General features: G+C 34.8%; 1 protein-coding gene across 1 annotated transcript; it reads left to right on the forward strand.

Annotated features, from left to right (window-relative positions):
- Positions 1–8,708: 8,708 nt before the first annotated feature.
- On the forward strand, positions 8,709–20,319 carry LOC127717988 (carnosine synthase 1-like). The gene is made up of 6 exons (XM_052223863.1): positions 8,709–8,807; positions 10,554–11,363; positions 12,270–12,450; positions 14,806–15,102; positions 16,495–16,757; positions 17,328–20,319. The coding sequence occupies exons 1-6, from the start codon at positions 8,748–8,750 to the stop codon at positions 18,573–18,575; spliced, it is 2,859 nt and encodes a 952-aa protein (XP_052079823.1). The 5' UTR covers positions 8,709–8,747; the 3' UTR covers positions 18,576–20,319.
- Positions 20,320–72,089: the final 51,770 nt, after the last annotated feature.

The following is a 72,089-nucleotide window of genomic DNA, read 5'->3' on the forward strand; positions in this document are numbered from 1 at the left end:
CATTTCATGGATCAGTGATCAAGGTTAAAGTAACGTGATTAGGTCGGTTTCTAAGATACTAGATTTGGTTTATGGAATGATTGTAAGGTATACAGTTCTGACAGTATCGACTGTCCTTGACCTTGTTTTCATGGTTTATTGATAAATGTTAAGTTTCCATAGTTTGATCCTATTCTCAGATACTATAAGCCATAGGTCAACTATATTTGGTGTATGGAATGATTGTAAGAAGAACACGCCTGTCTGGCAGGGTTCATCTGACATCGATTTCATTTTCACGGTTCAATGGCAAATGTTAAGTCTGATACTTAGATACTATAAACAAAAGGAACTATATTTGGTGCTAGGAATGGTTTGTAAGGTTTAGATGTTTGTCTCGCATGTAAGATATGACCTTGGCCTCATCTTCATGGTTTATTGGTCAATTTTAAGTTATAATGGTTTATAGATATAAGAAGATGTGGTATGAGTGCCAATGAGACAACTCTCCATCCAAGTCAAAATTTATAAAAGTAAACCATTATAGGTCACAGTAGACTGTTTCTTGGACACCACAAGCAATAATTAAACTGTATTTGGTGTATGGAATGATTGTATGGTTTACATGTCAGTCTGGTAGGGTTTATCTGACCTTGAACTCACTGTCATGGATCATTGATAATGTTAAGTTTATGCGATACTCTAAAATATGTATCTTTAAAATTTTCATCATAAAATCAATCGTGTTCAGAAAAGCTGGCGAGACATTTCAGTTTGTGCACTCTTGTTTTTTTTATTTGGTTACTGCATTTTAGACGTTTGATCAGCATCTCCGTTTAATATTCAGACCCTAGATGTTGGCGGAGTGAACATTAAAAGACAAAGAAAGAATTATTTCTTTCATTTTCTGTCTGTACTGATTGACGTGACATCTCCATATCAAATGTTAACGCTAGAAAGAAAAAAAAAACCGGGGGAGTAGTCACATGTTTTCAAAAGGAGGTTCGGTAGGTACATTTTTTTTTTACTTTCAAGCAATCTGGTTCTACATTTTGACTGTTTGATAATGATTCATTGATTGATTGTTGGTGTTAAACGCCCCTGTCACAACTATTAGCTGTATTGCTGCGATCAGTTTTTATTGGCAAAGAAAACCGGAGTGCCCGGACCGAACCATCGACCTTAGGCAGGACCACTGGCAATCCCAGTCAATAAAGATTGAAGTCGAACGCACCTGCCACTTGGGGGTTTCTAACACTCAGTGTTGAAAACTTGACAGGCTAATGACACAGAAGATGAACTACTTGCACCACTCGGGCCACTGAGGTCCCGTTCTGCATTTTGAAACTGCACTCTAAAAACATTTTGAGAGGAAATAGTTCTAGTTACCGATGTGTTATATATAGTGTTCCACTTACCTTTGGTTCCCAAACATCGATTTCCAATGAAGGCTGTAATGGTCATTTATTAGGTCCTTAGATTTTCTCTAGATTTATGTTTTTTTAACGGTGGAATTTTACGTTTAAACAACTTAAAGATTTGCACGATTAAACGATTTTTAAAAGATTAAAATCTACCACCTTGCTACGTTAGATATGTTTGTTACACCGAGTGACAAAACATCTGAAGGAGCAAATGAAAAATCTGATTTTAATCAGATTGTAGATAACTTGAAAAATAATTAGAGTAGATATAACTTTTCAAACAATAACACAATTTTAGACTTTTTGTGGTGACATCTTCCTGTATGAGAATGGTCAAGGTTGATATACAAATTGAATAATATGTTTACAATTAGATTAGAAATTATATATTAAGCGAAAATAGCAGGATAGCAACATCCAACAGCCAGCGCATCATTAGCTATATCATATGAATTGGGAAATGTATAGGGTTATATAATTGATAAATTAAATACGGGTTCAGCAAGAGTTTAACCCGTTTTGAACTTTGACGCTTGTAATTATACAATTTAGATGTAGGCTTCTCATATCTGTGGGACGTCAGCCCCAAAGATATGAGACGACTACATCTGATTAACATAAAAGTAATAAATAAATATTTTATCTTTTCTCATGTTCTAAAAAGAGCAATTAGTTTTGATAAAACAGGAAAAGTGTCATTAACTTAAATTTTCCAGATGCAGTGACTCTTTCATCAGATGTTTTGTAGATGGATTTGAAATGAAATCTTAATTGCGTCTGTTTTTTTCTGTCATCAAATTGATACCTTATCACTGCTTTTTGTATGGCAAAATGAATCGCTGTACTATCTTGTCTTTTTCTGGATGAATTGCCAAAATCTGAACTTTTTGCTGATAAAGGATAACACTTCTATGTAAAATGAACATACACAACGTCATGCACATGTTTTCGAACTACTGAGACGCAGTGGTTTCCATTATCAATCATGTAGTTAGTTCACTGAAGGTTCATCGATCTTATTCTAAAGACAATTCACCACTATACTTTGAGCCGGTTTTAAACTTTGTGCAACTCGGCAAACAACGATAAAATAAGGAATACAATCCACTGGGGTGGGGGGGGGGGGGGGGGGGGGGGGAGGGGGAACAAAATGACGAATGAAAGTAAGGAGATTTTGTATAATGATTGTTATTGAGACTTCTATCCAAAAGACAGGGATGTAAGCCACTATAGGCCCCTCTATGGTAGTGGACACTATGTCGACAGATATATTTTTCGTTCGATCAAAATATAGGTTTATATGTTTATATATTTAAGTTTTTTTTTAAATTCTAAACATCCTAATAAAATTGAGAATGGAAACGGGCAATGCGTCCAAGAGACAACAATCCGACCAAAGAGCAGAAAACAGAACAACTCCACCGATGGGTCTTTAACACAGCGAGAAAATTCAGCACCCGGAGGCGGGCTTCAGCTGGCCACTAAACAATAATGTATACTAGTTCAGCTAATGCACTAGTTAAGCACGTCACATCCTATCCTAAATCTATATTTTATTGTTTTTGAATGGTATGCTGGGTAAGCCATTTGGGTAGAATGGTATGTAGGGTAAGCCAGTTGGCTTTAATGATATGCTGGTTAAACCAGTTGGCTTGAATGGTATGCTGGATAATCCAGTTTGTTTGAATGGTATGCTGGGTAAGCCAGTTGGCTTGAAAGGTATGCTGGGTGATCCAGTTGGCTTGAATGGTATGCTGGGTAAGGCAGTTGGCATAAATGGTATGCTGGGTGAGCCAGTTGGCTTGAATGGAATGCCGGGTAAGCCAGTTAGCTTGAAAGGTTTTGCCGGGTGAGCCAGTTGGCTTGAATGGTATGCTGGGTAAGCCAGTTGGATTGAATGGGATGCTGGGTAAGTCAGTTGGCTTGAAAAGTATGGTGGGTGAGCAATTTGGCTTGAATAGTATGCTGGGTAAGCTAGTTGGCTTGAATGGTATGCTGGGTAAGCTAGTTGGCTTGAATGGTATGCTGGGTAAGCCAGTTGGCTTGAATGGTATGTAGGGTAAGCCAGTTGGCTTGAAAGGTATGCTTGAATGGTATGCTGGGTAAGCCATTTGGCTTGAATGGTATGTAGTGTAAGCCAGTTGGCTTGAAAGTTATGCTGGGAAAGCCAGTTGGATTGAATTGTATGCTGGGTAAGCCAGTTGGCTTGAAAGGTATGCTGTGTAAGCCAGTTGGCTTGAATGGTATGCTGGGTAAGCCAATTGGCTTGAATGGTATGCTGGGTAAACCAGTTGGCTTGAAAGGTATGCTGGGTAAGCCAGTTGGCTTGAAAGTTATGCTGGGTAAGCCAGTTGGCTTGAATGGTATGCTGGGTAAGCCAGTTGGCTTGAAAGGTATGCTGGGTAAGCCAGTTGGTTTAAAAGGTATGCTGGGTAAGCTTTGTTGCTTCGATCTTCAACCTAAATATACTGATAAGAAGGTAAAAATAGAGGCGGGACTCAAATAAATTTGAATTAAAATAAAACATAAGGAGACTTAGACTCCTTGCTCAATGATATATCGTTTATTCAGATCTTCTGGGTCCAAATTAACCAGCGGTTGTAGTAAGCAACCAACAAGCAATCCATTCACAAATGAAGAGTTCGATTGGTATAATAAAACACGACATGTTGCTCAATGTCAGAAAAAAAATCTAACATTGCATAACTGTCAAGTTCTATTTTTTTTGTCTTGCTGTTTTTTCAAGTTTGTCCTTACATTTATGTACACTTGACTTTTCACAAGTACAGTTTGTATTCATCAAGATAGGAAAATTAAACTGACGCCATAAATGACAATCCATCCGGGTTTTTTTTCAACGTCACCGTATGCAGTCATCCATAAAAAAGAGGCAGAATCACAGGCATTTGTTTCTATCCATGGGAAGAGCCACTATCAAAGTATATTTAGGAGTATATATACGTTGATAGTGGTTCTTCCTATAGATAGAAACAAGTGCTTGTGGGCAGAAGAATAATAAAGTGGGAATAAAAAAACCAGAAGTCGAATAAAAAAGATAAACAAAAGAGACAAACACCTGTACACAAAACAAAACACAGAAAACCATGGTGAGAACATGTGCTCCGGAAGGGTATTCAGTTCCTGTTCCTCAAATAATACTTTGAAGAGTTAATCAGGTTATAACGCATCAAACAATAGCAAATTAGACATTTTTTCTTATCTATCATAAGACATTACCACATTCATAAATCATCGTTCAGGTTTTTTTTTTAAATTATCTTACCTTTGACCGAATGTGAAAGTTGAAATGAAAACAATGTTTTCATTGACATCCTGGATCCGTGCCGGTTATGTAGTAATGTGTAATAAAATAGTACTAGTAGTTAATTTCGCCGCTGTGACATTGACCATATACATTTATGCCCCTTTTAAAGCAGAGGCAGTATTGTATATAGTTGCAGTCCTCTCGTTTTTTTTTTTTTATCTAGTATTGCTTTTCATATCTTTGAGTGTCTCTTTTTTTACCTGCTTCTAAATGTCGCGGCTAAGGTGGAGTATCTTATAGGATAATGTGAAATTATATAAAAATTACGTTTTGAGTAAACGTCAGTGTAAACTACTAGACTATGTATTCTCAATTTGAAAAACAATGCACCTAATGTTTTGCGGAAATGAATATTGAAGTTCCTTAACATATATACTCGAAACACGACTGGGATGAAATGATGGCAGTAAATGATACCTGTCAAATATTTTGGAATCTATTTGCAACTAATATGAGACAGAAACAAAAGAGAAAAAAATGTAATTAATAGGTAAAATTAGAGCCAATTTTTTGTCAAAATATATTGTCCTCTAATTTTTAATTTTCAGGAGCGCCCCCACCCTAACATCAATTCCTGGATCCACGTCTGATATGTATTAACGTGTATCAAAATTAGTTAATTTCGCCGCTCTGACATTGACCACATAAAAATTATGCCCCTTTTAAAGCAGAGGTGGTATTGTATATAGTTGCAGTCCTTTGGGGTTTTTTTTTTATCAAGTATTGCTTTTCATATCTTTGAGTGTCTCTTTTTTAACCTGCTTCTAATGTGTCACGGCCGATGTCGAGTATCTTATAAGATAATGTGAAATGCTGTGAATAGGGTAGATTACGAATTGTAGGTTTTGTTTATAATATTAGTTTTATGAGGGTCTGGATGGGGTTAACAGATTAAAGAACAATGGCCCATAAAATGATGAATAGAGAAAAATAAGAAAAAAAAATAAAGAATAGAGAATAATGGGATGCAAAAGTACAAATGTATAAAGAATATTTGTGGAAAGTAAAGAATTAAGTAACAAAATACTGATTACAGAAATAAATGATATACATAATAAAGAAATCAATTAATTACAGAAACCAATAATAGTAACACCAAGTTCATGAGAGTTTTACAGAAAAGTGTTATCTATAAAAATAAAGAAAATGCTTTAAAAATTTAAAGAATGCAGAAATTTAGGACCCCAATCAAGACCCTCCAGTTTTATAGTTTCTTTGTTTTTGTTGTTGACGTTTACGCCATCTTAATACTCATATGTATTGTTGATTTTCATTGTTATATCCATCACATAAAAGTTGTACTTTAGATGAAATTAATGGATGGTTGGATTGATGCTTCAGCGTCCAGTGGCAAATATTACGTGCATATATATCAGGACGAGAACGTGTTGATGTGTTGTTCATAAGAATACAAACCCTGCGAGGTACTATAGTGATCGAAACGATCAGTTGTGTTATAGTGTTCTTTTTATTTGTATTTGAATATTTTAACCTTTACTGTTTTAATTAGTCAATTTTTGGTAATATACTTTTGGCGTGGCTCGGTATTTATACATCCATTGTGTTATTGTGCTATGGTCATTTTAGTATTCTTGTCTTTCATTTTTGCTTATGTACTTTGTCCATAGAGTGTCTATATGCCATTTTGTTTTTCTTTGATGAAATAGTTATTTGTTTTTATAGTGATTAAGATTATAACACAAGAAGACCTTAATCATTTGAAGACGGTATGCTGGCTGTACTGTAATTCCTGTTGGGATTCTGTGTTCGGAGCGATTTTCTGCGGCCAAATCAACTTCATATTTTTCTGTCCTTTAGTTTAGCACTCGGAGAATATGCCAGGTCACCGACACCGTTAAAACGGATAAAATAGTCAACACAACAAAATAATAATGTCAATTATGAATGCGGTCTCCGTCTCAATTATAAACACAATGCGGTCTCCGTCACAATTATGAACACAATGCGGTCTCCGTCTCAATTATGAACACAATGCGGTCTCCGTCTCAATTATGAACACAATGCGGTCTCCGTCTCAATTATGAACACAATGCGGTCTCCGTCTCAATTATGAACACATTTTGAAGCGATCTCCGTCTAAGTTGCGTTCCGGCTATGGTTTTTCTTTATGATTCTTCATTAAAGTGGATCTTCAGTATATAATATTTCCTAAGATAGAATTTCTTACACTTTGCCAAAATGTAGATTTTACCATGCTTTTATCAAAAATATAATACAAAATATTGGTCAACGTGTTATTTTTCAAGCTGCAAATCGTGCAAAAATGCCTAATTTTGCAAAGATTATTCACGAAAAACACTTTTTTGTCAATAAAAGGAAATCTGTGAGATAGAATATTTAAAAATAAAATATGAGAAGATAGGTTTTATAATATGCTTAAAGAAAATAAAAATTTTACTATTAGACTTGTCTCCTTTTAAAAGGTTAAGTTGAAAAATAGATTCGAACAAAAACAAATATTTGGTATTACTTAAAACATGTACAGTCATAATTATGCAATAAATCACTTTTTCTTTCTTTATATAAATAAATAGTTTTACACTTTTATTGCCAATCTGTTTTAAAATTTGCAGATGTAAGCAAAAGAACTAGACCGATTGTATACTGCTATTTAACAATCCAAGATGGCGATATACAGTTGATATACCTTAAGTTTGAAATATGCATGTTTATCATCTAATCAGTCAACCAGTGTACTTACATATATATATATATAGGTATACAAATATTTGAATAGAGTAAAATCACCTGGTCATCCCGCTTCCTTGTTCAGCGAACGGTCATGTTTAAAATTAATATCTACGCCACAGTTCATTTTTGGGCCCTCTTCGCGGGCCGCGTTTAAACCCTATCGATTTCTATAAAAATCAGACAAAGTTTTGAGGGAAAGCGTCAAGGTTAAAGTGTATATGTGTAATAATATAAACGGTACCAATTTTATTGCACAAGATGCGCATTTCGACAAATAATGTAATTATCTAAATTGATGCTCGAGGCCAAAATATTTGAAGATCACCAAAACCTAGTAAAACAAACTTTGAAGAGCTGATAAAAATATAGCCAAATCTTGACGTGAAATCAGATCTTTGATATAGTTTGCATATATAAAATTGATACAAACAAATATTTGGGTAAAAAACGCGTGTTTATGCCCCACCTAGGGGCATTATGTTTTTCGGTCTGTGCGTCCGTCCGTCCGTCCGTCCGTCCGTCCGTCCGTCCGTCTGTCCCGCTTCAGGTTAAAGTTTTTGGTCAAGGTAGTTTTTGATGAAGTTGAAGTCAAATCAACTTGAAACTTAGTACACATGTTCCCTATGATATGATCTTTCTAATTTTAATGCCAAATTAGAGTTTTGACCCCAATTACACGGTCCACAGAACATAGAAAATGATAGTGCGAGTGGGGCATCCGTGTACTATCATGGACACATTCTTGTTTTTTAAGTAATAAGATTCGTTGTTATATTTCAAGCATATATATACTCATAAAAGTGAAATTTCTCCCTAAACAGTATATTTTATAAATCTCTACAAGTGTAAAATATGTGAACTATTTCCCTAGACTGTGTACAAACACTTTTTCACGAGGCTATTCTAATTTTTAAGTTAAGCATTAAACAATACAGAGCACAATAAAAATATACAGGACATAGAGTTCAATATCATTTTTGCATGATATTTACAGTATAAGATAACCCAAAATAAAATCGATATAATTTTTTTAAAAATCATGATGTAAAATAATTTAATTGGATAATTTTATCAATTTAAATACAATCATGATAAATTAAAATGATAAAACTTAATTTTTAATCCAAATTAAACTAATAAGTGACCATCACTGCTTCAATATGTTTCGTCTGCTGAAATTTAACCGTCTGCTGCCAGGTGTAGGATTTCCCCTCCTACAACACGCTATCATTCGTCCATCAATGTTTACTTCAACGCATTGCGCGTATTTAAGCAGAAATCTATATCAGACTTATCAAAAGTCTCAGATGATGTCGGTTTTAACAGAAAAATATAATTCTGCTGAGGATAATTATTTACAATTACAGGTAAGCGAATGCGGAAGTGTTATAATGCATAATAATTATTATCATTTATTAAATATCATAGATAATAAGCTTAACTATTCAGATATACTAGTTTAAATTACTTTTTTTCATTTCCAATTGTTAGTGAGCAATTATAATTATAATTGTTTATTGGGGCACCCACTTTTCATGTTTGACGGGGGTGTTTTTTTTTCTCTCTCAGGACAATCATTTTTTGTCGACTTTAATCAAGAAAAAACTATGAATTTTGTTTCAATACTATACAGGAACACGAGTGTCGAATGTATCACCCCTTTATTTTCAATGGAAACTGGCATTTTTTTTTCGCTTTCCTTTTTATAAACAAAACAATGTTCTTCTTTAAATGTAATTTAATTTATTTAAAACTATAAGCATGTCCCCCGCCCCCTCACACGATAAAATTTAGAATCACATAATGTATTTAAAACTATAAGCATGTCCCCCCTCCCCACACACCACACGATTAATGATCGGTGCTTTAAAGTTCGACTTTATCATTCCCTCTACTTTCTGAATTATAATAATAATGATGATATAATACTGATAACGATTATATTACATGTACGACAATGAAATGTTATATCCATTTTACCAGAAAATTGTGTTAGAAATGTCACGTATATTCTAAAAAGTAATAACATTTTTTTTACTGGCAAAAAGTTATATTAGAAAATGTATATCAATGATATTTTATCCATTGGACTTTAAATAATGTCAATAAACATTAAGTATGCTCTTAAAAGACTAAAATGATAAAAGTTTGTGTTAAGAATCGTCATATATACTTTTGTTTAACTAAATAAACGGGAAAAGTCTGTTGACTTCTTAAATAAACATTGTTAAGATAAGGTGCGTTCTAAAATGTGTATTTGTTATACTTTGAAAACTAATTGAAGTTTCTGGGGTAGATACTGTCAATAACATAACTACACAGATCACTATCATGTATACAGTGTTTATTGCTTTGTAATATGATAAATTATGGTATTGAATTACTTGAACATTCTTTATCATTATCTAAAAGATTTAATTTGCTTGCAATTTATCTTTTGAGATGGTATTCTTCTTCCGTTTGGTCTGTAATCGCTTTCTCTTTACCTTGAATCGTATTACGATTATAGTGTAAACACGCATCAATGTAACCAGGCTTATAATTTTGTACGCCAGACGCGCGTTTTGTCTACAAAAGACTCACCAGTGACGCACGATTAATAGCCGTTCAAAAAATATATTATCAACAATCGGAAATTATCGATTTGTAATCGATTGTTTTTATTAAATGATGTTGTGTTTAGCAATGACTATGAGAAATATATAGTAGACTCGGTTTATATACTCACTACCAGACAGATTTTTGTTATGTTGGGGCCTTTTATAGCTTGCTATGCGGTATGGGTTTTGCTCATTGTTAAAGGCCTTACGGGGACATACACTGAACACATGTATAAAATTAAGTAAAACGCTTAGTTGCTAACTTTTACGTAACTTGGTCTCTGGTGGAAAGTTGTCCAATTTACAATTATACCACATCTTATTTTTAAATAGAATGATTGTACGACTTGCATAATTTATATTCTTTCTCAATAATATTTTTTTTACTATAGCATGCGATTTTACTTTAGTCAAGTGAACATTACTTGACAAATTATGGTTTTATTTCCTGAATTTAGTCTGAAATCTTTACTTTTATATTTTGATACTTCACCATATGACTTTGTATTTCAGGACGAAATAACTAGGAAACAGAAGGAACTAGCTAAGAAAGCGGAAGAATATACGACGACAGTTGGTAGTTATACTGCCTGGAACACAAACGTAGATCTAGGACCTCCCGACTCCTCTGTCTCACTGACAAAAGATGACGTACATATCCAGGATTACTACAATGCTTTACAGTATAGCTTGTTTGAGAACAATCTACCCGAGACTATTGACAGAACGCAGATACCGAGAACACGCCACCCTGATACGGAAGTCGCAATTGTTGTTTTGGCATCACCGGTGGAATGTCTAGCGATACTGCTAGAAGGTGGGCGACAATGTCCGGGCCAAATGTTACTCGTGATGTCACCTACGTGGCTCATAAAGGATAAATCTAATAAAGGTGAAGGTCAACATTCACTTTTTGTCAAGAAAGCAATTGTTTTTGATCGTACGGGAACCTCCTTTATCGATGTTTTCGAGAAACCTAGACGGTGTACCTACTTTGTGAACTTCTTCACACGTGCATGTACTGATGGCCAACGAAATGATGGTGGGGATATTGAGTTGGATTTGGACTGCCCGATGTCCAGTTCTGTTGAGTTGTGCAAATACGTGGACGATAAAGTTTTGACTCGTATATGGATGGCGGAAGCGGGTGTGCATTACCCAGAAACACTAGCGGTTGTTTTTAAACCTGCGTATGAATACAATGTTCCAAATGATGCGAATATTGAAGTTATAGCTGTTGAAAATAAACAGGACGCAAAAAATACCATTGAAGACAAAGTTAAACATTTCCTGAAGTTAGAAAATATTCAGTCAATTGGAAAGGTAATCTATCTTGATTTGAGTTTAAAAAAAAATTGCTTTTATGTTTTTGTAAAAAAAACTTTCTCCTTCATCAGAATCATGTGCTATCTCTTTTATTATGTAATTATCCAGATATAAATCATAGACTGATGTAGATAAACTGATTTTATACTTAAAACTTCAAGATAATTCTGATCTTCAAGGGTCACCTGCTGCTTAAAGTCTTATCATCCATTTCCAGGGATAAGTTTTTGCAATTTTTTTTTTTAATTTGGCAACTGTTTGAATATCTAGAATTTTTAAGAGATCGGTTTTGTCTTGTCTTGAATTACCGCAAAATTGCAACATTTTCTACTGATAACTAAAACAGAGGAAAATAAACTATTAAACTAAAAAACACAAACAAAATCTCTATGTGGAGTGTTTCTGTTATTAAAAAAGAAAATTAAAAAAAAACATTCGTGAATTACATGTTTAACCTCAACCATGAATATAAAATTTCAAACATAAAGGTTAATTACTATGTGTGCAAATATGACCTTTCAAAAACCTTGATTATTCTGGATTTTACCAATGATCTGAAAAGTGGAAGAGTTGCTGAAAGGGTTCTTTAACGCGGAGGGAGCTTAGCGGTCTCTCTTCACGAGACCTCGTTCCCATTCTGACTGGACGTGAACTAAAAAAGAAAAGTCATGAGTAGAAACAATACATATGGGTGTTGGTAGCTGGTTATTTATATATTTTATAACATTTCACATGATTTAAGAGTTTTAAATCAGATTTAAATGAATGTATCAATTATGCCGTGGCTAATTTTTCTACATTCATCGTCCTGAACATGCATGAAATATTTGCCAATGGACACTAATCAAACAATCAAGCAACAAATCAAAATATTCAGACGTAATGTTATTTTTATTTTATTAGATCGTGGTAAAACCCTCTGGTATTATGTGGCATGGTAGCAGATGTGTTTCGTTCCACGAAGTGACAAAAGTGGAAGAAATTTGTAAAGCTGTGACGGACTTATTAACCATATTGGAAGTAGAAAATGCAGTTCTGATCGAGGCATTTTATCACCCTGTAGAATCAACAAACCCAAAATTAGGTAATAAAATCAAGGTCATATCTTAAAACATGTTATATGATATACGCAGAAAAGTGTCAGTCCCTCAAACGTGTCCAATCCTCAAAACGTACTGTATGCCGGAACATGTCTCAATTATGTTCGACGCATAAACGTGTCCTTACACTAGCACCCAATCGTGTCAATGTTTGTAAAAGTTTATGAAATCAAATAAATGACTTCAAAACATGTCCATGAAGTATTTATTGAGACATATGCAAGATACAGTATTAAATGCGGAACATGGCAATTATCTTACTTGATAGGATTTGTGCAATAAATAATTAATAATTAGAAATGTAGGTGTCAACTTTCAGGGATGTTCACCAAATAGTTCCACTTGATGCATTAAAGCAAATGCGAAGTACTCCGTATAATTCTGTATAGACGGTATTGTGATGTTTTTTGCAGTATAAAGCAAGCTTACGTGTATCATCAGAGGACATACAACATTACCGACGTCCGAGTGGTCAATTTATTGCTTAAAGTTGTGATTTGTTGTTGCTAGGTAATAATTTGGACACGGTTGATCGAACACGTTTTGATGATATGTGATTTAAAGGACACGCTTGAGCAAAAAGGACAAATGTCGGCGAGTTGGACACGTTTGAGCGAAATGGACAAATTTTGGGGAGTTGGACACGTTTGTGGGGATTGACACGTTTGAGCAAAATGGACAAATTTCAGCGAGTTGGACACATTTGTTGGGATTGACACGTTTGAGCAAAATGGACAACTTTCGGCGAGTTGGACACGTTTGAGCAAAATGAACAAATTTCGGCGAGTTGGACACATTTGTGGGGATTGACATCTTTGATGGTGTAACACATATATGAATATGCAGCGCACCGCCTGTACATGCATTTCCTGTAATAAAATCAAAGACTAGATTAGGTATACGTCAGTGAGACAGCAACCCTAGAACAAAAATTTATGAAGACATCGCGAGTTCATCAAAGTTATTACGGTCTTCAACAAAATACAAAGTGCCTATATAATACATACATGTATGTATGTCAAGTTAATTCCCATCGATAAAAATAATTTTAACTGTAACAGTACCTGAATTTGAAAATGTTTACATATAAATACAACTTTAAAAATGTTGTGTTTCTAAAGCATTATAGGATTTACCTTCATCAGGATTGCTCAAATCAAAGTTTTTTAAAGCTATGGATGAGGGTACGGATGGGAGGGGGGGGGAGGTTGGTCCGTCATTTCTGTATTCTATAATTGTTCGCTCATTATTCTTTATCTTTAAAAATAATGGCTATTCTGTAATTACTTGATAACTGTATCCTGGATATAGTTGTTCAATGTAATCAGTATATTTTTACCCAATTCTTTAACTTTTGCATTTATTCTTTATATTTTAGCACCCAATTATTCTCTATTCTTTATTTTTTTTTTGCCCATTTTTCTCTTTTCTTCATTTTTTTTTGCTCATTATTCTCTATTCTGTAATTCCCATCCACACCCTCATGGATGTATAAATTCTGGAGTATTTGAGGAGCTATACGACCAAAAAGGGACATACAAAGAATAGCCAAACTGATGAAGTTTTTATTGTATTTTCGGGTATGTTATCCTCATTGACGACTCAATATTGCCGCTGTCAATACCAATATTATATTCCCCTACTCTATGAATGGTGAATATTATGCTGCATTCAACATCGGCCCGTTTTCCAACAAATATTTTTAACACTTTTCTCAGGTACAACAATCAATTATATGTTGAATAAACTTACAATTTTCGTAATACATTTCTTCAGTACTACTACTTAACGAAATGTCTCAGTCATAAATATTTGGTCAACAGCTTGACAGTTGATTAGTTGTACCATGGTAACATGTTAGGGCTTTTTTGATTGGTCGCACCCCTTAATCCTGTTTTTGCGGAGATTTTAATTACGAGTCTATGCTAAGCACGAGATCCGTACAACTTCTTGTTTCATATTAGACTTGATATAACTGCCTACCATGAATAACGTTGAACTTGACTATACATGCATGGTTAGGGAGCTGCCATTTGATTTTTATGGGGCTAGGATGAAAAATTTTGTCCTGCATTTTTTTTTAGCTGTATTCTCTGTCCTGCCTTTTTATTTTTCACTCTATTCGGTCCTGCCTTTATTTTTTTTAGTTTTATTCTGACTTTTTTAAATTGTCATCCTGCCTTTTTTTTTGCAAAGTGGCTCATCCTGCCTTTTTTTTTACTCAAAACTCCTGTCCTGCCTTTTTTTCAAATTTCATCCTAGCCCCCCCCCCCCCCCCCCCCCCCCCCCCATAAAAATCAAATGGTAGCTCCCTTAACATAAACAATCAATCTTTATAGATGATTACTCGTTCAGACTGAGGACAAATGTGTGTAGAAGAATAGACGATACGCCAATTACAACACAGATGGTTTGTGGGATAGGTTTGAAAAATCAGCCGATCAATGGCGACAATACTATTCCCCATTCATTTGAAACAACAATGAAAATGTGGAATATGGATCAAGCTGAAATAAAGCGACTACTGAATACTGTATCCAAAGGTTCGAAAAAGATCATGAATAGTATTATTGAATTTGAACGTACGCTTTCAGCAGATTTAAGAGGAGGTGTCGGAGCTCAAACGGATCTTATCGGTATGTCTTTTTCTCTTCTTTTAGTATTTGTAGTGTATCATTGATGCATACATATTCTATAGGACTAATACAACTGAAATTATGTCTTACAAATCAGACAAAATCAGTTTTCTTAGAAATGTTGTTTGTCTTTTTCTTTTTTGCCATGGCGTTGTCAGTTTAATTTCACCTTATGAGTTTGAATTTCCTTTTGGTTTCTTTCGCCTCTCTTTTCTATTCACAATGCATCTTATTACTGACCCATATATTTCAACTATTTTGTAGACTAATGAATGTGTTTACTTTTGTTTATAATATTTGAGTTCGTTTCCTCAATACCGAAGCTACACCCAGCAGGGATTTAGGCGAGGTTCCGAATAGAGAATTAATTCATGACCAAGAAGAGATGTAAACTGTTTTTAATGAGACCAAAGCAACAGCAATTATAATGGAGTATGATAAATTGTCAAATATATATTGTTTCAATTATTCATATTCTCGTATGATCATCCTTTAAAAGAGGGACGAAAGATACCAGAGGGACAGTCAAACTCATAGATCGAAAACAAACTGACAACGCCATGGTCAAAAACAAAACGACAAATAGACAAATATTAGTACAGATGACACAACATAGAAAACTAAAGACTAAGCAACACGAACCCCACCAAAAACTGGTGTTTTTGAAGTTTTGGTACGTAATATTTAGTTCAATAAAATGCATAAATGACAGCATCGTGAGCAATATCATGTAAATGTTTGTTTGTATGATGGTCTTTGTTAAATTTATTAACTTGTATAGACTCCGAATGTATAGAGCTTGTCATATCAAATAGACACTTATCTGTTGCCGATGACCTATGTTGACCTTCAGATCTCCTTTAGGTTTTTATGTTATTGCTTTGGTGTTTAAATTAAGGTATACCATACATCTCTTATTTCTCAATTACAACATTTTCGGCTTTTTAGTGTGACAAATTACGTGTAACTAAGAAAATATTAATACTTGCATATGCAATAGTTAATGCATTGCCTTATTTGGCTAAACCGATCTGAAAAAAATTAAAAAAGAGTAGTTAATATATCAAGGAGACATTCATTGACATTCAAAACCCATAAGTCATTTGTAAGTCGAGGAAAAACAACCGACAATGCCATGGCTGAAATAGTAAAACGACGTAAAAAGAACAAACAAGGTCACAAGACACTCACTGTTTAGAAAACTAAAGACTGATCAACACATCCAGAAGAAGAACCGGGCCGTAATCACAGGTGCTCCTGCTCACATGTGACACTCGTCATAATACTCCAAATAAATGCAAATGACATCAAAGAAACTAGAACATTTCTCTGAAGTTTCCAGTCAATTCTTGTACTATATTATATTTGATAGTTTGTAATTATTTCTGATAGGTATAGACTATGTTCTTGGAATGGTAAACGGACAGATGGAAGCAGTTGGAATAGAAGTGAACAGTCATGATTGTACAATCAATTGTCAGTTATTCGAATTCTTGAACCCCCATAGACAGGGAGAAGCAGTGAAACCACTAGTAGAGACCATGATCAGACGTTCTCAGATGTTTGCGATGCAAGACAAAACTGTTCTTGTTATCGGGGCTGGAGGTTTCAGCAAAAGGTTTATTTGGGACAGCTATAAATCTTTTGGTCTCAATGTAAGTCATTTGTCGACATTACTTTTAATTTTTAAAGTGTGTTTTTTACTTCTTCGAACTTACGGATTTGAGTCCGGAAGTATTTTTAATATCAATGCCATTTGCTTTTCAAACCTTTTGGTTCCGATCGAGCGTACCCTATGAATATGCAATAAAACTTGACAATCGCAAAGCGTTCTTGTATTCTATATATACATCATTGTGTAATCTGTTTAATCTGCCGAAGTGTTCCGAAGTGTGCCGATTGGTTGTTTGTGTTATTATGCTAATTTGTAACGCCTATAGTTGAATAACGCCTATAGTTGAAATACATGTATACTATAGATTTTCAATGCGCTTCATTTAAAAGATTAACTACTTTTTTAAATTATTTTGCTTGAATGCAAGTATTTTGAAGGCTGAACGCAAATATGTAATTCATGATAACGGACTGTTAATGTCATGCGTACACCAGGACTTAGGTGTTTTTGATACCTAGAGCAAAAATTGTAGCCTCATTTCCAAAACTGACATGAATTTACTTTGAAAACATCAAAAAAAATCTGTATTTTCTTTGAATTTATATTCTAGGTTGTATTAGTTGATCCTGACGATTCGACTTATGCTGCATCTAAAGCTTCACATTTTATTCAGTACAATTTCCTCGACCACAAACATGACCAGGACCATGCTACAGACATTATAAACATTCTAAACAAGAGAGGGTTGACGGTTAATGGCTGTGTTACCTTTTGGGAAGACTGTGGTCCTTTAGCAGCAACAGTTTGCGAAACACTGAAATTAAATGGACCAGGAAAGCAAGCAGCCCAAATTGCCAAAATGAAAAGCTGGACACATAACGTATTACGAACAAAAACAGGAGATATTCCACATTTTCCCAGAACTCATCTTTATACCAGCAAGTGTCATCAAGTTAAACGTGAGTCGGACATAGATAAGGCCATAGACCACGTAGGGATACCAGCAGTATTAAAATTAGAGTATGGGTCTAGCGCTGTCGGAGTTAAACCAGTCCGCGACCGTATACAGTGTACCAATACATACCAAAAAATAAAACATCATCTTCGATCGGAGGCGGATCACCCTGGTATTGGACTCGGATATGGAAACGACATCATGCTGATGGAGAATATCGACGGCACAGAACATGACGTTGATGTCGTTATCTTCCAGAGGCAACTCATTACTGCATTTGTCTCAGATAATGGACCAACTAGAAATGAGTCGTACACAGAAACAACGGCCTTAATGCCAACATGCTTACCATTGGATAGAAAAGGACAGCTTATAACCGCAGCATATCAGTGTTGTACTGAAATTGGACTCGTTGATGGTGTTTTTAACGTTGAAATGAAAATGACAAATACAGGGCCAAGATTGATTGAAATAAATGCAAGAATGGGTGGTTTTTATCTGCGTGACTGGATAAAGGCTTGCTATGGACATGATATCTTACTTTATGCATTCATGATTTCATTAGGAATTAGACCAGTGATTTCAAATAATGAACCAAGTTGCACTATACTGGGAACAATGTGTGTTCCATCCGCACACAAACAGCAATTGAAAAATCCAAACAATTTGAATTTGTTGAATACACTGATTCAAAAGAACGCTGTACGGTATAACCAGATCGAGGCTTCCTTGGAAGATTGCGGAAGTTCAGACGAGGAAGAACCGTTTTGCAGCATTGCAGTTGAGGACTTAAATTTGAACACGAAAAGAGCAAAAAGAAAATTAATCAATATCTGCACTACACTTGGCCTAAATACAAAGACATATGACTTAAATTACTTACTGAGTGATTTCAAGGAATGATTTACCCAACGTAGTCTGTTTAGACTGATTACCACGTGTACATTTATAAATTTGTTTCTTTGGTAAAAGGGACACTAGGAAAAGGGGACCAGTTTAGTCAATAATTATTTATCGATTTAATCATTGTCATTATAGGACTGTACAAAATTAGGATATTTTTCTTTACATAATAATTTTGACAATAGCAATCTTCTTCATCAATCAACTATGCCTTTACGTCTCATTTGTATTTAAATTAATGTGCTCTTTTCATAATTTTATAACATATAGTTCAAAAAGCTACTTTGTAAAATCTTATAAAACCATTGTTATTTTTTCATAGTTTTTTAAAAAAAAAGGTGGCAATGTTAAATGTATGAAAATTCTAGAGAGAATCATTTCCCGCATAATTTTCAATTGACAAGGATACATTCTTTTCATTTTTTCTGCTTTGAAGTTCCGTTATTTATAAACTATCAATGTATAACAGTCTTTTAAAAAGCTTGTCATTTTGAAACAGAGGAGTGAACATCCTTAATGTAGATCACTAACATACTTGATTAAGTCGAATCCAAAAAGAAGTTAACAATATGCATTTTATGTTTGAACAAGAATGACAAAGGCCTTCATGTTTGCTTTTTTATGTCCATAGACGTTTCACGATATTTGGATCTAGGAACATTAGTTCCATCTTGACATTGGCGATTTTTTTTTTTAATTTCAAAACATGAATATGTTATTACAATTCTCCAATTTTGCGCGTTTGATCTTTTTACCTTTACAACATTTTTACAACTGTTCGGTTCTTAATGGCATTGTGCATTTTGATTTTAGAGATTTTTTAATTTTTAACTAATAGTTACAATGTATGGTTCTAACATCGTTACAAATTACACTATTCAGATTCTTTCGTTCAATCTCGTCATGAGAGCTAGCTGCCAGGACTACAATGTAATTTTGTTGAATTTAATACGATTACAAATAGTGACTTACAATGGTATTTTCAACCTCGGTGTTACAAACATTTTCCTCTACTTGATCTTTACAATTTTAATACAATGTACATGTATGATTAGAAACACGGTGCATTTTAGGTTTGATCATTTTTGAAGTTGTACTTTCCAAGTATTTGAAGTTTTTTTTGTCAAAATTTGTACAGTATCATTAAAATATCATTTATGTCAATCGAATAGAGAATCCACACTAAGTCAAACTTCCGGAGTTAATACGAGCATGTTAGAAGATGCCTGCTTATATGATTGCAACATAGCTTTATGTACAAGTATATCATAATAATAAGTTATAACGAATTATGATATAATGATCTTTCATTTTGAAAGTGTAATGTACTTTTCTGATTTTTGATAGTTACAGTTTACTTTTCTTGAGGAAATTGACATGTGTGGTTTAAAAATGACAAGTGACATATCATACGGCCATTACGCACATGTATCTGTTTTGACTATCATATATTTTATGTTACTAATCAGAAAAAACTGAATCTGATTTTTCTTAAAATCACTGTTATAACCAGACAACACATCATTAAATGTTGCTTCCGGTGTAGGTTTTGTTATGGGTTGAGCAAGAACATTTCTTTGCCATTTGGAATATCTTATTTCACCAATGAATTAATTCATGAAACAATAATGAACGTACATGTACATGAATGGAGGTGGAAAAAATTAAAATTAGTTTAAAAAAATGTTTTTGTTGTTGTTATTACTGTTTATTTGAAGTTTAAAACAAGACATCTAAAATATGACCGCTTTGTCCAATTGTTGTTGTATTAATTTGACGTTATCTGAATTGATCGAGAAATATAAAAAAAACGGGGAAAAGTTTATCGGAAATAAACGATTAATACAGGCAAAAAAAAAAAAAAAACACCAATAATAAAAATATTAAATAAAATAAAACAGAAAATGTTTTATGAACCAAACAAACACCAGACAAAATATGTTCCGTCATATGACTGAATTAAAAATATGCAACCATAGAAGACACAGAGAATGTATGCCCTGGCGGTCGAGTATCATAAAACTTTCAGGTCAGGCCGGGTACATTGAAAAAACGGACAATTTGACGACAGGTAATCCAGTGATGTTTAGTCTTGTTGTTAAAGAAAATATACAAGTAAATCGACTAATCTATTGTTTATTATAATTCCATTCCAGGCGAATATTTATATAATATACAGTTTACAAAATGTATGATTCAATGATTCATCGGTACATTACTTTCACAAGTTATCACAAACGGATTTCATTACATTCCGTATAAAAAAGAATTAGCAGCAGTGTCCAATACTGTGCACACAAAAAATATCAAAACAAAATACAAGTGAATAGTAATAAAGGACAACTTTCTATGAATCTATAATGGTCCTCCCAAGATCTGCCAAAATCTGCATAGAATAACAAAATCCCTTTTAACGTTTCATATTGTATTGTTCCTTTCTCGCCTTCAATTCTTATCAACACTAAAACAGGGGCCCTTATATACCCATCATCTCCACATATTCTCCAACTGACCTAAATAATCTCCAAATATTCTCCAACTGACCTAAATAATCTCCAACTCTTTGTTTTCAAAAACAAAACATATAAATGATATAAAAATATTTACTATGTGACCTAGAGAACATGCTATGCTAATCTCTTTTTGCAGGATAGCCATTTGACTTAATGACTTTAACAGACCATAACCAAAACTTTAATATGACAAAATTAATTACAGTGGAAGATAAAATAACACTCTAACATGAACATGGATGCTTCTGGAATTTCAGACGCACTTCCGGAAAATACGTAACCGTCGAATTACACATCAGGACGAAAAAACAAGAATAGTGCTATTTCGTATCAATATTTCATCGAATGCATCAACACATCTAATTATATTTATCATCAAATGTGTACTTACATGAGCAACACGACGGGTGCCACACGTGGAACAGAATATCTTCTTTCCATTCCGGAGCACATGAAATCACACCTGGTCTTTTGGTTGCCGAGTTAGTGTTGCTCAGTTTTAAGTTATCCATGTTGAGTTTTATTTACCGTTTGTCCTTTTGTATTTCTGTTTTTGTTTTGTTTTTTGCCATGGTGTTGTCAGTTTGTCTTCGACTGATGAGTTCGAATATCCCTTTGGTATCTTCTGCCTCTCTTTTAATATATTTATATACATGTAGAAAGAACGTATAAATGGTCATTTGTGTTGAAGCTAATGTATCGTATAATGTACGGGTCAACCCACTTTGGATTGTTTCTTAAAAGATGGATATGATGATTTCAAATAAGCGGTCAAGGGAAAATAACGAACATCAACCTGGATATTTTGATACCATTTTAAATACCAATTATTGTTGTTCGGTCTGTAGTTGTTTTTTTGTTTTTGTGTTTTGAGAACTTGTTTGTCGTTTCGTAGTCTTTCGGTGTTTGCCGTGGTGTTGGTTGTCAATTTCTCTCGATTTATTAGTTTTAAATGTCCTCTTGATATCTTCCGACGTTTAGAATGTGTTTTGCTATCAAAATTAGAGTGCTTTGTGCTATAATGCTAAAATGTATGATGTTTTGTACTTTAATATTAAAAATTTGGATGTTTGGTTCTATCTTAGATTATATAATTGAGGTAATATTTTAAAAAGAAATATAATCTTATATTTTAGTTTTACATATCCTTGAACGATCAAATTAAATATAACAACAGGTTTGTTTATGTCTAGATCCTCAGATCTACAGGGTTTCTAAAGCAGCGTCTGGAAGTTTGATATTGTATTACTAAAATATAAGATTATATAACAGATATAGAATTTTTTTTAAATATTTTTCAAAGTACACTTTAAGTTCAATGTACACACATCTCTATTATCACCTCCAGGTTTAAATATATATATATACTATTTTTATAAGAATGTTTTCGAATCACGACTTCAGTTGGTAAACAACACAGATAAAAAAAAATAAGTGCACGAATGAATCAATTTCTACAATAAAAGAAACAGGATTTTCGTTTTACCATAATATAATGGCACTTTTTAAATGTTCTTGCGTTCGAAGCGCTTTTCTGTGTATAGCGTCACCAGGAACGATCAAACCCAAGCATTTGATTGACAGGTAGCATAAAGACGTAGAAACGCTAGGAGCTATAATGACTAAACGGGATTTAAAATGCTATTTATCAAAACAAAAGCATTTTTAAAAAAGTTCATTACGTTTAATTCTAGAACAATAACACACACAAGAACGTGCATACTTCTTGTACAGTCAAATTTCTTACATTTTTTCTGTTGAAAACATATGGATAGGTAACGACCATTTAACTTTGAATCCAGATTTTCCCCATACCTTTTAGTGTTGAATATTGAAAAAAATAATTTGATTGATAGCATTGAAAAACTAAATAAAATTGATCGCAAAAAAAAATTTCTGACTCAGACAAATAACCATACCCCCCCCCCCCCCCCTTTTGAAGTTAAACGGTTGCTCCCTTATGCCTGTATAAAGTTTTTTTTCAATTCAAGTCATGCGAAGCAACACCTGGGCCCTGGGTCATAAAACTTTACCCAGTACTAGGGGTGCCGGAGTACAAAATTTGTTCTCGAAACACCAAATCCAATAATTTGATTGGTAGATTTCTGAGTCTGAGTACCATAATCATGCTTGGAAATTTTATGACCGCAAGGCCTTATCTCTCCAACCCAAAAAATTTCTAACAAAAAGCTTCCACTCGTTTGAAATCGTATACCACTTGTGTTTGGTGCATTCAGATTTGAAATCTAAATGTTTATACACGATCTAAACAGGTAAATTGTACCAGTTTTCTTAGGCATATACTTCCATATGATTAGGACAGTTTATAACTCTGTTAAACAATTTAATTACGGTATAACACATCTGTAATTTCGCTATAGTTATAACTTCGACGAGTAGGCGATTTACGATGGATCTGAATGTTTATCAGATTGTCTATAGAAGTACGAGATGCAACTTTAAAAGCAAATTAGAAACCTTCACATTGTACTATGTAAATAGCAAAATTATTATTCTTTTACGTTTTCTCCTCATATCAGACTAATATCATATCTAGCTCCTCATAGCACACTTTATTTGTTGGTCATATAGCGCTTTACGTTTTCAGGTATTTATACATCCTTGGCTTTCAAATGTTGAGTTTAAGCGATCCTGAGGAAGGTTAAAATTCAGAAAAGCGCTTTGGACGCATGGAATTTAGTATGTGATATTTTCATTGACAAGTGTTTGCTTTGGTATATTTTTAAACAAACAGAAAGTGATTTAGTACACAAAGTATTTAAAATGCAGAAAGGCAAGAAGAGAAAATTAAAGATAAATAGCCTACATCTGCTACATGTAACAAGATTTCTTTAATACTCATATTTAAAACTCGTGACGCAGAATGAACAATGTCTTAACATTTTACTTTTGCTGAATCTCAAACAAGTCATGTTAAGTGAAATACATTTCAACTCGGTAAAAGGCGTTTATAATAAAAACAAAACTCGCCACATTCTTTGTACAAGTAACACGTAGTTCATGGATCGTATTTGCTTTCCCCTTAGTGAGGTTCTAGATAGGGGAGGGGGAGGGGGGGGGGGGGTTACTCCGTTTCCTTATTCTTTAATTTGTTAGACCATTTTGTCTATTCTTTATCTTGTTTGTCTATTATTCTCCATTCTTTACATTTTAGAACCCCATTTTTCTCTGTTCTTTATATTTTTTGGCCTTTGTTTCGCTATTATTATTTTTTTCGCCCTTTATTCTGCACTCTTTGTCCATTACTCTCGATTTTTAAAACCCCACCAAGACCGTCCTTAGTGTGACTGTGTCATTAGCAAAAACCAGGTCTTAATTTATCTCTGTTTCGCATTTAGTCACCCGGGGCCTATAGGTTGCACTTTGTAAATACAGCTGTTTCTCAAACCACGCCTCTTTTGGGGAGATATATAATATTCATAGATATGTTAATTTGTTAATGTACTGGTTCCCATTTACGATCTCTGTGTTTCATCTCATAGAGACATCACTTGGGAATGTAACCAGTATAGAAAAACATGGTAGCGCCTAAATTTTAATTCTTAGGAGGTCCAAATATGAAGGTAAGGGTAGTATATAATTTTAGCATTAGTTTAAACTCTTAGAAGTTCAGGGCATATAAATGTTGAAAATATGCCGCACAGCCCTATATTTTGACCTTTGAATAAAATAGTAGTGCATATAAACTTTCCGTTCTGGGATATTATTTTTCACGAAACTTCATAGTAAAAGTGTCACAGTTTTAGCCGCAAAGGGAGTTCCTATGGGAAATTGCATTGTCTATAGTTACAGAATTGCAACCTTTATTGATTACTACAATTTGCTCATTGTTAAAGTTCTAAAGTTGTTACTGTTGACATTTTCGTTCTTGTGTGTTGTGGTTCATAGTTATATCATTGGCTATCATACCACAACTACTTATTTTGAAATCTAAAGGGATAATAAAACCGACATGAAAAACAGGCAACATAGTCGTCTCGTTGGCTATCATACCACAACTGCTTTTTATAAATCTAATTTGTTTTTTAAACCGACATGAAACGGGCAAAAAGCATCCCATTTGACTACCATGCTACAACTCCTTATTTATATAACCAATGGCCTTTTACAACAGATATACATGTATAATAACAAAAGAACGGAAAATATGAGCAGATAAATCACAGCATAGTTTTACATACGTGCTAATAGAGGTAACCGGTGAGATCACGAATCACGTACGAATCACGAACGTATCACCTACTTTGCCGTATGACACGAAGCGGGATCATTAATTTCAAGTAGTTAATTCAATTGTGTTAATAATGCTTATACATGTATAAATACATTTTGTTGTAAACTTCGAAGGTCTGATAGACCGTCCAATCAAGATTGGATATTTAGTCAGTCTATGTTTTATGTAAATTTAAAATGAAGATCACGTTTGCTTTAGTATTTTTATTTATTTGTCACCATGGAGCTGTCATCTGTATTACTATATTTACTTCTTGGTTTGAATAATGCATGAGCATGCTGGGAGAGGAAAAAGAACAACAGTTCATGTATGCAAATAACAACTCCTTTGATAGAAAAGTGATATCTGACAAGATACAACTACCTGCAAACTTGAAGCTTTTAAAAACAAGTAACAACTTTAATTGGATGTAGTACCAAACTCTCCCAAACGGTACACACATTTCGCGTTGAAATTGTGACCAAAACATGAGTTAAGGGACCGACAATTTAACTTGCATGGAAAAGAGGGGGGTATTTTCGGTAATAAATAATTTGATTCCAAATTTTTAGAGACTGAATGAAAAAAAAATGGCTAGAAATGGAAGAGACAAAAATAATTTCTGACGAGAAAATTGAACATGCCCTTCCTTGAACATGCCCTTCCCCCAGCCCGATTTTCAATTTAAATGGCTGGTCCCTTAGTTCAAAATTTCTGCCCAAATCATAGATTTGCCTGATAATTTTCGCCTAGTCATATATTAGGCCTGAAATTACCGGCCTAGTCATATAATAAGGTTTAAATTTCATACCCAGTCATGTATTTGACAAGTTCAAAAATGACTGACCAATTCTAGCGGAACGTCTGTATATGCTTTTATATAGGAAGTGACCCCTCCTTGGGTGCATACATGCAAAGCTTAAGAAAGAATTAACTGAAAATTTGTATTAATCCGGATCATTGTTTAGAATGAGCTAAATAACAAAAAAAGGGGGGAGATTCCTTGTACTCTTTGTACTTAGGGAAAAAAGAAAAAAACGAATACCGAATACTTAACAGAAAACTTCATATATACTATGTGTTCTTTCGCAGAATAAACGATGAATAACCAAATAAGATATAATGATATAATTTTATAATTCCAGCGTATTAAGTTCCAATTTTTTTTTCCGGCGTACTATTCTTTTTTCCCGGACCAAATATATGAAATAATACCAGCAATACCACATACTAAATGGGGTTAGGGGACGACCCTTTGATTCTAGGATCGGAGCTGGTGTCAAATGATTTTTTTTTATTATTTGTTGCAAATTTCTTGTAAGGGACAGTCTCTTGCAAGAAATTTGCAACAAATAATAAAAAAAAAATCATTTGTCCCGGACCGACCATTTAACATGAAGAGGGGGCGGGGGCATGTTTCTTTCGGAAATAATATATTTGATTCTGAATTTTGAGAAAACAATTAATCTGGCCAGGTAAGGAAGAAAAAAATCTTATCTTGGATAATAACCACAAAAAATAATCATGTTAAATTTGAAAAAAATAATTTGTCGCGCCGCATAAAAAAATGTTAAATGGTCGGTCCCTAATAGTTTAAATGTTTATTTTTGAACAAATATATATTCAATATCTTCTATATATGTTTTTCTATCAAACACATGCACCGTGGTATTTAAAAGATTGTCCTCATGATTAAATCATGCTATCATTCCACGTGACTATTAAAAGTGTAGAAGGTGATCACCACAGGTATACATTTATACGCACTGTTTCGTTTCAATCCGTACATAGGCACTTCCGGTATATACGTTAAAAATACATTGTCTTATATATCCATCCTTATACTTGAAAGCTCGTATTTTATCATTGTTTTCTAATAAAGGAAACTTTGTGAGGTGTCAAGGGGTATTTTAGTCGATTATTCCATTTTAATGAGCTTTACCCAATATGAAAACACTGCTCCCAATACGTTCGTTCGTCATTATTCGTCGGTTCGTGACCTCACCGGTTACCTCTAATAAGCAATAACGTGAAATATGTCCTAATAATCATTTACGTGACGCATGTGCTAATAAGCATTTACATGAAACATGTGCTAAAAAGCATTTACGAGAAACATGTGCTAATAAGCATTTACGAGAAACATATGCTAATAATCATTTACGTGAAGCATGTGCTAATACTCATTTACATGAAACATGTGCTAATAAGCATATACGAGAAACATGTGCTAATAAGCATTTACGAGAGACATGTGCTAATAAGCATTTACGTGAAACATGTGCTAATAAGCATTACGTGAAGCATGTGCTAATAAGCATTTACGTGAAACATGTGCTTATAAGCATTTACGAGAAACATGTGCTAATAAGCATTTACGAGAAACATGTGATAATAAGCATTTACGTGAAACATGTGCTAATAAACATTTACGTGAAACATGTGGTAATAAGCATTTACGTGAAACATGTGATAATAAGCATTTACGTGAAACATGTGTTAATAAGCATTTACGTGAAACATGTGATAATAAGCATTGACGTGAAACATGTGATAATAAGCATTTATGTGAAACATGTGCTAATAAGCATTTACGAGAAACATGTGATAATAAGTATTTACGAGAAACATGTGTTAACAAGCATTAACTTGAAACATGTGCTAATAAGCATTTACGTGAAACATGTGTTAATAAGCATTTACGTGAAACGTGTGCTAATAAGCATTTACGTGAAATATGTATGACGAAGTAGTTATGTAAATCAACTTAAAATCGAAGCAACAAAACCAATGCACTAGCTGTAATGAGATATAAATCTTTATTAGAGTACTTGTTAAAAAAATGATTTACTGTACTATAATACTTAAGAACAATATAAATCGTCCTGAATATGCATGAAATATTTGCCACTGGACGTTAAGCAACCAACAATCAATCTTAAGAACAATTTAGCAACACAATTTCTGACTGAATATAAAGTACAATGAAATCTCGATTTATCTTTCAAGCTAATATTTGATCATTTGTGCATTCATTTAGGTTAGTCAAATTTCAGACAGCTACACTGTTCGCAAACTTTGAGCGAAGTGGTCAAAATTGAAAGTCTCAATTTTAACATGTGTTTGCACATGGTCCACTTAAAAAATGCACACATTGCACAAATTGGACGAAGTTGTGAATCTGATAGAATAATTTATTAAATACTAACAGAAACTATCATTTCCGCGCCAAAAAAAGATTTAAGAAAAAATTGGAGGATGCACATTTTTACCCCCTAAATATTTTTTAGTTTTCTTCTCTAAGCAATTCGACATCCTTAATTTAAAACAAGAATGCTGTTAATTTCACACATAGTTTTGTAGCACATCCTACAAAAATATAGGCTCTTAAAGTTTGACACCCATTAACCTCAATGGAATGTCGAAAACGTTCTTTGAGTAGTATACATAAAAACTGATAAAAATAAAGTGATTTGATTTTCACTACGTTCAACGTATAGCTTAGTATGCACATATGTATGTACATTCACCAACAATTTTATTTCACCATGTTGCCGAAAAGAAAGTCTTATAAAAAGAAAAGACGATACACTGGAGAAATAAAAAAAAATCTTTTGTTGAAGACGAAAAAACAACAACATGAATTCGCACGTACAAACGCATGCACTTACGCAATAGATATACGGTCTTCAAAAATACAGAGGTGTCTATAATATATATGTCAATATCTAGATCGAGTATTGAATTGGAAAGTTAAGTTCTGAATGATGTTAAGATTTTAAAGCATAGATATAGTGGAGAAGGATCTGCGTACCTTTCCGGAGCACATGAGATTATCAAGTTTTTGGCGGGGTTCATGTTGCTCAGTCTTAAGTCTTTAAATGACTATTTTTTTCTACGTCTTTTTTTTCCATGGCGTTGTCAGTTTCTCTTCTTCTTATCAGTTTTGAATCTTCCGCACCTTTTTATAGTTATATATGAATATTTCCTAAGCCTAATTAATTAGAATAGAACAAAAAAGACGGAACATTTAAATTGTCTCAGTTTATAGGTGGATATAACATGTAATGGCATAGCTCACAAAAACATTTTGTAAATTAATAAAAAAAAGTGCAAGTCATATATATTTTCGTGAAGTCAAGTGTTAACAAGCGTATGATTAGTGTTCGTGTGTGTGTGAGTGTTGTTTTGAGTGGGGGAGAAGGGGGAGCTTCTAAAAGCGAAAGGCACAAACAAAACTCTTTTTATAGTCTAATAGTTTAGAAGTTTGTCATTTCCCCCAATTTTAAAATTGTGTGTGACAATCCCTTCCTTTAATTGCCGCTGGATCTAACGCCACTGAATTTTAGCAGACACTTTATTCAAATTTCTGAATTCAAGCACCACATACAGTGTTTCCAATAGACTTTGAATTTTCAATATCACAAAAGCCAATAGATGCCTATGCGTGTTAACCTTTTGTGTAAGGATGCTCACCCGTTGACTTTTACTGAATATCTCCTTATTCATATCTTACAAATAAGTTTAATGTAAGGTTTGACTACCTTTAATTATATGTAACCACTCTCCCTTTTAAATAGTTCCTTGATCCACTACAATAATTTTATCAGCCAATGAATTTTCAGCCTTCAAAATAATGTTTGAAATGTTTTAATCCGACGAAACCAGAGGAACCCGAAAAGTTTTAAAAATAGAGAGTAGAACGGAGCGTTTTCAGATCCTTATTTGCAAAGCTTGGACACAGGATCTGTATTTTAAACAGATTTGATCCACTACTGATTAAGCTTAGCGAACCTAAATAGGCTTCTGTGAATTACAACTCCCGTTTGAACAATACACCAATTGCTTTTAAAAACATTGTATAAAATACATGAATTTAATAAGTTATGCATCGGTGAGATCGTCGCATAATTAAGAAAATAGATGAGGTCTTGCTTTTAACATTATAACTATCTAATACTAATAAAAAAAGAAAAGAAAAAAAGACAACAATGTAAATATGAACGGTCAACAATGTGCTATTTTAGGAAAATGGACAACCAACCCATACTGTTTACACAAGCAAGGGTCAACTGACTCAGAGTATAGCATTATATTCACTTAAATTTCTCAAGTCTGGTATTGTGAAATGATGCCTGTTTGACTGTTATATACACAATCACTAAGTTTTGTTTTAATTAGATCTTGCTATCTTTCCCCTTTTAATATCGACCAATGAACCAACAAATGGTCTAGATAAAATGGCATACAATTAAAAAACAGGACAGGAAGAGCACCGAACTCTTTGTATATATACGCATTGTTTTTGCAGATAATTCAAATGATTTCCCACGTATCATTCAGAAGACATACTTCTTTCACATTCAACAAAAAAAGTACATTGCAGTGCATCTGTATGTTAGATTTTATAAGTATAATTGTTTTGAAAATAGGTTTGCTCGGAAAATTGAAGTTTTTTCCCCATGACATATAACCCAGTTAATTGCGTGTATAACTTTTTCGACATATAGACGTTAGTTTCAAATTATTTGAAATTTGAACAAAATTTGGCTATGAAAATTATCTCTCTTTGGTTAAGAACTTTGATTTTAGAAGAGCTATTTGTAATTTAAGTATATATCTGCTCATAAGCTTCAAATAGAATTTGGCCGTTTTTCAAATATTCCACGAAATAAAAGAATTTGCAAAAAACGCTCCTCTGGCCTGTATTGAAGATAAAATCCATTTTTTAACTTCATGTGAAAAATTTAATTCTGATAGAGATGCTCTCTTTGACTTTGTTTGCCATTAAATGCCAAAACTTTTACATTACTGGACAATCAGCAAAAATTCATATATTTATTGAGCTGTGAAGACAATCAGGGTATTTAATGCTGTAGGAAAATTTATTCAGGTCAATATGAGTTAGATGTATTTATTTCTCATATAGATAAATTATATACTTTAAAGGGGCACTAGCTGTCATATTCATGTTCACCGATTTCACTCAAATTCTCATATTAGATTTATAACAATGCAAAACATTTATCCAAACTATTAAAAGACTAAAATAAACAGTTAACAGGACATGGGCATGCTAACACGTAGCTTCGTTTCGTGTGTATTTTAGTCTAGACGCCATCTAATTAATTATCGAGTTGACCTCTAAAGTCATCCGATGACCATAAGCGATGTAAACATAAATAAAGATATAAATAGATTAAGCGAACTCGTGCTATTGGATTTTTCTAGCTCTGATTAATTTCATATTATAGATTAAAAATATATGTTTATCATCGTTTTTACCTGTATAAGAATGATTTGTTGTGGATCGGATCAGTCAATCAAATGATTTACCTTTGTTTCACTTTCAATGTTGACATTCTTTTCCTTTAAATAACTTTACACATACAATTCACGTGTTATCCATCTCTAGCTAAGGGGTTAAATTGAAGTTCACATGAATACGGATTCAATGAGGTCGAATTATTCACTTGCAAGTGAATATTTCATCATCAATGTTTCTTAGCTTATTTTGACAAAATTGAACCATACTGGCGGCTAAAAGCGAATAATTATTTCACTATTTCACTTTCATTAATGATTGAACCAAAAAAAATCATATATTAGATTTTTTATATATCTCGTAGCTAGTGCCCCTTTAAACCAAGGGCTTTTTTACAGTCTAATTGTATTGTAATTGTGTAATTTACTGTATTTAATTTCTATGTACATGTATCTATGCTAATCAATGTTCTTTTTCCTTATACATGTATTCTCTATATGCCCCTTGTGGGCCCTTAACTGGTAATAAAATATAACTTATCTTATAGTTTACAGAGGAAAAGTGGGAGGTTAGAACGTTAAAGTTAAACCTGTACGAATTAGATTCAAGCTTCTCGTATATATGAGAAGATATGAGACGATTACATCTGATTTACATAGAAATAATAAATATATATTTTATCTTTTCTTTTCTTATAAAAAGAGCAATTCTCCGAGGAGCAATTAGTTTTGATAAACAGGAAAAGTGTCATTATCTCAAATTTTCCAGAATGATGCAGTAACACTTTCAGAAGATGTTTTGTAGTTATGTATTTGGAATGATATCTTTATTGCGTCTAATTTTCTGTCATCTAATTGGTACCTTATCACTGCTTTTGTATGGCAGTATGAACTGCTATATTATCTGGTCTTTTTCTGGTTTATTCGCCAAAATCTGAACTTTTTGCTGATAAATGACAACACTTCTATGTAAATATGAGTTATTTTTGTTTGTATTAGATAAACATTTGAAGGCGTTAACCCGATTTGTTTATCTAATTTACACCAAGATATCATTGTCAATGCAGAATGATATTTTTTCTATAATTTAGGAGGGGTGTCTTTCAGCGATTTGATCATATGTTATTGAAAAAGCATGATAAATGCAGGGTATCCAATTTCATTTAACGTCATCTTGGTGTAAGAACATAATTATATGTTCTCGGAAGAATTTGGTGTTGGTGTTTGCTATGGTTATTGAACTATATTTACATTAATATATGATATATCGGGTAATTCCTGGTTTCCTTTTGTGTTTTTTTTTTAATTATATATCCTTAATGACATTATGCTATTATTTATAAGACTCAACAAGTTTGAAATAAGGGAATATCAATTTACAAATACAAATACAAATACAAATACAAATACAAATATTTTATTGGCACAAACACAATTACAATAATTGGCAAAGGCAATATATAATATTATTATTTTTATAGCTTGCTATGCGGTAGGGGTTTTTGCTCATCGTTCAAGGCCGTACGGTGACCTGTTACTTAATTGTACGTCATTTGGTCTCTCCTGGAGAGTTGTATCATTGTCAATCATACCACATCTTCCTAATTTTGTATAAACTGACTGTCAGAAATTGGAATAATATGCAATACAATACCTGTATTTGAATAAATTTGAAATTCCGCCGTGTCAGCTGCTGAATTTATGAAAAGGTTTCAAACCACTTGAAATCTGCACAATAGATTATTCTACAAGTGCAATATGATTTTGCAAACATAATATTTATTTCTTTTAGATTATGCATGGTACAGATCGTTTAAACAAGTCCGAGCCAGATGTTACAAACCAAACATTCTAATTTGTATGCCAATTTGAATGTTTAATATATATTATTTTGTATTTCCCGGATACTCGTCTTATGGGGTTGTACTACTGACTTGAACTATTATTAATTATAGAATTTTGTATTTCCCAGATACTATCTTATTGTGTTGCAGTACTGACAGTAACTTTTATATAATTTTGTATTTGCCGGATACTCGTCTTATGGTGTTGTACAGGACAGGACTTATTATTAATTTTCGAAACCTAAAAAAAAAAAAAGAATGCATACACTTGTCTTCATACACAAAGTTTGTACAGTTATTTCTTTTATTAAAACAGCTGCCCCAATGAAAGAAGATAAAATTGTTAAACTGGTTAATATCAAAACATCTAATTTGATTTTGACGATTACACAATAAAATGAAAATAACTCTCTAAGGCTTTATTGATTAGAAGTTATAACCGATATAAAACATGTTAACAAAGAATTATGTATGATCTTTAAACCTGCGATATCAGTTATCACCGGTTAAGTACTAAGTTTAAAAAAAACGCCAAGGTTAACTTTGTCTCCATTCATATCCCCACGATACTGTACACTCTCTGCGTAAAATACTAATGGAGCAACAATTTAACTTCTGTCTGAGTCTGAGTCAGAACATTTTTTTTTGGTTTTTCGACGCTATCAAATTCAAATTTCCACATTATAAGGTATGGGGAAAATCTGGATTCAGAATTTTTTTTGTCATCTGCTTGACCACAATATATTTTTTCATCAAATTGGGGATCAGAATATATTTTTTAGGAAAAATCCATACCCCCCCCCCCTTTAAGTTGAATGGTCGTTCCCTAAATGAAATCATAATAGCATTGACATGATTTAGTACCTATCATTGACATGATTTAGTACCTATCATTTTGTTTTAGATCCTATATAGTTTTTGGGTTTCCCTTTGCAAATTATGAACTTTGTAAGGAACGGGGAAGGGAGAGGGGGACTATTTCATGATTTCATATCTGTTTAGCTTTCTAAACATTTCATGTGTGCATGATGAAAGTGAGCATGCGCTCCAAATTCGTCTAATGAATATAATACTAAACCAACAAATTTAACGACTAGACTCAAGCTGGCAGCCACTTTTAGCAGCCAATCAAGATAGCAGCCACTTTTTTCCAGCAGCCAATTTTGATGATATGTCTAAAAACCTCAAAACTACAACAGACTCGAACGTTCCAAAAATCTCAAAATCTAAGTTAAATGTAATTTAAGAGCGGAATTCGACAATTTCACGACTTGTAGTGATTCTCAAAGGATTTTTTCGTTTTAAATACCAATAATGATAGCAGCCACTTCTTTTTCGAAATTCTAGCTACCAATACGATAAATGTATTATTTTTTAACGTCTAAATGACCACAGATGTTCAGCCTTAGAAGTGAACGTTGAACAAACCAACACAAATGACGTCAGTAACTGAAAGCACTCACTAGCTTGCTTTCTAAATCCGGCATATTGGTGTCAATGTGTATAGAAATATCTAGTTTCTACATAACTAATATATGTGCAGTTAGTCGCCGGTTCGATATTCTATATCCAACTAGCTGTGAGCAGTCGGTTCAATATTCAAACTTATTTGAAAATCATAAATATTGAGAGTTAAAAGGAGTGAAAAAGTACGTAGGAAATCGTTTTATGACCCCTTCAAGCTGTCGTAAATTCTCGTTGTCCTCGAATATAATCCCTTATGTAAGTTGCATAATTGTCTTTATGTAAAATATAGTTTTTATCAATTAAACAACATTAAAGATGTATTTTATATACAATATTTCTTAAAACAATAGAAATATAACCTAAACACTAGAAACATTTAAAAAATATCAATAGAAATATTTATGGAAAGCCCCCACCTGTCTCGAAAAATGTATGGTAAAAACCTACAAAATTTGAACCCCAACAATTTCCGAATGGGCCTAACTCCCAAAAATTCATTTCAGTGTGGCCTTCCCCAAGTTATTACCTTTCATTTGAGCCATGTCCGGTGGCGAACTTTACCGTACAGCGCTGGCAAGGCTTACCGAAAGAATATAGAGTGTATACATATTTTTTTCCTTAACAGCAACTTTGAACCCCAACAATTTCCGAATGGGCCTAACTCCCAAAAATTCATTTCAGTGTGGCCTTCCCCAAGTTATTACCTTTCATTTGAGCTATGTCCGGTGGCGAACTTTACCGTACAGCGCTGGCAAGGCTTACCGAAAGACTATAGAGTGTATACATATTTTTTTCCTTAACAGCAACTTTGAACCCCAACAATTTCCGAATGGGCCTAACTCCCAAAAATTCATTTCAGTGTGGCCTTCCCCAAGTTATTACCTTTCATTTGAGCCATGTCCGGTGGCGAACTTTACCGTACAGCGCTGGCGAGGCTTACCGAAAGAATATAGAGTGTATACATATTTTTTTCCTTAACAGCAACTTTGAACCCCAACAATTTCCGAATGGGCCTAACTCCCAAAAATTCATTTCAGTGTGGCCTTCCCCAAGTTATTACCTTTCATTTGAGCTATGTCCGGTGGCGAACTTTACCGTACAGCGCTGGCAAGGCTTACCGAAAGACTATAGAGTGTATACATATTTTTTTCCTTAACAGCAACTTTGAACCCCAACAATTTCCGAATGGGCCTAACTCCCAAAAATTCATTTCAGTGTGGCCTTCCCCAAGTTATTACCTTTTATTTGAGCCATGTCCGGTGGCGAACTTTACCGTACAGCGCTGGCAAGGCTTACCGAAAGAATATAGAGTGTATACATATTTTTTTCCTTAACAGCAACTTTGAACCCCAACAATTTCCGAATGGGCCTAACTCCCAAAAATTCATTTCAGTGTGGCCTTCCCCAAGTTATTACCTTTCATTTGAGCTATGTCCGGTGGCGAACTTTACCGTACAGCGCTGGCAAGGCTTACCGAAAGACTATAGAGTGTATACATATTTTTTTCCTTAACAGCAACTTTGAACCCCAACAATTTCCGAATGGGCCTAACTCCCAAAAATTCATTTCAGTGTGGCCTTCCCCAAGTTATTACCTTTCATTTGAGCCATGTCCGGTGGCGAACTTTACCGTACAGCGCTGGCGAGGCTTACCGAAAGAATATAGAGTGTATACATATTTTTTTCCTTAACAGCAACTTTGAACCCCAACAATTTCCGAATGGGCCTAACTCCCAAAAATTCATTTCAGTGTGGCCTTCCCCAAGTTATTACCTTTCATTTGAGCTATGTCCGGTGGCGAACTTTACCGTACAGCGCTGGCAAGGCTTACCGAAAGACTATAGAGTGTATACATATTTTTTTCCTTAACAGCAACTTTGAACCCCAACAATTTCCGAATGGGCCTAACTCCCAAAAATTCATTTCAGTGTGGCCTTCCCCAAGTTATTACCTTTTATTTGAGCCATGTCCGGTGGCGAACTTTACCGTACAGCGCTGGCGAGGCTTACCGAAAGAATATAGAGTGTATACATATTTTTTTCCTTAACAGCAACTTTGAACCCCAACAATTTCCGAATGGGCCTAACTACCAAAAATTCATTTCAGTGTGGCCTTCCCCAAGTTATTACCTTTCATTTGAGCCATGTCCGGTGGCGAACTTTACCGTACAGCGCTGACGAGGCTTACCGAAAGAATATAGAGTGTATACATATTTTTTTCCTTAACAGCAACTTTGAACCCCAACAATTTCCGAATGGGCCTAACTCCCAAAAATTCATTTCAGTGTGGCCTTCCCCAAATTATTACCTTTCATTTGAGCCATGTCCGGTGGCGAACTTTACCGTACAGCGCTGTCGAGGCTGACCGAAAGAATATAGGGTGTATACGAATTTTCTTCTTCTTAAAAGCAACTTTGAACCCCAAGACACAATTGAACAGTTATGTACGGCAAAAGTCGCAACAGGACATGGCACAATTGAAAGGTCATACATCAGAGCAAGGTGCAAGGAAATATACGTTTGGGGGTTAGAACCTTCTGGGGATTGAGGTTCAAAGTTACTGTTAAATTATTTGTTTACGTGTCTACCGTTCATTATTTAGGAAATCCTCAAAAGGAAATAAATGATACGAAATCAGTACAGATCTAATGAATTATTTTTCGTGGGTTTGAACCTGAAACTACTGTAAAAAGGCGACCGACAGAAGAACTGTAACAAGATGTTGCTGAACTGAAATCTTTAACGGAGCTTATCAAAACAAATCAAAAGACATTATCTGATCCTAATGAAAAGACAATCGAAATTATTGAACAACAAGAAGAAATCGACGAAGACATTAAAGAAGTTGACAGATACGATTTAGAGATACAGATTGCTATCACGAAAATTGAGAAATACTCTCAAAGAAGTACGTCTGTCAAAAATCAATCCGCATTAAACAGTCAAGCACCATATTTCATATATACACTAACCCCAGCGTAGAAGAACATACAAATCCGATAAATTTCAACTCAAAACAAACGAGCGTAAGCCAATTAGACATGTCAAATCATGACAACAAATTGCCTAAACCCAACCTACCCACTTTGGCGGAAATGTACTAGAATTGTCAACCTTATGGGATACATATTATTCTGTCGTACATGAAAATCCTTCATTGAGTGGCGTACAAATATTGCGCTATCGGAAATTGCAACTTTACGGAGAAACTATCCACTGTATATCGGGAATGCAAATTACAAGTACAAATTATAACCAAGCAATACATTTTCTACACGAGAGAATTGGCCAACAACACAAAATTGTACACGCATATACATGCAAAACTTGCTAAATTTGCCGGCACCATAGCACATAATTAAAGGACTAAAATTGTTCAGTGACACGATAGAAAGTTATAAACGTGAACTATGAGGAATTGCCGATATCAAGAATAGTACGGATGCCAATTGATACCAATAATACTGAAAAAAATTCAATGTTTGGTCAGAAAAAAACATTACTCAAGTCACGGTGATGATGATATCTCAAGATTACACAAAGCAGTAAAGAAAGAAATTTGTATACGAGAGGCCACTAATGCCAATCCTGTTGAAACCGACATTATCTCAACAGCATTGTTGGTAACAGGAAATCAAACACAAGATGAAGGTCAACAGGGTCTAAAGAAAGTACCAGCATTTGCCGTAATAATTTACAAAATAGAAATTCCACTTCGAATGAAGATAAAACCTAATCAAACCTAACATAACCGGCGAATGGAGATTTTCTAAGTACAGAAACAAAGAGCATCGCTATTCATTCTGCTCTAACAGCACCTACCAAAGTCTATCAAAATTTGCCGTAGCGCCGGAGTGATACCATTACGAAAGTGGTTTGACTAACATATCATACTTGAATGAAGGCACACAAAACTCATTTATTTCACAATAAGTGGTGAAATGGTATAGTAAGTAATCCAATTTCTGCATTTCTTCAGGAAAGAAAATTAGGTATGCAACCTGGAGAAAGCGACAATATCAGTTGAGATCGAAAGAAAAGAAAGAATTCCAATGGAAGTAATAATTGTTCCAAAAACTGCCCTACCAATACATTTGAAGAAACGTGTAAATATCAACAACTTGACCTATTTACGAGGATTACAATTTTACCACCCAGTCACAAGCGAAAAAAAGTACAATATATCTTGCTTTTCATTTAATGTATCAAGAATTGTTCCCAACTCGTCCTTTTCCGGTTTTTCTTCTGATTCACTCTTCTCGTCAAATCTTCTTAAAATGATAGAAACTGCGCTTCTGTGTCCCGCTCGAATAGATTTAAGCTTTGTACTCATCTTCTTCTGGTCACGGTACCAATATCGTAAAGTGGTTTTACTAAAACTGCATTTGTAATAAGAAAGACGTCTAAACTGTATGAATTTGTATTGATGACTAAAAAACAAGATAACGTCATAAGTTAACGACGTTGGATATACAATAATGCCGCGTTACGTTCACGTTTTCTTCTGTGCGTGATTTCCAAAATTCTCCGGCCCATGAAAAGTGAAAATTCTTAAATTTAGAAAATAATCATAGTCTCTCCCTTTAAATAAATAACATGAAATTAACTTTAAAGTCCATCATTAACACAGTTAGCACAGTTTTTTATAGTACGGTGTCACATTTATTTCACTTTCTTTTTTTCTGGTAAGTTTCTCCCTGTAATCCAATTCCTGATATAACGTAAGTTGTTTGAACGGAGATTTTGATATTCTCATGCCTTGTAAATCATCGTAAAAGTATTTGTTTTGGTTAGTGTCTCTTGTCCACATTAAATCTGATTTGTCTGTTTCATTTACTGTCAACGGACCAGTGGTTCTTTGTTTTGTCCTTGAAGTGTCCATAATTCTAGAAATATGTTCAATGTTAATAGTATTCCTCTCTATTTTATCCTCGGTATTGTGCGTCTCTTCTTTTTCTCCTAAATTTGTAGCACGAACGTGTGCTTTGTTGATTGAACTGGTTCTTTTGAGTGGCCCTGAGAGCAGGTATCCTAGTTTGGACTTTACTGCTGTTTGCCCCTCGCCCCTTACGATTTCATCCTCGACCATATCCCAGTATTGGTCAGCTCTAACATACAGTCCAATTTCAAATGATGTATCCTCAGTTACAGCGTGTGCTAATCTTAAGTTTTGCAAATACGGCAACTATTTTTGCATTTTCAATATCAGCCTTAAATGGTGCGGCGATTTTCGGTACAATCAAAACATCGACTGGTATTTCTAAGCCACAGATAGTTTGTATCTTCACTGTTGCTTTATTTAGCTGTTCAGTAGAGTTGTTCTCATTATCGTCTCCAAATCTAGATAGGGTAATTGCTTCACTTCCTGTGGTTCTTAACTCCTTTTCTCTGCTAAATGTCTTGTATACGTAATAAATGACCTTGTGGCGATTCGTCAAAAAGGATCTTTGCATCAATCGATTGTTCTTAGTAGTTTAGTGGTGCTATTGCGGTCTTCAACAAAACATTATGGCGATCACAGTTTAAAGATGAATAAAATTGTATCAGCTTCCTCCGCGTTGTGTGTTTTTACTGTATATGTACTACTTGTACTTAAAGTTTCCTTATCATGTTCTTTGCTGCATAGGCTTGTGTGGTGACGTCTATCACATTTCTTGCAGTTTGATTTAGATTTGCAATATACTACGCGGTGTCGCCTTAAGCAATTAAAGCACAATCTATCTTCTTTTAGAAATTATAATGCGGTCGTTGTGGTCTGTATATTTGGTACATTCACACGAAAAGTGGGGTTCCTTGCAGTATGCGCAGCTTATTTGATAAGATTTCTGTGGTGAATTGGTATTTGGCCAGATTTCGCGCGATTTTCAGTTTGTGTAGAAAGTACATGTAGCTGTTTCAAATGTTTCTGTACTTCTACCAGACTCTTAAATTGCTAGCTCCTTAAAAATAGATCTCCTAAGATCACCGATAAACCAATCCGTCGAACCATGTTCACGAGTCAAGTATTTGCGTATTTCACTGGGCATTTTGTTGAGAATGACTGGTACTAATAACGAGCCGTACGAGTCTTGAGCTTGTTCGAGAGATTCTAGTCCACGTATGTATGTTTCTGTCCTGTCGTAGTAACCTCTTAGATGTGTAAGCATATTCTTTGGTGTGGGTATGTCTAGTAGTGCTTGCATGTACGATTGAACTATCTTATGCTTTTGTTCGAATCTTTCATGTATAAGTTCAATAGCTTTGTTGTAGTTTCTGTGCGTTAGAGCAAATCCGGCAATGGTGTATGACGCTTCTCCTTTTAGTAAAGAATTTAGGTAGTTGAATTTTTGATCAACGGTTAGTGTGTTGTTGTTGTGAATTGCTGAATCAAATGAATCCCAAAAAATTGCCATTCAAGTACGTTTCCATCAAATGTAGGTAAGTTCAATTTCGGTAGTTTAGTAAAGTTGCTGATATTGACACTTGAATTTGAACGTAAAGACGTGAAGTTGAGGCCAGTATTTTGTGAGTCATCTCTAAAGTTATATGCGGGGCCAACATTTTGAATGGGTTGCAGTGTCTCATTTTGTGGCAAAAACTTCTAGCGGCTGCATTTAAATCAGATGTTTGAACGTGAATGAATTTACGAATTTGCGTATTTTCGTCTCTAAGTTAAATTTATACTCATCTGTGTCAAGTTTCTCTTGCTCTATATCCTCCTCCTGTGCACTTTCTAAAATGTTTTAATCCAAATCCTTAAGAATATCTTGCTTTTCCTTTAATGTATCAAGAATTGTTTCCAACTCGTCCTCTTCCGGTTTTTCTTCTGATTCACTCTTCTCGTCAACTCTTCTTAAAATTATAGAAACAACGCTTCTGTGTCCCGCTCGAATAGATTTAAGCTTTGTAGTCATCTTCTTCTGGTCACAGTACCAATATCGTAAAGTGGTTTTACTAAAACTGCATATGTAATAAGAAAGAGGTCTAAACTGTATGAATTTGTATTGATGATTGAAGTACAAGATAACGTCATAAGTTTACGACGTTGGATATACAATAATGCCACGTTACGTTAACGTTCTCTTCTGTGCGTGATTTCCAACAATATCACTACTCATTGGAGCAGATTACTGGTCTTTCGTATGAGATGAAATTATTCGAGGTGACGGACCAACAGCGGAATCCAGCAGTTTAACTCACTCGAGGACTGACTGCGGAACAGTTTTTCAGAACTCACTCTGGTTTAACGGATCCGAATGGCTAACCGATAAGGAAAAGGGCCGACATGAATTTAAACGCTCACAGATAGTACCGTATTATCATCATTCGTAGAACACGAAAACAACGACGACCCAACAACGAAAGAAGTAAGTAACAGACTAAATGAAGAAGGAATTGACATTTTTATGGATAATACTCGGTTAAACACTTTATTCAAAATAATCTGAGTTATCGCCTTTATTCTAAGGTTTGTAGCCCAATGTGAAATTCCAAAATCACAGAGAAAACCCGACTAACTTATAACAAGTAAATCACAACATGCCATGGAACTATGGATAATGAACTGTCAGCAGGACAATACTCGGAAGAAATTGGCAAGCTTGAAGTCACAGACCAGCAAAAGATTGTCGCTCGTGAACAGTTAAGACTATTTCTTGATACAACTGGAACTATTCGTTGCGGATGGGGGATTCTCAAGGCTTCATAAACAGACTGCTAGATTCTCTTATTTATAAACAATGAGGCCACCAACTTACTCGATTGTTTGTTCTGGGTGGACATGAAATATCAGATAAGACAAACATACTGTATATCGTGCATTCGCCTGTACGCGGAGAAGGTTCTACACAAATGTATAACTTGTCAAAAAGTCAGCTAACCATACATAGCACCTAATCGAACGCCATTACCGAAAATCAGATTGACAGAAGCTCCGCCTTTTACAGACAATGGAATCGACTTTCCAGGACCAATGCACACTACGAAAAGACATTGAAATGAGAAATAAGTATGGATTTTCCTGTTTACGTGTGCTTTAAAACGTGCCTTTCATCTTGATGTAGTACCTTACCTTACAGAAGAATTATTTGTACAGTCATTTAGAAGATTTACAAGCCTTAAATTTTCCTCGTACAGTGATTCCCGATAATGCGTCAACATACCTAGCAGCATCCGACACAATAGAGAAACTTACAAATTCATCATTTTTGAAGGACAGGCTTGAAAAAAACGGAACCTCATTGAAGTTCAAACCACGACGCGCACATTGGTATGGAGCATTTTAAGAGCGCTATACTGTAAACCAACCTATTTTCGCGGATACCTTATTTCGCGTAAAGTACTTCCTAGCCCATTTCGCGGCGATTTAATTTCGCGATTTTCAAATTTAGTAGATGTAGTTAAATACAGAAAGATCCAAGTTTTAAATATTCGCGACAATTTATATTCGCGTTATTTTTCTACTCGCGAAAGTCGCGAAAATAAATCGCTCGCGAAAATATGTTGGTTTACAGTATTTGTTTGACAAAACGTGTTTGAGAAGGACACTTGGTAGGTCATACGTCACTATGGAGACATTTCAAACCTATCAACACACAAATTGAAGTGATTATCAATGACCGACCAATGACATAAGTTTATTTCAGAGAAACATACTAGTACTTGACAATTTTAGAACCCTTGGAAAAGGAATATCTCTAGTCATTACAAGAATTTCATCGGACTACAGGAAAAAACGAGTGACCAATCAAGACTGGTGATGTCGTGCATATTCATAATGACAAGTTTTAAGAAACAGATGGAAACTATCAATTGTCGAGGAACTGGTGACGGAAAACGATGGACACGTCAGATCTGCCGTAGTGCGAACTAGAACAGGACATACAAAGCGACCCATTGTTCAACTCTATCCAATTGAAGTGGATGGAAAAACTGACTTTGTACTAACTAACGATTCTATCGATCACGATAATTTTGAAAAAAAGCACATGTCGTACTTTATCAGAAAAAGAAGCATCAGTACGGGCGAATGAAAGAATTCACAAGAGGATAAATGGGCAATATAACTTGTGAAAGTTACGTAAAATTTCAGTGATATAGTATTGAGGAGTTTAAAGTTATTGTCACTTTTAACCGCAACTACACATGGACAATGTTAAAAATTATTTCATTTTTAAAAGCAATTAAGTGGTAACTGGAAAATTGATTTTTTAATTATTAGAATTATTTTCTTTTGCGCGCCCAAAGAATAACGTGAATATAGCGCGAATTACTTTCCTATGTTAATGTACTTTTGTTTGTCTTCTTGGGAACGTCAATGACGTCGGTATGGGCGGAAGTCGAAACTATATGTTATTAAATTGTTGACTAGAACGGCTGTATTTCTATGTATCTCCTATCGCCACTACACAACTCTACAAGAAGACTTATATGTTGATAATGGACTTACTAGCATGGACTCCGAATAAGCAGCAGTTAAATAGAACCATTTTCATGACAGCGTGGACATGACTATTTCTTGGCGCGCTCAGGTTATCAATTGACTGGGTCAGATTAGGTGAACGTTCGACTGTAACGCCCAGTTGTCATACCGTACATGTTACTAGTATACACATTTAAACTATGGGGTCGCCAGAAATTCTATACGCCTAATCAAATATAACAAATAACTAGAGGACTAAATCGTGTGTGCGGATTTGAATGTTAAACTTCTTTTTTTTCCTCTCGTGCACCTGTATGTACTTTACTCTTTTATTCTGTTTACATCCCCACTGTAAGGCCTCTGACGGACTGAGTAAGCGTAGTATCACTGTTATTGATAGCCAATGCTACAAGTTTAAAGTAAATGATTCAGTTTTATTACCAACATAAGTATTGCAGTTGTCCACACTGATTCTACTTCAATGAATCGAGAGAATTACATAAAAAGGGAGGCTTTAACTTACGGCCATGGATGTCAAACAGCAAAAAGCTCGGATATTTTGCCGGAACTGAAAAGTACTAGATACAGACAAGTATGCAATGGAATACAGAATCAGATACACTCAATGCTGCCGAAACGAAACAATTAAACAAAAACACACAAACGACAAAACGTATACTTTTGCGTGATCCGTTAGGACTACTCGTATCGATCACTATTAAAGCAAACATACTTATTCCAAAAATTGGGGAAAATGATAAGCATGGGACGAGACACTACCGAAAGAAATTGAAAACTCATAGATGATGTGAAGAATGACATCTTATAGATTACTTTGAACCCTAAATGACAGAGATACTATTTTGCAAACCATGACGAGGAAACTAGCGAAATTATTCTTCACATTTTTGTTGATGCAAATTAGAAAGCATATGGAGCTTCTGTTTACTTGAGTAAAGGGACAGTGTCGACAATTGTTATCGCAAAGGACCGTGCTGCGCCTCGCCTTTGAAATTAATAACGTTACCGAATTGGAACTAATGGCTGCAGTGATCAAAACACGACCCTCAAAAGATGTAATCGAAAACATAGGAATAACAAGACCAGTATTTAAGAGCGATAGTAAAAGAGTTCTACATTGGCTTATCTCATCAAAACCGTAAAAGAAGTTTCTTAAAATCGTGTAAGTGAAATTAAAGATATAACTGAAAATTACGAATGGAAATATGAACCCACACAAATGAACCAGGCTGAACAAAAAAAAAAGGCGGAATAACTGTATCGCAATATAAAGATTCGATATTATGGATAAATGGACACCAGTGGATTACGGACGATCGTGAATGGCCTACTTTGACGAGACATGTGGATATAAGCACTCATCTATCCAATTTCACAGGAACAGAGAGACACACACGACAAAAACTATACGTAGCGAATTTCACAGATCAAAGATATGTCATGGTATTGCAATTTGCATAAAGTTTTAACTGTGACTGGATACGTCTTGAAATACGCAAATAACTGTCAGAAAAAAACGACCATATCAACAATTCACAAGGTGACAGAAGCTAAAACGAATTTGAATAAAGAGGAAATTTCAAAATAGCTATGATCGTATGGATATAAGAAAAAGTTCGGACATATTTCATTGGTTCCGAAAATTAAATCACTATCGCTTGTGCAACAGTAACGTTTATATCTTGATAAAGCAGTCGGACAGACAACAACACATGTAAGAAAATCATACTGGATACCACCAATTCGACAATGTGTGAACAGGGTTTTACGCAAATGCGTACAATTAATAAAAAAAGGTTAGCCGTAGAACAGACCGGAACCACCATCGCTACCAAATAATCGAGTAAAAGACACCTTACCAGTTTGTGCAACTGGGATAGATTTTGCAAAGCCTCTTCACAACAAGGATTCATCAAAACAACCGCGGAAGGTATACATATGTTTATTCATATGTGCATTTATACGATTTATACATTTGGAAATTGTACCTGATTTGCCATTTTAACTCTTTTATCTAAGCATTTAGATTGGCACAAACTATTTATTCCGATAACGCACCTACATTTGTAGCCGTATCAAATGAACTGCAAAGTCGGCTGAATTTGTTCATCAACTGGAAATTCCTGTCGGAAGGGCCCCGTGGTATTGCAGAAGGTGAGAAACCCTAATTGGTTTAACGAAAATGACATTAAAGAAAGCTTTTGGTAAGGCACTCGTCAGCGAACATTCTTTGACAATAATACTCACGGAGATTGAAACTATAATTCACAATATTCAACTTACTTATGTATACAATTCGTCTAAACATCAACCCAACAATGTTAGATCTGTAAATTTGCTTTCGCAAATTTTTTGTTCTTCCCTCGCTGGGATTCGAACCCATGCTACTGAGATATCGTGACACCAAATTGCCTGCACTGTATCCGGCGCGCTAGACCACACGACCACCTTGGCTTCACAATAATACAGCTTTCGGTTGCAGGGTGTTTCCTTTCCTCGTCAGTTTTAATCTAGCGTCGTAATACAGTACATGATATATAAGGCATGAAGATGTTATTGTTACAGATCAGCTAAATTATCTATAGTAAAGGATCCTACAAATTAATGCAAGGTACAGTCATAGAAATAATTATATTTATAAGTACGTCTGAACAAGTGACAACTCTACAACAGATTTTCATCGGATCACCAGCAGTGATGGTGATACATGGCTGTGTACATTCTGTATATACAACTCGTCTAAACATCAACCCAACAATGTTAGATCTGTAAATTTGCTTTCGAAAATTTTTTGTTCTTCCCTCGTCGGGATATATATAAGTCTGAAAATTACACCAAACACTGTTAGAGTTAGATTTTCTACTTACAATGTTTTGTCCGTCCCTCAGCGGGATTCGAACTCACACCTTTGATACACTACAGCACTAATCGCTTAGCCTCATGTCCAGCGCTCTAGACCACTCGACCACATCCGCTGTATCTAAATATAACTTCAATAGTCGTAGTGTAACCTTGTCACGGAAGGCTAATCTAGAGATAGACATGAGACACGTGTTTTTAAGCGTGTGTAGATGTTATATTGTTATTTTTATACACAATGTATTTTTCATTTGTCAGCAATCTAGCTCAACAATTTTTGTATATCATATGGAATCATGATTCATTCATTATACAGTCACTAGAAATAAGTATATATCATACAAACAAGTCTAAACAAGTGACAAACCATACAACATATATGCCCACTGGATCTCAGAGTGATAGAGATACATGGTTAATACAAATATTTATATAAGTCTGAAAATTACACCAAACAGTGTTAGAGTAAGACTTTCTACTGACAATTTTTTGTCCGTCCCTCAGCTGGATTCGAACTCACACCTTTGATACACTACAGCACCAATCGCTTAGCCTCATGTCCAGCGCTGATATATATATATATATATATGCAAGTCTTAATTAAAAACTTCGTTCAAATCTATGATTGCGTTGGATAAAAACCGCAATTTTTATACGTGTGCATGTAAAACAAATTTCGTTGTAGAAGGGTCTAAATACAGCACAGACAACATTTTCCAAAAGACAAAAAAAGTGAAAAAGTATATTTTAACAAAACGCATTTGACTAATAGTATATAATAGTATATATATCTTCAGACAAAAGATATCCCCATTGACGGCATCTCATCTTTTACATGAAAGTATAATTTCGAAAACAGAGATGCACATCGACATTCACAACGCGAATATTCAAGAACTTGACACGATCACAGAAAACAAACTACAATGTATTTGAAAGAAAAAGACTTTTACTGAGTATTGGACAATTTTGGAAAACGTTGGTCTAACGAATATCCTTCCGAATTACGTGAATACCTTTGAGCCTCCGGAAAACTTAATGGTTAAGTTAACATCGGTGATGTAGTTCAACTAGAAAATGAACCACCACAACTTTAATGATACAATTGAAGATTTCATTAAAGGAGGAGATGGACTTATTCGTGCGGCAAAAGTAAAGACTTCTAGATCACTAGTTACCACATGCACACAATTGTGGAGTGATATCCAATAGAGCTATAGTACTAGTAACTGTTAGGGTTGAACAAAACACAATCCTTTTCAGAAATGTAGATAGTTATATACTAGTATGCCATACAAAAAAGATTCTTTGATTAATATTGCTGTATCTTAAAGTGTACTCGTACCCAACTGTTACTGTTTGAACATAATATGTTTATTGTATTATATTTTTCATATTGTACTGAATTATACAATTGCTATCATCTTGAAATTTTGTATATTATTATATTATTTTAAGTTTTTATAACTTGTATCCGATCCTATTGTATATTTAGACAATGAAATTTGTTTAAACTAACTGTTAAATGAATTTTGTGAAGAAAGTTAACGTACTATTAAATTTTACAAAAAAAAAATCCATTGTTATCTTTTTTATAGAACTTTAATAGTTTTAATAATGTATCACTTTAAAATAAGCTAATGTGTTTTGAATTTTGAAGCCCCCAGAATGTCGGCAATACTGGCAAAAAGACTTAAGAACAATATGTCATTTAATTGTTCCCGTACTTTCGCGTATACTATTGTAAGTCCACACTAAAATTATTTTTTGGGTAAGCCTCGCCAGCGCTGTACGGTAAAGTTCGCCACCGGACATGGCTCAAATGAAAGGTAATACCTTGGGGAAGGCCACACTGAAATGAATTTTTGGGAGTTAGGCCCATTCGGAAATTGTTGGGGTTCAAAGTTGCTGTTAAGGGATAAAAAATGTATACACCCTATATTCTTTCGGTTAACCTCGCCAGCGCTGTACGGTAAAGTTCGCCACCGGACATGGCTCAAATGAAAGGTAATAACTTGGGGAAGACCACACTGAAATGAATTTTTGGGAGTTAGGCCCATTCGGAAATAGTTGGGGTTCAAAGTTGCTGTTAAGGAAAAAAAATGTATACACCCTATATTCTTTCGGTTAACCTCGCCAGCGCTGTACGGTAAAGTTCGCCACCGGACATGGCTCAAATGAAAGGTAATAACTTGGGGAAGGCCACACTGAAATGAATTTTTGGGAGTTAGGCCCATTCGGAAATTGTGGCGGTTCAAATTTGCTGTTAAGGAAAAAAATATGTATACACCCTATATTCTGTCGGTTAACCTCGCCAGCGCTGTACGGTAAAGTTCGCCACCGGACATGGCTCAAATGAAAGGTAATAACTTGGGGAAGACCACACTGAAATGAATTTTTGGGAGTTAGGCCCATTCGGAAATAGTTGGGGTTCAAAGTTGCTGTTAAGGAAAAAAAAATGTATACACCCTATATTCTTTCGGTTAACCTCGCCAGCGCTGTACGGTAAAGTTCGCCACCGGACATGGCTCAAATGAAAGGCAATAACTTGGGAAAGGCCACACTGAAATGAATTTTTGGGAGTTAGGCCCATTCGGAAATTGTTGGGGTTCAAAGTTGCTGTTAAGGAAAAAAAATGTATACACCCTATATTCTTTCGGTTAACCTCGCCAGCGCTGTACGGTAAAGTTCGCCACCGGACATGGCTCAAATGAAAGGTAATAACGTGGGGAAGGCCACACTGAAATGAATTTTTGGGAGTTAGGCCCATTCGGAAATTGTTGGGGTTCAAAGTCGGTAGGTTTTTACTATACATTTTTGGGACAGGTGGGGGGCTTTCCATAAATATTTCTATTGATATTTTTTAAATGTTTCTAGTGTTAAGGTTATATTTCTATTGTTTTAAGAAATATTGTATATAAAATATATCTTTAATGTTGTTTTATCGATAAAAACTATATTTTACATAAAGACAATTATGCAACTTACATAAGGGATTATATTCAAATAAGTTTGAATATTGAACCGACTGCTCACAGCTAGTTGGATATAGAATATCGAACCGGCGGCTAACTGCACATATATTAGTTATGTAGAAACTAGATATTTCTATACACATTGACACCAATATGCCGGATTTAGAAATCAAGCTAGTGAGTGCTTTCAGTTACTGACGTCATTTGTGTTGGTTTGTTCGACGTTCACTTCTAAGGCTGAACATCTGTGGTCATTTAGACGTTAAAAAATAATACATATATCGTATTGGTAGCTAGAATTTCGAAAAAAAATGGCTGCTATCATTATTGGTATTTAAAACGAAAAAATCCTTTAAGAATCACTACAAGCCGTGAAATTGTCGAATTCCGCTTTTAAATTACGTTTAACTTAGATTTTGAGATTTTTGGAACGTTCGAGTCTGTTATAGTTTTTGGGTTTTTAGACATATCATCAAAATTGGCTGCTGGAAAAAAGTGGCTGCTATCTTGATTGGCTGTTAAAAGTGGCTGCCAGCTTGAGTCTAGTAATTTAACGAGCATTTATCATTGATTAATTTTCTCGTCTTTGTAATTCATATCATAACTTGGGTTTCTAATACTAGTGTCTTTAGCACCAGTACACTCTCGTCCACTTTCACGTTACAAAAATCTTAATATTTTGTCGTTCTTTTTCAAAGAAAATATTTGGAAAAAAATTGTTATTGCATTTTTGTACTATATGACATGTTGTTTTGAAGATCTTGCATAACAACAGACATAGAAACAGTTATTTGATCTTGAGTGTTTTGTGAACTATTTTTTACCAGAATATAAAATGATGAAAATAAAAGGCCTAGGGGACTTCCCTATAATATTTTATCATACGAAAATTCCAGGAAGAAAATCGTCATATAATATAAAACTATTTACCATATGAACAATATAAACAAATCGAGATAATTCATTTTGATATCAATAATAACATACACCTACTGCCACTTGGAGACCTTTAGTTCACTCCTGGTTGGTGTTGCGCAATCTTCAGTTTTCATTTTAGTGTTTTGTGGACAGTTGTTTGACTGTAAGGGAGCAACCATTTAACTTCAAGGGGGTTATGATTTTTTGTCTTAGTCAGAATTTTTTTTTTAGTTTTTCGATGCTATCAATCAAATTATGTTTTTCAAAGCTTAACACTATAAGATATGGGGAAAATCTGGATTCAGCATATGTTTTTTTTGTCATCTGCTTGACTACAATATTTGTTTTCATCAAATTGGGGATCAGAATTTTTTTTTAAGGAAAAAACCTTAACACCCCAAACCCACCCCCCTTGAAGTTAAATGGTCGTCCCTTAAGTCGCTTTTCTTTAAGCCAATGTATAACCAATTTTTTTTTTAATTGCCCTCTGGGTATCTTCTTAGCCTCACTTTCATTGAAGACATTGAATTTTAATCAATTTTATGGTTTCATATGCTTAAAATGAGTCGTAAAAATTTAGATTGTCGCTAGAGAATTGTTTTGAAAATGCAATAGAAATTTCAGCATCCATCTCGTATTACAGATTAAAGCATATTTTTGTATTTTCCGACATATCTTCCACATGGACGTGATAAACAATTAACTATAGAAGTAGGATTTTTACGACTGACAACTTCCACTCGGAATGTGGACGTTAACTCCGATGCCAGTGATGATCATAAACTTTCAATCTTTGTCTGTTAGTATGCATGCTATATATATATAGCTACCCCGTATTTCAAAGAATGCTATTTTGTATAAACAAAATGCATTCAAACGGGTCGAGTTTTGATTTATTTAATAGTTTATTTCTTTTTTCTCTCTTACCTTTTATATGTCTGGGAAAAACTTGATGGACTGTTAGTCCCGAGGGTATCACCAGCCCAGTAGCCAGTACTTCGGTAAATACTGTCATTACAATATAAATGTTTTATGCACTGTAAGCACGATTCTGTGAACGCCGAATTAAAGTGCATGGAAAATGATATAGTCGTTTATGTTTACGACTATTAGTCTAGATTCAGTTTTTGAATCTTCGTAAAATACTTTTGAAATATAGAATAAAAATCCCAGATATATTAAGAAAAAGATAAAATACACAATAAAGACGTTCGTCTGTGGAGTGAGTTGAAATACAAAGCTTCTATGTCTTCCTCTTACAAAGTAATTCTGAATGTGTATGGTACCTGATTGTCAATTTATATTTTATATTTTATATATTTTCACAAAAATCATAAACATAAACGTGGTGGACTGTTAGTCCCGAGGGTATTACCAGCCCACTTACCAGTATTTCGGTATATATATACTGGCATTACAATATATATATTTTTTATGGACATTTGATGTTATAAAATTTTGGGAACCATTTTTAATTACGCAATGTACCCACCACCCCCATATATACATCTGATTCGTTGTCCACGTTTGAATTTTCTTCTTCAACATTTGTATTAGGTGCTGGATTTTCAAAATAGTTTGGCCTCGATCATCACTGAAGAGACATTAGTTAAATGTGGAAATACGCATTTGGTACAGTTTATGTTGTTCAAGTTGTTATTTAGTACAGCGATTTTGTATTACATCACACATTGTTTTGAAGATCTTACGTAATACAGAGATAGTATCAATTCAATAAATATTTGACCTGGTTGATTTATATCAAATATTTATATAATTTGATTGTTACATTACAAGAGTACAAATTGATAAAAGCGAAAGGGGATTTTCCAATAACATTTTATCATACGTAGATTATCAGAAGTTTTGTATCGGGGAGAATATGCATTTTCTCGTTTCTCGTTTTTTATATAGATTAGGCTGTTAGTTTCCCTGCTTAAATTGTTTTACACTGGTCATTTTGGGGCCCTTTATAGCTTGCTATAGCTTGCTGTTCGGAGTGAGCCAAGGCTCCGTGTTGAAGTCCGTACTTTCACCTATAATTGTTTACATTTTAAACATCGTGACTTTGATGGAGAGTTGTCTCATTGGCACTCATACCACATCTTCTTATTTCTATGAAATATTTGCCACTAGACGTTAAGCAACTGACAATTAATCAATTGTATCAGGAGATAATAAATTATTAACCTTATGAACAATAGAAAACAAAATGAAGATTATTTATCATGAAATTAATAATGACACACGTTACCTGCTTACCCTTCCAGAACATCTGAGTATGTTAACCCTAGTTTTTCGTGGGTTTCGTTGTGGTCAAGCTTTAGTTTTCTGTGAAGTGTCTTTTGGACTGTTATTCATCCTTTCGTCTTTTTGCCTTTGGCTATGGTGTTGTCTATCTCTCTTTAGCTAATGTTTTAATTAACCTTTTAGTAGCTCCATCCATTCCTTTGACACTTTGTTTGATATACTATTGATATATCATTATCGTAGATAAGAGCATAGGTTGTATTGTGTGACATATAAAAAGTAAAATAATAAAAATACCGAACTCCAAGGAAAATTCAAAACGGAAAGTCCCTTATCAAATGGCAAAATCAAAAGCTCAAAGACATTAAACACGAATGGAAAACAAATGGCATATTCCTGACTTGGTACAGGCATTTCCTTATGTAGAAAATGGTAGATTAAACCTGGTTTTATAGCTAGCTAAACCTATCACTTGTATGACAGTCGCATAAAATTCAATTATATTGAAAACAACGTGTGAGCAAAACAAACAGACACAAAAGGTAAAAATGTAAAAAAATTGGGATACAGCAGTAAGCATTGTTTTATAATCTTAATCATATAAATTGCAGTAAAATTGGAACTGTTATTTCATATTAGTATGGTAAGACACTAACACTTTATTTTGTCCATGGTGATAACTTGATTGACAGAAAACTATCGAGGTGGAAAACAGTGCGAAGACATCAAGACAACACGAAAGAACAGAGGCATCAAGAAAACATGAGAGATAGGTGGACAAAGGTACGGAGACACCATGAAAACATGAGAGATAGGTGGACAAAGGTACGGAGACACCAAGAAAACATGAGGGATAGGTGACAAAGGTACGGAGACACCAAGAAAACATGAGGGATAGGTGACAAAGGTACGGAGACACCATGAAAACATGAGGGATAGGTGGACAAAGGTACGGAGACACCATGAAAACATGAGGGATAGGTGACAAAGGTACGGAGACACCAAGAAAACATGAGGGATAGGTGGACAAAGGTACGGAGACACCATGAAAACATGAGAGATAGGTGGACAAAGGTACGGAGACACCATGAAAACATGAGGGATAGGTGGACAAAGGTACGGAGACACCATGAAAACATGAGGGATAGGTGACAAAGGTACGGAGACACCAAGAAAACATGAGGGATAGGTGACAAAGGTACGGAGACACCAAGAAAACATGAGAGATAGGTGGACAAAGGTACGGAGACACCATGAAAACATGAGGGATAGGTGACAAAGGTACGGAGACACCATGAAAACATGAGGGATAGGTGACAAAGGTACGGAGACACCAAGAAAACATGAGAGATAGGTGGACAAAGGTACGGAGACACCATGAAAACATGAGGGATAGGTGGACAAAGGTACGGAGACACCATGAAAACATGAGGGATAGGTGACAAAGGTACGGAGACACCATGAAAACATGAGGGATAGGTGACAAAGGTACGGAGACACCAAGAAAACATGAGAGATAGGTGGACAAAGGTACGGAGACACCATGAAAACATGAGGGATAGGTGGACAAAGGTACGGAGACACCATGAAAACATGAGGGATAGGTGACAAAGGTACGGAGACACCAAGAAAACATGAGGGATAGGTGGACAAAGGTACGGAGACACCATGAAAACATGAGAGATAGGTGGACAAAGGTACGGAGACACCATGAAAACATGAGGGATAGGTGGACAAAGGTACGGAGACACCATGAAAACATGAGAGATAGGTGACAAAGGTACGGAGACACCAAGAAAACATGAGGGATAGGTGACAAAGGTACGGAGACACCAAGAAAACATGAGGGATAGGTGGACAAAGGTACGGAGACACCATGAAAACATGAGAGATAGGTGGACAAAGGTACGGAGACACCATGAAAACATGAGGGATAGGTGGACAAAGGTACGGAGACACCATGAAAACATGAGGGATAGGTGACAAAGGTACGGAGACACCAAGAAAACATGAGGGATAGGTGACAAAGGTACGGAGACACCAAGAAAACATGAGAGATAGGTGGACAAAGGTACGGAGACACCATGAAACATGAGAGATAGGTGGACAAAGGTACGGAGACACCATGAAAACATGAGAGATAGGTGGACAAAGGTACGGAGACACCATGAAAACCTGAGGGACAGGTGGACAAAGGTACGGAGACACCATGAAAACATGAGGGATAGGTGGACAAAGGTACGGAGACACCATGAAAACATGAGGGATAGGTGGACAAAGGTACGGAGACACCATGAAAACATGAGGGATAGGTGGACAAAGGTACGGAGACACCATGAAAACATGAGAGATAGGTGGACAAAGGTACGGAGACACCATGAACATGAGAGATAGGTGGACAAAGGTACGGAGACACCATGAACATGAGAGATAGGTGGACAAAGGTACGGAGACACCAAGAAACATGAGGGATAGGTGGACAAAGGTACGGAGACACCATGAAAACATGAGGGATAGGTGGACAAAGGTACGGAGACACCATGAAAACATGAGGGATAGGTGGACAAAGGTACGGAGACACCATGAAAACATGAGGGATAGGTGGACAAAGGTACGGAGACACCATGAAAACATGAGGGATAGGTGGACAAAGGTACGGAGACACCAAGAAAACATGAGGGATAGGTGACAAAGGTACGGAGACATCATGAAAACATGAGGGATAGGTGGACAAAGGTACGGAGACACCATGAAAACCTGGGGGACAGGTTGACAAAGGTACGGAGACACCATGAAAACATGAGGGACAGGTGGACAAAGGTACGGAGACACCAAGAAAACATGAGGGATAGGTGGACAAAGGTACGGAGACATCATGAAAACATGAGGGATAGGTGGACAAAGGTACGGAGACACCATGAAAACCTGGGGGACAGGTGGACAAAGGTACGGAGACACCATGAAAACATGAGGGATAGGTGGACAAAGGTACGGAGACATCATGAAAACATGAGGGATAGGTGGACAAAGGTACGGAGACACCATGAAAACATGAGGGATAGGTGGACAAAGGTACGGAGACATCATGAAAACATGAGGGATAGGTGGACAAAGGTACGGAGACATCATGAAACATGAGGGATAGGTGGACAAAGGTACGGAGACACCATGAAACATGAGGGATAGGTTTGACAAAGGTACGGAGACACCAAGATATAGGAGAGATAGGTGAACAAAGGTACGGAGACATCATGAAACATGAGGGATAGGTGGACAAAGGTACGGAGACACCATGAAACATGAGGGATAGGTTTGACAAAGGTACGGAGACACCAAGATATAGGAGAGATAGGTGAACAAAGGTACGGAGACACCATGAAACATGAGGGATAGGTGGACAAAGGTACGGAGACACCATGAAACATGAGGGATAGGTTTGACAAAGGTACGGAGACACCAAGATATAGGAGAGATAGGTGAACAAAGGTACGGAGACACCATGAAACATGAGGGATAGGTGGACAAAGGTACGGAGACACCATGAAACATGAGGGATAGGTTTGACAAAGGTACGGAGACACCAAGATATAGGAGAGATAGGTGAACAAAGGTACGGAGACACCATGAAACATGAGGGATAGGTGGACAAAGGTACGGAGACACCATGAAACATGAGGGATAGGTGGACAAAGGTACGGAGACACCATGAAACATGAGAGATAGGTGGACAAAGGTACGGAGACACCATGAAACATGAGAGATAGGTGGACAAAGGTACGGAGACACCATGAAACATGAGAGATAGGTGGACAAAGGTACGGAGACACCATGAAACATGAGAGATAGGTGGACAAAGGTACGGAGACATCATGAAAAATGAGAGATAGGTGGACAACGGTACGGAGACACCATGAAACATGAGAGATAGGTGGACAAAGGTACGGAGACACCATGAAAAATGAGAAATAGATGGACAAAGGTACGGAGACATCATGAAACATGAGAGATAGGTGGACAAAGGTACGGAGACACCATGAAACATGAGAGATAGGTGGACAAAGGTACGGAGACACCATGAAACATGAGAGATAGGTGGACAAAGGTACGGAGACACCATGAAACATGAGAGATAGGTGGACAAAGGTACGGAGACATCATGAAACATGAGAGATTGGTGGACAAAGGTACGGAGACACCAAGAAACATGAGAGATAAGTGGACAAAGGTAAGGCGACACCAAGAAACATGAGAGATAGGCGAACAAAGGTACGGAGACACCATGAAACATGAGAGATAGGTGGACAAAGGTACGGAGACACCAAGAAACATGAGAGATAGGTGGACAAAGGTAAGGCGACACCAAGAAACATGAGAGATAGGTGGACAAAGGCACGGAGACACCATGAAACATGAGAGATAGGTGGACAAAGGTACGGAGACACCATGAAACATGAGAGATAGGTGGACAAAGGTACGGAGACACCATGAAACATGAGAGATAGGTGGACAAAGGTACGGAGACATCATGAAACATGAGAGATAGGTGGACAAAGGTACGGAGACACCAAGAAACATGAGAGATAGGTGGACAAAGGTAAGGCGACACCAAGAAACATGAGAGATAGGCGAACAAAGGTACGGAGACACCATGAAACATGAGAGATAGGTGAACAAAGGTACGGAGACACCAAGAAACATGAGAGATAGGTGGACAAAGGTAAGGCGACACCAAGAAACATGAAGTTCGTTTTCTGATAGCAGATAAGCCTCGTTATAAAATTAGTCTTTTCCCGGTCCGGTATGTTGTATATTCAGAAAGCACACCGAAAATATACGGAGGAAACCAACCTAGTTATATGCATCTACTTCGAGTTTGTTGGCCGCCATTGAAAGAAATAAAACATTCTCCCGTAATTTTATAGCGTTATAAAAATCTTCGTTAAGTTGAGGTCGTTCGTAGTAAAATACTGGAACAGTCGAAACTGATGTATTTTGTTCTTGGTAACTCGTGTCTTCTTAATTTTCTTTTACAAAATGGGTGAGAGCATGTCCAAAAAAACCAATTATAAATATGCGAATTGAGCACGTTTTGTGCGCGCTGAATTACAGTGCATGGTTTGCATGTCGTTCTGTTAAAACATAACTATAATGTTACAAATTTACATAAGATCTTGTTTTAATTATATTGTATTTGAATATATTCATATTTTCACTTAGTTCTGTATAATCAACTAAATATATTCTACTTTGCTTTTAAAATAAAATTGTTGTATCGTTTGCCATTATACTTTCATACGTCTGTTTCTTCTAAATTATGAATCGATGTTTGCCTCTCCTGCTTTTAATACCAAGGTAAATTGATGATCATTAATAAATTTTCAGCATGGCATTTGTACTTATGATAACTTGTTTACAGCATTTTGTCTATCACGAACAATCAATGATATTTTGGGCTAAATGTCGCCGTGAAGAGATGAGAACGAGAGTTTGTTACATGTTTAATCGTCAGTTTTAAAATCTGTTTTGTATCTTTTTAAATGTTCATTATAATAAAATGCACTGTAAGCACAATTCTGTGAACGCCTAATTAAAATGCATGGGAATTGACAAAGTCGTTTATGTGGACAACTACTAGTCAACATTTTTGAATCTTTGTAAAAAAACAAGTTGTATTAAAAAAAAAGATGAAATACACAATAAACACGTCTGTGGAGCGAGTTGAAATACATAGCGTCTATGTCTTTCTCTTACAAAATAAATCTTAATGTGTATGGTATCTGATTATTATCTATAATTTCATGAAACATCATACACATATTTCCTGATTTAAATTTAAAAAAGAAAATAGTTCTTTTGTTTGTCCTCATATTATCATCAATACCAGATAAAGATGCATCTATCTTACATTTCGTACCATAGTAAAATTATCCATAACTAAAACAGCATAAATAACAGAATGGAGCTTTTGTTTCATCATATATACAGGGTCCGATTTAGGGAGGAGGTGGTGCCCGGCCCTAACCTATGGAGCTTTATTTAGTTAATTCAGACTTTTTACCGGTTCTACTACAACTTTTGTCTAGTTTGGGTGCCGCGGGCCCCCTTTTTGCAAAATCTTGGATCCGTATCTGACATGCTTTCTCATGGATTGTGTTTAGTAAACGTGACCCGTATTTTGTTATTGTTATATTTCCCTGTAACAGGTTGCTTGTACTCTTATAACAAAATCGTTTTGGTGCATATTTATTCGCGTTCTTTAAGTTCTACAATCTTAGTAGCACATTGTAGGCACCTTTATGGTTGAGCAATGAATACGTAAATTTCTTGCATACCTGCAGTACAAAATGCAATGAGGTAAATTTCATAGACAATTTGCAATAAAAGTTATTTATTGTTTTCAATTTTGCCTTGCAATAATCGTTTTTCATTCTGAACAAATTAAACCAACATAAATAATCTGCGTTTGTTTGTTTACCATCGAACACGTTGAATTGCATACGTAAATAATGTTAAAAACAAAGATTTGAAAAAAGTCGTAGTTTCTTTAGGATAGAGGAATCACATTTGGCTGAATCAAATGATTAAAATTAAAAAAAAAAAGGGCAAATATTAATTTAACTTGTTTAACTCTGAAACATTGATTTACCTTACAATTATGTATTTGTCATGAATCCTTAAAATACACATAATGTTTTTTCGACAAAAAGATTGATTGATTAATTGTTGTTTGTTTAACGTCCAGTGGCATTTGTTGCATGCACGCCATGCAGGACGATTAATGGCTTTTTGTTTACTTGACGTCCAGTCACAAATAGTTCAGGACCAGAGCAAATTGGTAATGAATACAATAGGAAGGATCAGAAAGGTAGACGTCGGCAGGGAGAAAGGGTTAATATTTGGACTGCCATTGGATGTGGATATGTTCGGAAAAGGTATAAGTTTTGCATTGCAACATACCGCCTACGGATTGCTCATAGAGTTGTTGAAAGGATTCTTCAACGTGTAGAAAACGTGACAATCTTTCTACACGAGGCACCGAATTGAACGTTCCCATTTCGACTGTACTCGGGAGCGTTATTATACATCCAACACGGCCAATCGGACGACCACTTTTTGCAAGGTTTTTACTTTCGGAAAATTCAAGGGATGACCATAATTCTGTACCGCAGTCAATCCATGGGCTTTTCAAAAGAGAAATAAGTTTTTGTAATGATTTGTATGAAATATGCAGTGTATACCCATATTTACTGTTATTGAAAGCGTACCTGTAAGTACAGGTAAATGGATTCAAAGTACCCTTCTAATGTGTTGTTTCCCCTATATTTCTGCATAAGGGTCTATATGTCCACACGAGTGGAAGGGAGGAGGGTACATCTGTGAATCTACCCTAGATACAGATTGTTTGAGAATTTTATAACGCTGATATTAAAATGAAAAATTGAGATAAATATTTCTGACTTGGTACAGGCACTTTTGATTCAAATGGGATTGTAATACGAATCTCATGAGGCCAATCGTCGCTAAGGATGTTCGGTCTTCTGTTTCAAAATAACAAGCTTTTTAATATACTGTAATAAATTGATAGTAAAGTGTCCTTGTTTTTGAGATATAATCAATTGAAAATCTGGCGGGAAGTGATTCTCTCTAGATTTTTGATACATTTAACATTGGCATATTTTATCTTTTAAAAACTATAAAAAGAAAAACAAGGATTTAGCGGTTTTTTTAACATTGCCATATAAGCGGCAGGTTTGGTAAGCCATAAAACAAGGTTCAACCCACCATTTTTTTCTTACAATGCCCTGTACCAAGTCATGAATATGGCAGTCGTTATCAAATAGTCCGTTTCTATGTATGTTGGCGTTTGTTTTTGTAGCAGTTTAGTCTTTATATTGTTCCGTTGTTTTCCTCTTATAGTTGATGTGTTTTTCTCGTTTTTGGTTTGTTACCCGGATTTGTTTCAGTTAAATCGATTTATGACTATTGAACAGCGGTATACTACTGTTGCATTTATTTGGCAACTTGTGTCTTGTTAATTTTTCATTTTTCTTTTACAAAATGGTTGAGAGATTGTATAGCTGAAAAATATGCGATTTCCCCACTTTTTGTAGCGCCATATATAATTCTGTATTTGCCACTGTATTGTACTACTGACGGGAAGCTTAACCAATTTTCGAAACTAAAAAAAAGAATGCATAAACTTGTCCTCATATACAACGTTTATTTGTAAGGGACTTTTTAACTTCTTTTCCTACTTTTTTTGTATTAATCATGTAATGTATCCAATTTTCAAGTTCCAGTTTCAATACAACATTCATAAATGCTGATTTTATAAAGATAGAGGATAATTTATACTACAGCCCATACTGCAGCCAATGTATATTTGGTATATAAAGTTGCACATTGACTGTTTTGAAAAGAATGGTGTAAACACTATGCTTAATAAATATGAATTGTTTTCTGTGTTTGCTTTGACTAGTTTTGCAAGTTCATCTAGGATGTCTTGATGTACTCTTAGTTAAATTTTGCCTTATATGGAAGTGTTTGATTAAATACCATGAAAAGACCACAAAAAGACTTTTCAAAGGCTTTTTAAGCAGTTTCATACCAAAAATATAACAACAATTATGTTTCATTTTACTAAATCTGTGTTTTAATTACTTGTAAAGTTCACAAAATGTCATTGACAAACACTCTGCAGAAGTTCCTGTTACCCCAACATCAGGATGGTTTCTTCGCCAAAACTAGACAGCCAAAACTGAAGTAGAAAAAGGGGCCAAATATGAAAAATTAAGACTGGGTATGACCAAACTTTGCATTTGAAGATTAAAGTAACAATTTAGAATATTTTAAAGCAATTATTTCACATAGCATTCCAATTACAAACATTTCAACACTAGTTTCATAGATGAAGGGTACATAATCACGAAAAGTTGTCTAGTATTTTTTTAATTAAAGAAACGCAATGAATTACGTAAAAATAAATGAATTTTTTCATACGGTCAGATAATTCGAGTGTTAAAATGCTTGAAAAGTGCTTATTTACAACTTGATCTACAACTTAACATGGGAACACAGCTTAAAAAAATACACTATGTCAAAGGGAGATAATTCTGATTTTCAATATGATTTTACACATTATTAGGAAAAATTATGTGCAAAATGTGATGTAAATGAGAGAATATTTATGCCATTCATTAATATCATAACTCTCAAGTGTAATTTCTATTGTTTCTTTCAATCTGGACACAAAAATGATTTTTACCATATACCCCATGCTTCCTCCCACAGTACTCTCAGTGCATCCTAGATAGCCAGAGTTAACCATAGAAATTTGTATATCAAACAACTTTAACTGGTTGCAAAAAGCTTCCATTGCATTGATATTTACAGGAAATGAGTTTTGTGATTATTGTGTGGCCTTGAACAAGTACAGTGACAGAGTGCATATTTTCCTATAGGGGTAAATGTAGTAAAAAATCTCCCATTGACCTGAATGCTAATCTATGTCTTGAATTAAATTTATACCCGATTTACCTTTAGACATTAGAAGCTTTCATATATCATACATGAAAGTACAAATGTAGCCTTATCTTTTGCAACATTAAAACATAGGGTCATGCGGCATTTTTGGGCATTCACATGGCCTTGTTTACAAACACTGTAGATTCGCACTAAATTCCTTTACTGACGTCCATTACTTTTCAAGCCTGTAGTAAAAAAAAAAAAGTACATTCAGCATTCATTTTTTTTTTTTTAACTCTAGTTTTGACCCATCTATCAAAAAATATTTATAACAAACATTAGTCTACCAATCAGAAGAGCACAGGATTCAAGGTTTATACAGAAAGCTCTCCCCCAAATGGGCGGTCCCTGATGACGTATATTTATTTACTGAATTTATCCCTGTACAGTTATTTGTTGATCAAAATTTAACAGCCGCCCCAGTGAAGAAGATAAAATTGTTAAATTGGTTAATATTATAAACAGATATTTTGATTTTGACGATTACATAATGAAATGAAAATAACTCTCAATGCATATCCACACGCTACTGTACATATATGTATCGGCTTCTCTGCGTAATAAAGGCAACAGTAGTATACCGCTGTTCGAAACTCATAAATCGATAGAGATAAAAACAAATCCGGGTTACAAACTAAAACTGAGGGAAACGCATCAAATATAAGAGGAGAACAACGATACAAAAAAAAACCCACAACATTAAAATGTAACGCACATAGAAACGAACTATAATATAACAATGGCCATTTTCCTGACTTGGTACAGGACATTTTAAGAAAAAAATGGTGGGTTGAACCTGGTTTGTGGCATGCCAAACCTCCCGCTTTTATGGCAACGTCAAACACAACACAAAAAACGACAACATCACATGATAGGACCACAATACAAATAAATGGGAGAACATATAGGACAAAGAAACACACGAATAATAGCTAACAAAAGGTACTAGGTTTAAAATTCAATACGCCAGACGTGCGTCTCGTCCTTACAAGACCAACCAGTGACGCTCAGATGAAAAAAGTTTGAAAGCCAAAACTAGTACAAAGCTGAAGAGCACCGAGGACCAAAACTTCCAAAAAGTTGCGCCTAACACGGCCAGGGTTTTCTGCCTGGGACAAGAACATCCTTATTATTTAGAATAATTTATAATTTTGCAAACAGTAAATTTTATAAAATGACTATATAATAGATATACATGATAAAACCGAAGTGGGGACTAACAACAGAATAAAAAACGGATACATTACATAAAACAACTTAATCCAACACATAAACATACACAGCCGAGTTAGCCAAAGCCTCAACGCACAAAGTGACGTCACATTTGAAATTCTAAAAAAACACACAAAGTGACGTCACATTTGAATTTGCAAAAATATTTTCCAAAAATAAGATAGGATTAGGATTGATTCAAGACTAGATTTGTAATACTGACATTACATTTATTAATAACAATGAAAATTACAATACATATTAATATCAAATTGTGGTAGTAATTAGATAATTAATTGTATTATCTAGCTATGTCGGTGTTTCTTCTTAATCAAACTGTAAACCATATATATCGTATAAATTTCGTTGAACCAAACTAAAATCTAATAAATGAAGGGGGTGATAAATTATTTTTACCATAAAACACGAATATAACAGAAAAGACGTTAAGACATTTGTAAAAATACTTATTATCAGAATCTACTGCAATTCTTTCAGAATTTTCAACATATGGCATTGCGTACCTCTCATTTTGTTTGAGATCCTAAATAGTTTTTGTGTTTCCCTAAGCAAAGTTTGAACTTTGGAAGGAACGGGGAAGGGGGAGAGGATCATTTTGTGATTTCATATTTATTTTGCTTTCCAAACATTTAATGTCCCAACTGTGCACGATGAAAGTGAGCATGATCTCCAAATTCGTTTAACTTATATAATACTACACCAAGAAATTTAACGGGAATTTATCATTGAATCATTTTCTCGTCTTTGTAATAAATATATATTAACCTCGGGTTTCTAATACTAGTATCTTTAGCACCAGTAAATCCTTGTTCACATTCACGTTACAAAAATCTTCATAGTTTATGATTCTTTTTTAAAGAAAATGTTTGGGAAAAAAATTGTTATTGCAGTTTTGTACTATATGACACGTTATTTTAAAGATCTTGCGTAACAACAGACACAGAAGCAGATATATGATCTTGTGAATTTTGTGAAATATTTATTATCTAATTGCTTCAATACCAGAATATAAAATGATGAAAATGAAAGGGGACTTTCCTATAATATTTTATCATGCGGAGATTACAGGAAGTTTTACGTCATATAATATAAAACCATATGAACAAAAAAAAAACAAGAAAATTTTATAATGTCAATTATAACATATATACACCTACAATAACTGGTGACCTTTGAGAACTTGAGTAACCCTGGTTGTTATTAGTTTCGTGTTGCCCAATATTTAGTTTTCTGTGTAGTGTTTTATAAACTGTTGTTTGTCTTTCTTTCACTGAGAACTTTGTATTTCAATCACTTTAATGTTTTGTTTTGCTTAACTACATGAGTCGTACAGATTTAGTTTGTCGATGGAATCATTTGTTTCAAAATGTCATAGAAATGTCAGCATCCAATTCGTATAACAGATTAAGGCATACGATCTTCCACATCTTCCACATGGACTTGACTATAGGTTAAACTATAAAAATAAGATTTTTACGACTGACAACGTCCACCCGGAATATGGACGTTAACTCCAATGCCAGTAATCATCATCAACTTTGTTTGTTAGAATGCTATATATATATATAGTTACCCCGTATATCAAAGAATGCTGTTTTGCATAAACATAGTGCATTCCAACGGGTTGAGTTTTGATTTATTAAATTGTTTATTTCTTTTTATTTCTCTTATCTTTTATGTATCTGGAAAAACATGGTTGTATCACCAGCCCAGTAGCCAGTACTTCGGTATACTCTGGCAGTACAATATAGGTATTATTTTATGCCCCCCCCCTTACCCCATGTATAACTCTGATTCGTTGTCCAAGTTCGACTTTACTTCTCCAACATTTGTATTAGGTGCTGGATTTTCAAAATAGTTTGGCCTCGATCATCACCGAAGAGACATTAGTTAAATGTGGAAATACGCATTTGGTACAGTTTATGTTGTTCAAGTTGTTATTTAGTACAGCGATTTTGTATTACATCACACATTATTTTGAAGATCTTACGTAATAATAGAGATAGTATCAATTAAATAAATATTTGACCTGGTTGATTCTTATATAATTTGATTGTTTCATTACAAGAGTACAAAGTGATAAAAGCAAAGGGGGATTTTCCAATAACATTTTATCAGACGTAGATTATCTGAAGTTTTGTATCATATAATGGTGAAACCAAATCGAGTTATGACAAAACCATATTAAGTTATGACAAAACTATATCAAGTCAATACGAAACCATATCGTGTAATATCGAAATATCATTAAGTAATGACTATTCCATATTGAGTTATATCAAAACATTATTACATAATGTCAAAACCATTGTATGTAAAGACAAACTATCATCAAGTAATAATAAAACAACATAACGTAATATCAGAGTTCCACATAAGACAGCTGTGGCGTTCCATAGAAAACAGTACAAAGACATCAAGACAATATGAAGGAACAGAGTCATCAGGAAAACATGAGAGATAGGTGACAAAGGTACGGAGACACCATGAAAACATGAGAGATAGGTGACAAAGGTACGGAGACATCATGAAACATGAGAGATAGGTGACAAAGGTACGGAGACACCATGAAAACATGAGAGATAGGTGACAAAGGTACGGAGACACCATGAAACATGAGAGATAGGTGACAAAGGTACGGAGACACCATGAAAACATGAGAGATAGGTGGACAAAGGTACGGAGACACCATGAAACATGAGAGATAGGTGACAAAGGTACGGAGACACCATGAAAACATGAGAGATAGGTGACAAAGGTACGGAGACACCAAGAAAACATGAGAGATAGGTGGACAAAGGTACGGAGACACCATGAAACATGAGAGATAGGTGGACAAAGGTACGGAGACACCATGAAAACATGAGAGATAGGTGACAAAGGTACGGAAACACCATGAAACATGAGAGATAGGTGGACAAAGGTACGGAAACACCATGAAACATGAGAGATAGGTGGACAAAGGTACGGAGACACCATGAAACATGAGGGATAGGTGGACAAAGGTACGGAAACACCATGAAACATGAGAGATAGGTGGACAAAGGTACGGAGACACCATGAAACATGAGGGATAGGTGGACAAAGGTACGGAGACATCATGAAACATGAGAGATAGGTGGACAAAGGTACGGAAACACCATGAAACATGAGAGATAGGTGGACAAAGGTACGGAGACACCATGAAACATGAGGGATATGTGGACAAAGGTACGGAGACACCATGAAACATGAGAGATAGGTGGACAAAGGTACGGAGACACCATGAAAACATGAGAGACAGGTTGACAAAGGTACGGAGACATCATGAAAACCTGAGGGATAGGTGGACAAAGGTACGGAGACACCATGAAACATGAGAGATAGGTGGACAAAGGTAAGGCGACACCAAGAAACATGAGAGATAGGCGAACAAAGATACGGAGACATCAAAGCAGTGTAGAGGCTACACACAATCTGGTGGAAGTTCGTTATCGGACGTCAGTTAAACTAAATAGGTGGACAACGTAACGGAGTGGCTGCTTGCTGGTGGCCGTTTGCTTGAGCCTAGCGACAACGTTACGGAAACTTCACGAAAACATGATGGATAGGTGGACAACGGTACGAAGACATCAATAAAACATGAGAGATATGTGGAAAAGGTCCGGAGATATTACAAAAACACGACGGATTGGTGGACACAGGTACAGAAACATAAAAAGAACGAGAGATACGTGAACATCAGTATTCTGGTCACAAAAAACGGTGTTGAAAGTTCGTTTTCTGATAGCTGATAAGCCTCGTTTATAGAATTAGTCTTGTCCCGGTCCGGTATGTTGTATATTCAGAAAGCACACTGAAAATATACGGAGGAAACCATCCTAGTTATATGCATCTACTTCGAGTTTTCCGCCATTAAAAGAAATAAAACATTCTCCCGTAATTTTGTAGCGTTATAAAAATCTTCGTTAAGTTTAGGTCGTTCGTAGTAAAAATACTGGAACAGTCGAAACTGATGTATTTTGTTCTTGGTAACTCGTGTCTTCTTAATTTTCTTTTACAAAATGGGTGAGAGCATGTCCAGTAAACAATTATAAATATGCAATTGAGCACGTTTTGTGCGCCATGAATTACAGTGCATGGTTCGAATGTCGTTCTGTTAAAACGTAACTATAATTTCACAATAAAACATAAGATCTTGTTTCAATTATATTGTATGTGAATATATATCATATTTTCACTTAGTTATGTTGATGTATAATCAACTAAACATATTGTACTTTGCTTTTAAAATAAAATTGTTGTATCGTTTGCCATGATACTTTCATACGTCTGTTTCTTCTAAATTATGAATAGATAAAGATGTTTTCCTCTCCTGCTTTTAATACCAAGGTAAATTGATGACCATTTATAAATTTTCAGCATGGCATTTGTACTTATGATAACTTGTTAACAGCATTTTGTCTATCACAAACAATCAATGATATTTTGGGCTAAATTTCGCCGTGAAGAGATGAGAACGAGAGTTTGTTACAAGCTAATAACGTTTTAGGTGCATGTTTAATCGTCAGTTTTAAAATCTGTTTTGTATCTTTTTAAATGTTCATTATAATAAAATGCACTGTAAGCACAATTCTGATTAATTAACGCCTAATTGAAATGCATGGGAATTGACAAAGTCGTTTATGTGGACAACTAATAGTCAACATTTTTGAATCTTTGTAAAAAAACAAGTTGTATTAAAACAAAAAGATAAAATACACAATAAACACGTCTGTAGAGCGAGTTGAAATACGTAGCTTCTATGTCTTTCTCTTACAAAATAAATCTTAATGTGTATGGTATCTGATTATTATCTATATTTCCATGAAACATCATACACATATTTCCGTCTTTAAATTTAAAAAAGAAAATAGTTCTTTTGTTTTTCCTCATATTATCGTCATTATCAGATAAAGATGCATCTATCTTGCATTCGTACCATAGTAAAATTATCCATAACTAAAAAAACCAGCAGAAATAACAGAATGGAGCTTTTGTTTCATCATAGATACGGGGTCCGATTTAGGGGGAGGTGGTGCCCGGCCCCCACCTATGGATCTTTATTTAGTTAATTCAGACTTTTTACCGGTTCCACTACAACTTTTGTCTAGTTTGGGTGCAGCGGGCCCCCTTTTTGCAAAATCCTGGATCCGTATCTGACATGCTTTCTCATGGATTGTGTTTAGTAAACGTGACCCATATTTTGTTATTGTTATATTTCCCTGTAAAAGGTTGCTTGTACTCTGAAAACAAAGTCGTTTTAGGTGCATATTTATTCGCGTTCATTAAGTTCTACAATCTTAGTAGCACATTGTAGGCACACTTATGTTTGAGAAATGAATACGTAAATTTCTTGCATACCTGCAGTACAAAATGCAATGAGGTAAATTTCATAGACAATTTGCAATAAAAGTTATTTATTGTTTTCAATTTTGCCTTGCAATAATCATTTTTCATTCTGAAGAAACCAACATAAATAATCTACGTTTGTTTGTTTACCATCGAATACGTTGAATTGCATACGTAAATAATGTTAAAAACAAACATTTGAAAAAATTCGTAGTTTCTTTAGGATAGAGGAATCACATTTGACTGAATCAAGTGATTAAAATTAAAAAAAGGGCAAATATCAATTGAACCTGTTTAACTCTGAAACATTGATTTACCTTACAATTATGTATTTGTCATGAATCCTTAAAATACACATAATGTTTGCTCGACTAAAATATTGATTGATTAATTGTTGTTTGTTTAGCGTCCAGTGGCATTTGTTGCATGCACGCCATGCAGGACGATTGATGGCTTTTTGTTTACTTGACGTCCAGTGACAAATAGTTCAGGAGCAGAGCAAATTGGTAATAAATTCAATATGAAGGATCAGAAAGGTAGACGTCGGCAGGGAGTAAGGGTTAATATTTGGACTGCCATTGGAATATGTGGGTATGTTCAGAAAAGTCATAAGTTTTGCATTGCAACATATCGCCTACGGATTGCTCATAGAGTTGTTGAAAGGATTCTTCAACGTGGAGAAAACGTGACACTCTTTCTACATGAGGCACCGAATTGAACGTCCCCATTTCGACTGTACTTAGGAGCGTTATTATACACCCAACACGGCCAAACGGACGACCAATTTTTGCAAGGTTCTTTCGGAAAGTTCAAGGGATGACCATAATGCTGTACCACAGTCAATCCATGAGCTTTTCGACGAAAACAAAAATTAAAAGAGAAATAAGTTTGTGTAATGATTTGTATGAAATATGCAGTGTATACCCATATTTACTGTTATTGAAAGCGTACCTGCAATTACAAAGTACACTTTGATGTTTTTTTTTCTCTTTTTATTTCTGCATAAGGTCTATATGTCCACACGAGTCGAAGGGAGGAGGGTACATCTATGAATATGCGCTAGATATAGATTTTTGAGAATTTTATAACGCTGATATTAAAATGAAAAATTGAGATAAATATTTCTGACTTGGTACAGGCACTTTTGATTCAAATGGGATTGTAATACGAATCTCATGAGGCCAATCGTCGCTAAGGATGTTCGCTCCTCTGTTTCAAATAACAAGCTTTTAAATGTATTGTAATAAATTGATAGTATAGTGTCCTTGTTTTTGAGATATAATCAATTGAAAATGTGGCGGGACGTGATTCTCTCTAGATTTTTCATACATTTAACATTGGCATATTTTATCTTTTAAAAACTATAAAAAGAAAAACAAGGATTTAGCAGTATATTTAACATTGCCATATAAGCGGCAGGTTTGGCAAGCCATAAAACCAGGTTCAACCCAGCATTTTTTCTTAAAATGCTCTGTACCAAGTCAGGACTATGACAGTCGTTATCAAATAGTCCGTTTCTATGTATGTTGGTGTTTATTTTTGTCGCAGCTCAGTCATTATGTTGCTCCGTTGTTTTCCTCTTATAGTTGATATGTTTCCCTCGTTTTTGGTTTGTTACCCGGATTTGTTTCGGTTAAATTGATTTATGACTATTGTACAGCGGTATACTAGTGTTGCCTTTATTCTTCAACTTGTGACTTGTTAATTTTTCATTTTTCTTTTACAAAATGGTTGAGAGATTGTATAGATTAAAAATATGCGATTTCCCTACTTTTTGTAGTGCTATGTATAACTTTGTATTTGCCAGATCTGATGGTGATGTACTACTGACGGGAAGCTTTATCAATTTTCGAAACTTAAAAAAAGAATGCATAAACTTGTCCTCATATACAACGTTTATTTGTAAGGGACTTTTTATAACTTCTTTTCCTACTTTTTTTGTATTAATCATGTAATGTATCCAATTTTCAAGTTCCAGTTTCAATACAAAATTCATAAATGCTGATTTTGTAAAGATAGAGGACAATTTATACAGCAGCCCATACTGCAGCCAATGTATATTTGGTATATAAAGTTGCACATTGACTGTTTTGAAAAGAATGGTGTAAAACACTATGCTTATTAAATATGAATTGTTTTCTGTGTTTGCTTTGATCAGTATTGCAAGTTCATCTAGGAACTAAAGTCTTGATGTACTCGTAGTTAAATTTTGCATTATATGGAAGTGTTTGATTAAATACCATGAAAAGACCACAAAAAGACTTTTCAAAGGCTTTTTTAAGCAGTTTCATACCAAAAAAATAACAATAATTATGATTTATTTTACTAAATCTGTGTTTAAATTACTTGTAAAGTTCACAAAATGTCAATGACAAACACTCTGCAGAAGTTCCTGTTACCCCAACATCAGGATGGTTTCTTTGCCAAAACTAGACAGCCAAAACTGAAGTAGAAAAAGGTGCCAAATATGAAAAATAAGACTGGGTATGAGAAAACGTTGCTATTGGAAGATTAAAGTAACAATTTAGAATATTTTAAAGCAATTATTTCACATAGCAATCCAATTACAAACATTTCAACAGTAGTTTCATAGATGAAGGGTATGTAATCATGAAAAGTTGTCTAGTATTTTTTTTATTAAAG

The sequence above is a fragment of the Mytilus californianus genome, unplaced genomic scaffold (assembly GCF_021869535.1).
Source record: "Mytilus californianus isolate M0D057914Y unplaced genomic scaffold, xbMytCali1.0.p SCAF_10, whole genome shotgun sequence".
Lineage (NCBI taxonomy): Eukaryota > Metazoa > Mollusca > Bivalvia > Mytilida > Mytilidae > Mytilus > Mytilus californianus.

What these genes read in the sequence shown, in the direction of transcription:
- LOC127717988 (XM_052223863.1), top strand. Translation starts at nt 8,748, where the DNA reads ATGATGTCGGTTTTAACAGAAAAATATAATTCTGCTGAGGATAATTAT. An exon ending in AGCTCAAACGGATCTTATCG is followed by an intron (nt 15,103 to 16,494) that starts GTATGTCTTTTT and finishes TATTTCTGATAG; the next exon opens with GTATAGACTATGTTCTTGGA. An exon ending in ATAAATCTTTTGGTCTCAAT is followed by an intron (nt 16,758 to 17,327) that starts GTAAGTCATTTG and finishes TTTATATTCTAG; the next exon opens with GTTGTATTAGTTGATCCTGA.